Source organism: Podarcis pityusensis, assembly GCF_964106645.2.
Source record: "Podarcis pityusensis genome assembly, chromosome: 9".
NCBI classification, from domain to species: domain Eukaryota; kingdom Metazoa; phylum Chordata; class Lepidosauria; order Squamata; family Lacertidae; genus Podarcis; species Podarcis pityusensis.
Window position 1 is genome coordinate 19,130,142 of NC_138034.1, and position 72,089 is coordinate 19,202,230.

Here is a 72,089-nt window from a genome sequence, read left to right on the forward strand (position 1 = left end):
CAATGTTGGCCATCTTCACTTGATCCTGGTTAGAGTTTTAGTTTACTTTATTGGGTGTAAAGCTGTCCTTCTACTCCAAGGTTTCACACCAAGTTCTCAAGGCCATAGAAATGCAAGTTCTTGATATTAATTTAGTGTGCTGTTGGACCTGACAGGATCTCGCCTGTTATAGATCTTTTCAAATGACAAAGCTGCCAGACACCTCACATTTGATGGAAATCAATTTCTCGTGGTATTATTTCTCACCGGAAAAGAAAAGGTTTGTATATCCCCTGAAGCAATATAAAAGTAGCCTCCTTCCCTCTCTTAAAAAAATAAAAAATAAAACCAAACTGTTCTGAACATCAAGAGCCTCATTTAAGAATATTGAATTAAATGGAAGAAATTGCCTGCAACTATAAAACTGTACCAACAAATGGAATGCATTCTATCTCCCCTCACCTTATGTAACACTTAATAAAATCTTGCAAGAGCTTTCAAGCAAACAAACAAAGCAGGAAAATATCCCCAACAGCTGCTGTAATTGCAGTCGTATTCACCCTATTTGAGAATAGGCATTTATGGACTACAGTGGGACTTCCTTATGGGTAAACGCACATAGGATTTATATTGTAAATCTCTATAGCCATATGTGCTTGCTCTCAACGTGGAAGGGGTTAGGAATCTTGTCCCAAACTTCAGAGAACTGCATTTTGGAATGATAACATAGCAAATATGCTTTGTGCCATCAGTTTGCTACTGGCAAAATCCTATGCTTAGCGAGTTGGGCCAATACCCCTCTGTGAGCCTTGTAAATTGCAGTGTTGGTCCTGGAAGTATAGTCAGGAACTGATGGGAGAATTAGACTTTGTTCCAGAAACCAGGCAAAAACATTCCCCTTTGACCAGGCCTTTGGCTGACTGACATCCAATGCCCTTTTCAAACATGTTAGAGAGAGGAGGGGTTATTGGGTTGTTCCTGTTTTTTATTTTTATTATGTATTTTGTGTTTTTATATTGTGACATTATGCTTTGAACCTCCCTGAGACCTGCGAGTATAGGGTGCTATACAAATTTCATAAATAAAAATTAAAAAGTAGACGTATGAGAACCCCCAGGGATTAGTCATACATCAAAAGGTGTGCTGCTCTCAGACATTCACCCCAATTCTTCTGAAGCTGAAACGTTGAAATGTAGCCCAAAACACCTTGAGAGCACTTGGCAGCAAATCTACAGTTTGCTGAAATCTCTTAGAATAGTCTTCAAACTTGATAGAAATCTCATAGCGATGTGCTCAGCTATTATTTAATCAACACAAGGTGTTGTTGTTGTTGTAGATGTACTATACAGTTGTACCTTGGAAGTCAAACGGAATCCGTTCTGGAAGTCCATTCGACTTCCAAAGCATTCGAGTTCCCAAGCGTGGCTTCTGATTGGCTGCAGGAAGCTCCTGCAGCTAATTGGAAGCCGCAGAAGCCCCGCCAAAAGTTCAGTTTCCAAAAGAATGTTCGCAAACTGGAGCAGTCACTTCCGGGTTTCGATTGTTTGGGAGCCAAAACATTTGAGACCTAGGCATGTTTGAAAACCAAGGTACAACTATACCGGCTTTTTATACGTTGAGTTTCAGGTAACTGTGAGATCTCACCACATAAAGGACTCCAGCAACTTTTTATTTTATTTTATTTTTTACAAATGAACGTTTATTGACTGAATTAGACAAACATGGTGGTTTTCCTTAATATAAAATAGTATAACAAACTGCTGCGTTGACATAATAAAATGAGGTTGTTTTTTGTATCAAGGCGCCATCCTTAGCTGAGGCAACTCTTGCAGCGTTGCAATCCGTTCTCGTTGCAAGCGGTGCACTTGAGGGCTTTGAATGAGTCCGTAAAACAGTTCCGAAACACTGACATCTTGCTCCCATGGCACGCTGAGCACGGAATAAAACCAAAGCCCCCACATGAGAGGCATTCATGAGGGTGTTGAACTCTCTGGGGGGGGGGAGAGAAAGAAAGATGGCATCCATTATTTGCATTATATTCTGAAGGCCAAACCAGACAGGGAATTAACTGTGAGAATGAAAGTAACTTACACATTTCTTTTTATGTAAATACAGTGGTACCTCCAGTTGCGGACGGGATCCTTTCCGGAGCTCTGGTCGGATCCCGAGGTTTCCGCAGCTGGAGGTGCCTGTTCTGCGCACACACGTGGCACAATAAATCAACGCCCTCCCAGCAGATGTCAAGGCAATAAACAACTATTTTACTTTTAAAAGACAACTGAAGGCGGCCCTGTTTAGGGAAGTTTTTAATGTCTGATGCTGTATTGTTTTTAATATTCAGTTGGAAGCCGCCCAGAGTGGCTGGGGAAACCCAACCAGATGGGTGGGGTATAAATAATAATAAATTATTATTATTATTATTATTATTATTATTATTATTATTGGTTTGCCGTGTGCGTATCCTGAAGGATACATAACAAGAGGGGCATGTGAGTAGTGGTACCACTGTATGACTCTCAGGACCCATAGTTCCAACAAAAACCTTTCTGAAGCTGCTATTTGTTTTTCAAGAGAACCCTCCATCCTGCCAGTGGAAGCTTCCCTTGAATTAGGAATGGAAGTTTCAAGGAGATATTTTTTGTTGAAATGTGTTATAAGAAAAACTGCTCCCTTTCTCTTATGGGGTATTCCACAGCCCGTATAGAGTCCACAGAGGCCAACCAGAGTATATTGAGAAGCAAAGTGGCAAGGAACTTTATACAAAAAACTGTTGCAACTGGGTCCCCGCTCACCATACGCAGGAGGGAGGAGAACCCTGAACAATGGTGCGCAAGCCCTTATATAGACTTTTGAAATTGCCCACCCTGTAGCCCAAGACCACCACCCCCCAAAAAATCATACATATATCACAGAAGGAGAAGTCCTGCCTGCCAGGATACCTGAGAATGGTCACTGATTGTATTGCCTGGGCAGCCTGGCCATTCTTTTATGATGGTTAATCCAGGTCACAGGCATACACAAATATGCCCTTAAGACAGGATCTGCAAGCAAAAAGACAATGGGAAGACTTTCCCCATTTACCTCCCTTACTGCAGAGGAATATCTGAGGTCACTGGGAGAGTCAAAATGGCTTCAGGATTGCTCTCCCATACTATTTCAGACACACGTTCATATATTTAGATATGTGTGCATTTATGAATATTTATTCTATATTTGAGATCTTGAGATTCTTATAACAGATGGTTGCAGATAAATCCCTCCACTCTCCGTGGTTCTGAGGCTTCTTGGGCTCCCCTATGGCTGTGATTTACATAAGAAACAAAACATAAGGAGGGCCCTGTTGGATCAGGCCAAAGACCCATGGTGGCTAGTCAGCGGCGTAGCGTGGGTTGTCAGCACCCGGGGCAAGGCAAGTAATTTGCGCCCCCTAACCCGGGGCAAGGCAAGTAATTTGCGCCCCCTAACCTGCCGCCGCTGCCAGCTTCTTCTTGCTGCTGCCTGGGCTGGTCTGGTGTGGTTCTCTCCCGCGCTCAGCGCTGCGCTGGGCGGCCGCTGCACTGTCCCTCCCCCAGATAGTCCCTCGCTCTCTCTCCGCACCGCACGCCTGGCACCCACCCCCTCCACAGTGGGCGGCGACCCAGCGGCTCGCATCGGATTCGCACAGCCAGCACTGCAGTGAGAGAGAGTGAGTGAGCCAGGTAGGGGCAGAGAGCTGCGAGTGCAAGCGCACCCCCCCCAGATGTTGCGCCCGGTGTGGCCGGCCCCCCCTGCACCCCCACGCTACGCCACTGTGGCTATCAGCAACATGCTGCCTCCTACAATGAGACAGAACGTAGCCATTGTGGGTAGTAGCTATGGATAGCCTTATCCTTTATGAATTTGTCTACTCTTCTTTTAAATATAATAATAATAAATTTTATTTATGCCCTGCCCTCCCCAGCCAAGACCGGGCTCAGGGCGGCTAACAACCAATAATAAAAACAAGTTGAGTGAATACAACTTAAAAAACAAGATTAAAATACAACATTAAACAATTAAAACATTAGGGTGCAATCTCTTCATAGGAGGAGAAAGGAAAAGAAAGAGGGGGAGGAAATCAAACTGATTCTAAGCCAAAGGCCAGGCAGAACAGCTCTGTCTTACAGGCCCTGCGGAAAGAAATCAGATCCTGCAGGGCCCTGGTCTCATGAGACAGAGCGTTCCACCAGGCCGGAGCCAGAGTTGAAAAGGCCCTGGCTCTGGTTGAGGCTAATCTAACTTCCTTAGGGCCCGGGACCTCTAAGGTGTTGCTATTTATGGACCTTGAGGTCCTCCGTTGGGCATGCCAGGAGAGGCCAAGTAACACTGTGATAATCTTGGTTGCCCTTTCCTGACTCTTCTCCAGTTCTATGGTGTCATTTTGGAGCTGACCAAAACTGTACATGGTATTCAAGGTGTGGTCACACTATAGATTAGCAGAATGATATTGACAGTTTTATTTTTTGATTATTATTTTTTATAATACTGATTAAACTTTTAATTATCCCTAGCACGGAATCCCAACTTTTTCACAGCTGCCACACACTGGGTCAACATCTTCACTAAGCTACCAGTTTGACCCAAATGTCAGTCATTCCTGGTCTGCCACCACCAGTTCAGACCCAATGAGAACAAAGATGCACAATTTTATGCCTTCGCCACATGACAGAGAAGAGAATGAAAGGAAGATATGGGGCGGCCATTTTGTTTGGGGGGATTGGTAGTTCTAGCCTGAGCTGCCCTGTTCTCTATGTGAGGCACTTTTGAGTTTGTGTAATAGAGGCTGGGGGAGGTTGGGTGGCGTAGGCATGGGCATCAATTATATATACTCGGGGCAGAACCACATATTACCTTCCTATGGCCATGTTCCTAAATTTATTTTTCCAGAATTAATACAAGTGTAGGGCCAACAGATACTTGTAGTGAAGAATGGGCAAAAGGTTGGAGACATTCATGTTGATGTTCCCTTACAAAGAAAATATAATTCATCTGTGAGCTTACCACAGAATACTATGTATGTAACTAATGTATGAGAACGGTATTTTAATGTGTCATCTTTTATAACCTCATCAATTACCTCAATTTTGGTTAAGAGATCTTGCAGTTCCCCTGATTCATTCATTGACAAAATTTTCTCAGCACCCTGTAAAGTAAGAGACAAAATTTGTTAATGTAACGGCTGAGATATAAAGCTTTGTTGGAGTTTTTGTCTCGACAATTTTGCTGAAAGTTAGAAAACAGATTCTTTTTAAAAAGAAAAAGAAAAAAAAGAAATTTATTCACAATATCATCATACTTTTTCAGCTGGCCTATGTGTGCTTTGGCTGCTGAACACAGGATTATTACATATTGTATCTCATATTAAGTTGTGGGTGAACATATCAGACGACACAGCGATTCTTCAACAGCTCTTGTTTATTCAGAGGCCAGAACAGAACTGAGCTGAAGGACTCAGTCAGCCTGCTTATATAGAGCTCCAGTACAATGTAACTGTAACAACTTTCTGTAGCTATCCAATCACTGAACGACACTTTCGATCCTTCATTTGCATAACTATCTACAGTAACCCCCTGCTAGCCCAGGGTGAGAACTTCAGTACATAACAGTATCTCATATATCTTGTACTACATGATCACTGCAATTCCCAGCCCCTCTTTTGCAATATATGCTTTCTTATAAATAAAAAACGGAAGGCACCTTGTTAATATGTCAAAGAGGCAATTTCTTATACATATAGTGCATCAGAGAATACACCTAAACGAGCATGAGAAAAACAGTATTTCTACTGTTCAAGCATTTCCAGCTTGAATTCATCTGGAGCATGTTGTGGATATGATGCCAGGGGAAGAAAGATGATGAAAAATACCATTATGACACTAAAATCAAGATCCAGCCGTGAATAATAAAAATAATTTAGGTTGAGTACATAGGACCCTGGGGAATTTCTGCGCTCTGAAGCAAGGCAGCAATGAAGAGGTTCTTCATTTTTCTTCTTGAAAGTACAAAAGGTTACTGTAAAGAAAATTAAACTGCCAAAGAAGATATAAAACTTTCCTTTGGCTCTTTCTGCTAATCAGAGAGAACCTGTTGAGGAACTGAGCAACACTACCAGGGCATTTGTATTTAATGTGTGCGTTATTCAGGGGGTGGGGAGGGAGCGATTATACTTGCATATACTGGTTGCTAGGTGCAAGGAGTGTACCCATATCTTGGGCCCTCCGATAAGGGGTCAATTTGATTGTTTGTTTATTAGATTTCTATACCAGCTTTCATCCAAAGATCACAGGGCAGTTTACGATATAAAAACAAACAAAAATCCCAAAACGGCAAATAATAACAACTCCCGCACCCTCGTTTAAAAGGCCATAGATTGTTTAATTAGCCAAAGGCCTGGGAGAAGAGGAACGTTTTCGCCTGGCACTTAAAGATATGTAACAAAGGCGCCAGGCGAGCCTCCCTGGAGAGAGCATTCTACAACTGGGGGAAGCCACCACAAAAAGGCCTGTCCTTGTGTCGCCACCCTCTGGACCTCTCGTGGAAGGGGCACACAAAGAAGGGCCTCAAATGATGATCTCAGGGTCCGGGTTGGTTCATATGGGGAGAGGCGGTCCTTGAGATATTGCAGTCCAGAGCCGTTTAAGGCTTTATAGGTCAAAACCAGCACTTTTAATTGGGCATGGAAACTAATTGGCAGCCAGGGCAGGATTGGCGTTATATGCAAACAGTCTTGCCCTGGTGAGCAACCTGGCCACTGAATTCTGCACCAGCTGAAGTTTCTGAACTTTGTTCATAGGCAGTCCCACCTATAATGTGTTGTAGTCATCTAGCCTAGAGGGTACCAGAGCATAGAAGTTAGTCTATGTTCAGATAAGGGTGCAGCTGGACCAACAGACAAAGTTGATGGGATGCCCTCCACACCACCGAGGCCACCTGAGCCTCAAGCAACAGCAAAGAATCCAGGAGGACCCCCAAGCTACGTACCTACTCCTTCAGAGGTAGTGTGATCGCATCAAGAGCAGGCAACCTCCCATCCATCTGGTCTAGAGAACCACCCACTAACAGTGCCTCAGTCTGATCTGGACTGAGCTTCCATTTGTTTACCAGAATGCTCCTTATCAAACAGCCTCCAAAAGTTAACCGGGGTCCCTTTGAAGCCTCCTTAGGTATTGCTATAAATGTTAAAGAGAAAGAAATGTGATGCCCCCAAATTACAGAAAGCCAAAATATCCCTGCTGGAGCAAAAGCAAACAAAAGTTGGATAAACCCAAGTCTCTAGCCCTAGTCTGGACAGTTCCTAACTTACCAGTCTCTTTGCAGGACTCTTTTCTCATAGATAGGCATTTACCTTGCAGCCTTCTTCACCAGCTCCCCAAATTTCTGTATATCACTTTGATATCCCCTTGATCTCCCATCACCATTGCACATCAGCAATGGTGGATGCCTCACCCTTGGTGTTTAATGGGCCTTGGGGCACCTGTCAGGTCTCCAAGTTCACCTTATACTCCCCAAATGAATACATAGGAAAGATATGCATCCCCTTGCAGATGCAGCAGATACATGTATACAGAAGCAGTCTAGGGACTCCCTACTGTACATTAGTAAAAAAAAATAGCATTTTGATTGTGTTATAAACATACAACACCAGATGGCGCTGGAGAGTAAAAGAAATTCTATGTGATTTTCCATAGCGTTGATTTTTCCCCTTTTGTTATAAACGATTTAATTTTTGGCTTATTTATCGTGGGTTTTTTCCTGTGTGTAGATCCACCCTACGACTGTAGTTCAATTCTTTTACACTGAGCTAGGGTACTGTATGTGAAATCAAGAGGTGCAGAGGGGTTCAGATCAAGTTCCATGGCTTCAGGTTTCTGACTGCTATAGTCCAGAGAAACTGCCATTCTTCTGCTGCCGCCATTTTCAAGTTGTAAAGATCCTACAGAGACTAGGCCCACACACACACACACAAAAGCTTTATTGAAATTGAGAGTGTCTGAGAATGAGGCTGGGAACTTTTCTCTGAAAACAGTCTACTCCTTGGGATGGGATGGGATGGGATGGGATGGGATGGGATGAGATGGGATGGGATGGGATGGGAAGGGAAGGGAACCCTGCTCTCCTTAACATCAGCTCTGTCTGCTCCCAAGAGAGGCATCACCCCAATGCTTGAGAATGACTGCTCCACATGTGCATTTTGAACGAAGATGACGCATTTAGAAGTGCAGCAAATAACAGCAGCAGTGTTGATCATGCCTTTTCTATGTAGCTACATGAAGCCATGTGATTTAATACTTTTTAAACAATTTAAAGTGTTTCCTTACCAGAACAAAAGAAAAGTACATTTCTCCAGAAGAAACAAAAAAATACAATACTACAAGCATTTCAGTGACGAAATTTCTCTGGTACTCAAATGCCATCTGCTGCTTCCTTTCTGTGGTGTTCTTGGGAGACATTTAATATACGATAGATACCTCCTACACCAGAGATGGAGATCCTCTGACCCTTGGGCTCCTAATTTGGTTCATGAGACCCTTTACCTCAAACCATTCCCAGCTGCCCAGTGGTGGCTTCCTTTGCCTGCACTGTTTGATTTCAAACTGCATGGATAAAGGGAAATGCTTCATCTGGTGTCACAGTGACATCAAGCGATTGATGTCAGGTGACTGTGTGGTTTCAAAAACACCTACTGGCTGGATCCAGTTTCCCACTCCTTTCCTATACAGTCGTACATTGGATCCCAAATGCCTTGGCACTCGGCCGTTTTGGCTCCCGAAGGCTGCAAACCCAGAAGTGAGCTTCCTGCAGCCAATCAGAAGCCGCGCTTTGGTTTCTGAAGGTTTTGGAAGTCGAACGGACTTCCGGAACAGATTCCTTTCAACTTCCAATCTACGACTGTAATTTTATCAGCAGTTCTTATAAAGCTGGGGCCTTTAAGGTATGGTTTCCAAATCTGTCCCCGGAGAAAATCTGTCCCCAGAATGTCTCCAGATTTCATTTAATGTCCCTGGACTTATATTTTAAGTGTTGTATATTTATTAGTAGGGGATGAATCTTATGTGATTGGTTCAACGGCACAAGACACATCATATGAGGACTTCTGGTGAGGCAAAATGGCGGGTGCCATGGCAGCGAGCAGCTCCTGAAGCCAACCTGAGCCAACTGCACTACTAAGCTGGCTCTGGGCTGCTGAGACTGCTGCTGCCACTGCCAAGGGGAAACTGGGGACGCCCAGCGCGCCAACTGGGGGAACCGCTGACACACACACACCAACGACGCAAATCGAGCCGGGAGTGACTGCCCAGCGGCGCTCTGGGGCCAGTAAAACCCCCGGAGCCGATGCAGAGAGAAGGAGGGGAGGAGAAGGAGAAGGAAGAGAGAGAAAGAAGAAGGAGAAAAAAGAGGGGAGCTGCTGCCGCCGCTGAGGAAGAGAGGTAGGAGAGGGCAAAGACAAGTGGCCGAGCCCAGGTCTGACCTGAGCCTACTCCACAGCGGTTAGCGCTCCAAGAGAGCAGGCCGGGGCCCAGAGGAAGGCCATGCGACAGAGGAGACTACAGAAGAAAAGATATTACTTCTTAATTTTTTAAAAAAATGTTTTTTAAAAATAACTTTTTTTCTCTTTTCCCAAAAAAAAAAAGTGTCCTCGGATTCTTTGAACAAAATCTGGTAACCATACGTTTAAGGTGACTGCTAGATTTACCACCACTGCTTTATGCAAGCAGTGTGGTCAGCGGGTCGTGCCTATTTGGCAACTTGCTTGGTTTGTTTAGTGCTTTGAGTTATGATCTCTGTGATTTCAGGGGAAATGAGAGCGAGCTGTCTTGTTGGGATGGCCCAGGGTTCTGCTGCGTTTGCATTGACCTGCTTCATCATAAGGACGGGTACAGGAGCTGTTTGGTGTTTCTAAATAGCCTTAAAATAAAATACCCACTTGCATAGGCAGGCAGGTTGTAAGTTTATAATCACTCGGCCCTTGCCAGGGCTCCCCCACCCCTTTCTCAATACCTTTCAATACCTGGAAATGAGAAGCTCCCAGGCTCCTTTTTACGTAACCTTCTAGTCGAAATAGTTTCATTATGTATGCTTCATCGTTATCCCAGCAGAGGGCATGATTCGTTTTCAGATATAAGCAGCCCTTGGCCAATATAAATGTTACAGACACACTAAAGTGCACTTAACAACATGGACAGAGGCAAGCTAATGCCACAAGATGATTTATCCTTACTCGGATGTGGACTCAATAAGGCTGTCCACCACATTTGAAGAACATAGTTGATGAATCTTTTGCCTTTCAACTTACTAATTAATTGATAAAATGTATTGATGGCAAACCCTTAAAACAGGTGTCTTTTGGGGATACAGCAGGAAGTATTAGAAAGCGTACAATTTAATTAAACAGAAACCACTATTCATTGTTAAAAGGAAAGGACATCTTTCGGTTTTTCCCCCCTTTGCAATTCAACTGACTTGCAACCTCAGTAAATATGTACACTCTTCTCTCCAGAGGTTGCTGGAATACAACTCCCATCATCCCTGATCACTAGCTATTCTGACAGGGGCTGATGGAGGTTGGAGTCCAACAACATCTGGAAAAGCACATGTTCCTTATCCCTAGCATATAAGATGGGGTAATAAGCAGTTTTGGGATGTGGGTGGCGCTGTGGGTTAAAACCACAGAGCCTAGGACTTGCCGATCAGAAAGTCGGCGGTTCGAATTCCCATGATGGGGTGAGCTCCCATTGCTCAGTCCCTGCTCCTGCCAACCTAGCAGTTCGAAAGCACGTCAAGTGCAAGTAGATAAATAGGTACTGCTCCGGCAGGAAGGTAAACGGCGTTTCCGTGCGCTGCTCTGGTTCGCCAGAAGCGGCTTAGTCATGCTGGCCACATGACCCGGAAGCTGTACACCGGCTCCCTCGGCCTATAGAGCAAGATGAGTGGGCAACCCCAGAGTCGGTCACGACTGGACCTAATGGTCAGGGGTCCCTTTACCTTTACCTTTAATAAGCAGTTTTATCCCATGTTTTCAGGTGCCAGGTGGGCACAGCAAAGAGGCCTGCCTCAAACCCGTGACCAGCAACTGGACCCATTTAGGACCCAGAGCTCCACTCCTTCCTTACCCCAGGAAACATCCTGAATGACACTACCATCAATAGCTGTCACCCACTCACGCTTTTGGCAGGCACAGCAGAGACATCCGCATTGGGGCCTCCACTGTCAAGAGTCTGGTGGAGTCAACATGGAGGAGCCTCTCCACTGCAAACCCATCCCAGTGCCGCAGATGAGGGAGTTGGACTTTGGATTGCTCTGTTAGGCTCTCACTCGGATGAGGTAGAAGGTGAACAACCGTATCTGATTATACATGATAGCAGTGATTCCTGCATTCTTTTTTTGAGGCTCCTGGGACTGAAGGAATTGCAGCAAGCCTGACTGTCCTCCTTGTAATTCACACACTAGCTGCTCTGTGAGACTGTGGTCTCTAAACTGGTCCTACTGAGCCTCTTGGGCTTGCTGAGCGGAAGGTTGGCGGTTCGAATCCCTGCAACGGGGTGAGCTCCCGTTGCTCTGTCCCAGCTCCTGCCAACCTGGCAGTTGGAAAGCATGCCAGTGCAAGTAGATAAATAGGTATTGCTGTGGTGGGAAGGTAAACAACGTTTCTGTGTGCTCTGGTTTCCATCACGGTGTCTGGTTGCACCAGAAGCGGTTTAGTTATGCTGGCCACAACATGACCCGGAATGCTGTCTGTGGACAAATGCCGGCTCCCTCGGCCTGAAATTGAGATGAGCGCCACAACCCCATAGTCGCCTTTGACTGGACTTAACCATCCAGGGGTCCTTTACCTTTACCTACATGTATTTGTACATAAGATTCTTTCAAGTGCCCCATTTGATTTTTGAAAAGGTCTTCACAACAGGAGTTTCATACCTGTGTAGCTACAGGGTTGGATAATTTTGTTTTGTTTCAAATCAGTTCCACACAATTTTGCCAAGTCAGGTCAGGATGTTGTAGTTTCTCACAAGTGAAAGCTATTTTCCTTCCTGTTAAAGGGCATGAACTGGGTTAACAGGACAGATTTATTGATCAGCTGCTGCTAAAAATGTAAGGAAACACAGGGTGATTTTTTTCATTTTCATCTTTTATAATAATTTCTCTATAAACATATGGGTCATATTTCTTCAATATATTCAAGGAGCCTTATGTAACAAAAAGGAGACTGCATAACAAAACAAACCTGATAAAGCCTAAAACTAAAGAACACATTTTTTAAAAAAAAATAATCCATATATTATCACACTCCTTATGGCTTTGAGAATAAAATAGGCTTGCTAAATTTATTCCAACAATATTCTACCAGGCAATGAAAATACTTCTGAAAGACTAGATTATATGTTCTGCTATTGACCCCAAGGTGCTTCTGTAAATAAATAGATGGCATTCATTTCATGACAATCTGATAAGATCAGCTGCAGTACATTGAGCTGTTTCCCCAGCAGTCCAAAAGAACTAAAATTATATCATGCTCAGCATACAGGTTTTCAAGCAGAGAAAATAAAACTCTTCCATGAACTACCTTAAGGCTCATAAAAAAATTTCATTGGCTTTTAAAAAGTATCGCCCAAAGTCTGTGTGTGTGTGTGTGTGTGTGTGTGTGTGTTTATTGGAGTATTTTTGGGCTGCCTTTCAGAGCATATACTCTCAGAAGGCTGTTTACAATACACAAAACAATTGTAAAAGCAGATAAGATTAAAACACTATTTAAAGCGCAACACATTGATGGCAAATGAAACCACATCATTATAGCTCAGTTAAAATGTAATGTGAGCAGCAGCAGCAGCATAAAACCATCAAGAAAAAAAAATGACCTGAATTCAAATCACCAATATATCTCCTTGGATAATGGGTTCCATGGAGGTGGCGCATGCTCCCATATAAAAGCCCCCCCCCCTTGTGCCTAACAACCAGAGGCGCCAAGTTCCCCAAAGATTGAGGGGGCCCAGCGCACATCACACACCTGTGACATCACACCTGTGATGCAAGCATGACGTCACATCATTTGGAGGAGGCCTAGCACTCTGGAGGATCCAGCCACTAAAGCGGCCCTGCACTCAATTCCATACTCAGCCTGCTCTGTCCCTTCAACATTCAGGGGGCCTGGCCCCCTTCCAACAAAAACTGAGAGTACCTGCTGCCAACCTATTTTATCTTAACAGTGGGCATAAAGCAGGAGCTCTGAAGTTGATCTCAGTTCATGGGCAGCCTTATGCAGGTGAAGGGAGTCCTATAGGCAACTGCCAATTGAGGAGAAATTACCGTATTGTTCGCTCCATAAGACACACTTTTTTCTTCCTAAAAAGTAAGGGGAAATGTCTGTGCATCTTATGGAGCGGATGCGTGGTCCCTGGAGCCAAATTGCCCAGGGGTGAAAAGCAGATCATGCTTTTTTTTTTTTAGAAAGCGGGAAGGGGGTGTTGAAACAAAGCCGCTGATCGGCAAGCAATCAGGAGGGAGATAAGGCTGCGGGTAAAGGAGGCTGCCAGGGGGGAGGTAAAGAAAGTGAACTTGCAAGGAGAGGAGACAGGAAGATTAAAGCAATGAGGAGAGAAATTAAAAGAAAAGGAGGAGCAAAAAACTGCTTCAGCTAAGGAAAAGACGCTGGCAAACAAGAGGGAAGGGGGTGTTGAAAGGAAGCAGCTGATCGACAAGTGATCAGGAGGGAGATAAGGGACACTAGCGATAAAGAAGGCTGCCTGGGAGGATCCTCAGGATTTTTGCATTGGGTCACCCCAAATTCACCATCAGATCACATAGCATGTCCATGGCTACAGCCTGCACCAAAAAAACCACGCATCCACTGTTTCGTGGGGCCACAATGGAGCAAAAACCTGGTTACAAAGCACGGATCCACATGGATTCTCAGGATTTTTGCATTGAGCTACCCCAAACTCACCGTCAAATCACAAATCATGTTTGTGGCCACAGCATGAACCACAAAAATCATACATCCACTGTTTCGTTCAGAATATATATATTTTTCTTGTTTTCCTCCTCTAAAAACTAGGTGCGTCTTATGGTCGGGTGTGTCTTATGGAGCGAAAAATACGGTAATCTTAGTCATGACTCCACTCTCCTTCTGATTGGGAGGGAGGAAGTTTTATACAACTTGAGTTAGAAAATAAGGCAGTTATTCAAAAGTAAGTGGAAGAGTTGGAAAGATGAAGCCAGAAACCTGAAGAAAAGAAGAAAGGCAAGAGAAGAAAAGGGCTGAAACACTGAAAAGCCTTAGAGAACTCAGCTGGGCACTATAACAGAAAAGAGCCAGAATGAGACCACAAAGTGGCTTGGAAGACAAACTGAAAGATACAAATCAATACACCCTTGCTTGGTGTATTGGTAAACTTGGATGCATTTATGTCTCTCTTTTTAGCTCTTATGAGTTTGCTCAAACAGTCAAATTAGTTCTTTTTCCTAAAATGGCGTAACTCAAAAACTGTGTAAGTTGCTGCCTTAATAAGCCCTTAAGTAGGCTGACAAACATAATTGCAGTTTAAGTAGGCAGCTTTTCTTCCAAACTGATGCGGCAGCCTAAAAAGCAAACTGTCTCGTCACGCAAAACCTGCATCAAAAAGGTAATGCACCCAAGCCCAACCAAAGTTCCTTGGCTTGGCTTAGAAAGTGCAGAAAATTCTGGCAGCTCTCATACAGGTCAGGCGATGTCAAAATGATGGGCGTAGGTGGGAAGAGTTTGACAGTGAGTAAGAGCATGGAACTGAGGAGAATGCCATCTGTGGAGCCCGGACCTCGCAGCGCACATTCGGTAGCTGAGGTAGGGTTTTGCTGCAGACAGAAAGTGGCAAATTTCTGTGGCCACTGCACCGACTCCCATTCAGAAGCAACTCACTGACATTTCAAGCATTAGTGACGGTGGCAAGCTGTGCTGCTTAGAAAACATTGCCAAGACTTGCAAAATGAGGCTGGAGGACCAATTTGACAGAAATTGCAGGAAAAATAAAGACTTGGGTCAAACGGTTTGCTTAGCAGAAAATTGGTCAGAGGCCTTGTTATTTACCCTGTGCCTAAATGCCGGCATAGGCTGAGCCGGTGAAAATCTAGAAGGTTAATAGGCTGTTTAGTGGCGGAAACAAGAGAGAAATTAAGATATCCACTTGGTGGCAGTGGTGAAGTTAAGAAGAAGGAGGAGTTGGTTTGGCTAGCGTACGCCCCTTCCCTCTGATGGTACAGACTACAGCCTTTGACATCATGTACGTACATGGCGTTTTGTTGGCCTTGATGCGTAATAGAATTTTGACTTTCTCAGTTAGTACCCTTAAAAAAAACCCCTCCTGTACTGAACCTAGACTCTAAAGTCAAGGTAGGTAGCATTTATATTTTTTTATTTTTAAAAACCACCAGATGATACTGAATTTAGAGATCTGATCCATAACGTAGATCAGGCTCTCCAACCTGGTGCCAGACTGCTGGCTGAGGCTGATGGGAGTTGTAGTCCAAAAGTTCTGGAGGGCACCAGGTTGGGAAAGACTTCTGCAGATGTTTAGGGAACCTGATTTAAGAGTTTTCACTAACATAGCATTTGAGAAACGCATCCTTTCGTGTGGGCTTTTAAGTGACGTCCCAGTGGCGGACCTTGAGGTCTCAAATTCCAGCAGCACCATGTGTGATGTCAAAATTTGGCATCCACCACCTCTCATGCTCCATTCTAAGTAATGGTTGTGGTATTCCCTGTGTGTCCCCCCCCCCCCTGGCTCTGCACCCAGATTCTTAAATCTGCCTCTGCCAGTGGCTAAGAGCCAGGACTCAGACAACTGCCCTCTCTCTCTCTCTCTCTCTCATCCCTCATGATGATGCCCAGTGTGGCTGCAAAAAAACTAAACCTAATGAGTTATAACGATGTCTGAAACCTGCCTGTTTATTTTCATGTGTCTTTCTGCCATGCCACATAGTTGCAATAGCAGATCCTGCCATGGGGATCCTGACCTGACCTCCTGGCTACTGAGTCATTTCTGCTTACTGGTCAGAGCATGGGGAAGGCAGTGTTAGGATATAGTTCTGTTCCACCTTAAAAGGAACAGGCATGACTCTTGTGTGTCACATGCCTGTTTACTTCCAGCACAGGCTTGCTGGGAACTTCCGTTTGTATACTGCTGTTTGCTGGACACGAAGGGAAGCAGACATGTTTTTCCTTTGTTCCTGATGCTGGATAAACACTTGTAAATAATGCTTACATGTGCTTCTGTCCGCCACTTCCGTTGTGAGGATTTATTCACTCTGCTGATAAAAGCGTGCACAGCTTCTGAACGTATCTGAGGCTCGTATCGCTGATTGATGCTGTTCTGAGAACCGGTGCTTGCCTGGCTGCCGGCCGGTGGCTGGAGCCAGCTGGAGGCCTGCCAAATGCCCCCGACTCCCCGAATGAAGGAGGTGAGGACAGGTGACCCCACCTAGGCCCGAAGTCACCCCTCCAACCAGGCCTCAAAACTGTCCAAAATTCCTTTCTCTCTTCTAAAAATCCACGGCTAAAGTTTTCCTCTGCTTTCTCACAAGATGCATAGGCAAAATGTTATTCTTTTATCAGTACGAGAAGGCTTCAAAAAGCTAATGAATAGGCTCTGTCAAAGCAAGTCTGAGAACTGACTCTTATCTCACTCTGGTTGTAACACATCTTGGACATGCTGAACGCAAGGCTTTTCATCCCCTTTCCTGGGAAGGGCACCAAGAGTCCAAAAGAGTCCCAAGACAGGAGCTTTCTGTTCATGCTCAGGAAACACATTATGGGGCAGGGCTCTTGAGGTGGAGGAGAAAGGGGAGGGAACTGAAGGGGAATATATACTCTGTGTAAATGGCTGTGAACTCGTGCTTGTTTGTGAATTTATCACACTTGCTCCTTCTACCAGCCTGGATGGTAGAATAAAGCTTTTTCTCTGAAACTATTCCTTGAGTGTCTGTTGACTCCCATTTCCCCGTCCCGGGCGCAAAGCTCTTCTCACCCGAGGCTAAAAAGGCTACACCGGCAGCATCCCAACAGGCAGTATGGAAGGCAGCATGGTGTAAGCGCCCTGGGAGGAGTCCCAGAGTGGTTCAGCTTGCACATTTTCACCACTCCGACCTCACCACCACCTCACCCGGGACCTCAACTGCTGGGAGGTCAGGTGAGAGCTTCTGCCCCACCACGCCATCTGTTATTGCCACATGGCGGCATGACACGTTCGTGCCATGTGTCAACGAGAAGCAGGTCCAAATCATCGGGATCATCACACGGCCATTATCAGTTATAATTTTGCATCACATCTGAAAAGACAGGCGACGATGCAGACCAGTGTCGCTGTTACCCATTGCTCGCCCAGTTGCCTTAATTGCCTCTTCTTCAAAAGCAGAGACAGCAGTGTTAATTAGCCCAGAAAAGAACCACTGTCGCACATCGCAATTGGCTTAATTGCACAACTGAGCACCGTCCCATCTCCACCTCTGCCCATTTGCTGCCTGTTTAGGACACTTCTCTGTAACGTGAAATACGTAGATTTTGCTACGACAATAATGTTTATTTATTTGATCCTTTCAGTTATTAACAGCCTGCTCAAGAAAGTGAGAAGCAACAAAATGCACACAAAAGATAGTATTTCGCTGAAATACGACAATGTAAAAACAAGACAGTGTACTAACAACATAACGGCGTCAGCCGACTCAGGAGCAGCGCTTTCCATCTCGGGCTTTGTATGTCAAAACAAGCACTTTAAATCTGCCAGCCAGTGCAGAGCTTTCTACACTGGTGTTTTCTGCTGACGGCAAGCTCCCCCCACAAGCAGGCTTGCCGTGGCCTCCTGCGCTAACTGCAGCCTCTGAACCAGACCCAGAATCAGCCCCGCGTAAATTGAAATTATTTATTTGTTAATTGCATTTATATCTTGCTCTTCCTCCTAAAAAGGAAAAAGAGGGGGGGAACCAAGGCAGAAAACACATAAAGTGATCCAATTGAAACATCCAAAAGCCTCTTAAAACTATTCCGGCGCTTATGCAGACTGGGATAAAGTTCTCTTGTTGAAAAAGGAAGGTCTTCAGCGGCCCAATGATTCCTGCTTTGCAGGCAGTTAGACCTCAAGGTCGCTTGCAGCTTGACAATCATTCTAGAATTAAAGCATACAATAGAGGTGGCTTGTATCTAATTTGAAAGGATGTGTGTCACTACACACTAAACACTTGATTCCTATATTGTATAGAACAGACCCCTTGAAGAGATGGCATCTGCAGGAGCCTCTCTCCTGAAGAGGGCAGTGATTGACTGGGTATTTAAGAGATACCTGTGGTGTTTGCCCGTTCGTTTAGAGCCTGTCTGTACGGGGGGAAAGAAAGGGTTAAAAATGTAGACCAATAGGAAAGCTGGAGGCGGAGCCTACATGTGTATAAAAGGGCTTCGCCCGAGGTTTGTTAGAGTTGTTGGTGGGTAGTTGGTTGGTTTTGTGGGATGGCTGGCTGGAAAAGGCAGTTGGAAAAGCAGTTGGCAGGCAGTTGGAAATAGAGAGACAGGGCAGTGGGTTCTTGAGTGAGGGGAGGTAGAAGAGATAGAGAGGAAAATAAGACTAAGAAAGTAAAGAGTAACAACGTTTGGAAGGCCGTTGTTTGTGTCTGAAATAAAATACACTCTTCAAATGAGAAGAAAGAATGATGTTAAGTGATTAAGTTAATTTTATGAGAAATTTGTTTTGGAAAACTGTTACAATGATATACACTGAAATTCAGCCAGGGGGATTTGAGGAAGTCACTTAATAATGTTACTAAGATTGGATTAAGTGCAACTAAAATGTTTGTTTGTTTGTTTGTTTGTTTGTTTAAAAACTTTGGAAAATCAATTTGAAAAAATTGAAAAAAAGAAAGAAATAAAATACACTCTTCTTTATTTACTTGAGAACCTGACTGAGACTGAAGTGATTTTACCAGGGAGGACCTGGTTGGTGGCAGCAGATTAGTGGTATATGGGTCAATAGTCTGTGAGACGACCAGGGGCTCCATACGAACGCCACAATACCTTTTAGATATCTGGGTCCCAAGATGCATTGTAGGGCTGGGCAATAATCGAAAACTGGTTTAAAGTCCATATAGTGATATCGGTTTCATAATTTTTGACCTGGCAATATATCACAAATCATGGTGTGTGTGTGTGTGTGTGTGTGTGTGTGTGTTGTGCCAAAATCACAGTATGGGAAAAGCCATGAAGCCAGCCAATGCCTCTACATAGCTCCATCCTTATTTCAGACATCGTGATATATCAGTATATATCACAATGTTGAAAACCAATTATCACCCCGCCCTAATGTAGAGGGCTTTGTGCAACAGAACCAGCACCTTGATCTGAGCTCAGCAGCTAATTGATGGCCAGAAATTACGAAAACATCTAGAGGACTTACGGTTCATCTTTTCTGAACAAGAATGATTGAAATCAGCATGATGTATAGCAACGGTTTATTGAAGACTTCACAATAAGTAATTGCTCTAATGGACACAGGAGGACAGCCAGTTCTCTTTAGGTATGGTTGGGCCACTGAAGAAGAGCCATTGGGTTTTATTATGCAAAACACTTCTGAAATAGAATTATTTCATTCTTATCTTGTCTACACATTATTCTAGACATGTTTTGTTAAGTCTCTCTGCTTGAATTCATTATGACTGCTATATATCGATTCGCGTTCTTTGTATTCCTTTCCTTTTGATACTGTATTTTAGAGAAACTCAAACAATGGTGAAGATTTGTGTCTTGTTTTTATACATGCATTCCTGATTATTTCTCATGCTTATTGAGTAAAATGTGCATCGTAGGGAGATGGTATTCAAGCATATGGTACTTACCCCAAGATACTGGCCTTCAATAAACACAACTGGTAGCGATGGGATTTCACCTACTTTCCTGCACCTCTCGTCCAGTTCTTTCCCATAGTCACCATTCAGTGCAATGTTTTTCTCTTCAAATTTCACTCGATGGTTTTGGAAGATCTTCCGAACCAGCTCACACCGCTCAAACGTTGTTCTAACCACCCGAAGGCTGGTTGTGTAAATCACTATGCGCCCATATTCCAGAACTGATGATACCTGTAGAAGAAAAATGAAACATTTTTTTTCCCTTTGCATGCTCCTTCATGGTGCATTTTTGCCTCAACCAAACATCACATAACTGTACCAACTCAGCCCTAAACATGGGCATTATTTCGCTCTTACCTTTCCTATCTCTAAGGAGCAGTAGGAGAGCTGAAAATAATGCCACGATATTTCACATCTGCCAACCAATGAGCCTCTTTGATTTCAGACAGTACGAGGGTATATTGGTCTAAAAAGCCAGGGACATAAATTTTCACTGCCCTCTAGCAGCTATTGTGGCTCATTTACCAGAAGCAATGTATTTAGCATTAAGTTTGGACGTGTATACTTGATTCTGACCAAACTAAGCCTTCTGATGTATGTTTTGCTCTAGGATGCTTTTATCTCTTTCTGTGGTGATCTATCAGCCCAGATCTGACCCACACATCCAAAAGGTAACAGGGATTGCACAATGCCTTCCTCCCTGCCACTGCCTCCTCTCTTCTTCTCCCAGCCATTTTTAAACGTTTTTCTGGACACGGCGCAGCGAATGGGGAGGACAAAGGGCCACTTCTCACCACGGCGACTGCCATGGCCAGTTGATACCAGTGGCCTCTGCGGCTGCTTCCGACAGACACTTACTGCATTCTTCTGCGGTGACCCAGTGACACAGCATGGGAAAGGAAAGTTGATCTCGATTGGTGCAAATTTTGCCTAACAGATGGGCCAGACTTGCATATGCAGCAGCCCTCACTCTATCATCGATTTGTGCTTTAAATGCACAGTCTACCCCATACCCTCCAACAAATGTCTGATAAAATAACTATTATTATTACTACTACTATTATTATTATTAATACCCCACCCACCTGACTAGGTTTCCCCAGCCACTCTGGGCAGCTCCCAACATATATAACAACATACAGTGGTACCTCGGGTTAAGTACTTAATTCGTTCCGGAGGTCCGTTCTTAACCTGAAACTGTTCTTAACCTGAAGCACCACTTTAGCTAATGGGGGCTCCTGCTGCCGCTGCACCGCCGCTGCACAATTTCTGTTCTCATCCTGAAGCAAAGTTCTTAACCCGAGGTACTATTTCTGGATTAGCGGAGTCTGTAACCTGAAGCATCCATAACCAGAAGCGTATGTAATCTGAGGTACCACTGTAATAAAACATTAAACATTTAAAAACTTTCCTATGCAGGGCTGCCTTCAGATGTCTTCTCAAGGTTGTACAGTGGTACCTTGGATTACAGACGCTTCAGGTTACAGACTCCGCTAACCTAGAAATAGGACCTCGGGTTAAGAACTTTGCTTCAGGATGAGAACAGAAATCATGCGGCGGCAGCGGGAGGCCCCATTAGCTAAAGTGGTACCTCAGGTTAAGAAGAGTTTCAGGTTAAGAACGGACCTCCAGAACGTTCTTAACCCGAGGTACCAATGTATAGTTACTTATTTCCTTGGCTCGGGGGGCAGCGTACATTGGCAGAGGAAGAGGAGTGCGGGGGGAGCGCACTGCCCCCGGCAGCATGATCCCGGGAGGGTGCCATCGCGGCTGGTCCCCTCCACCCACGCTGGGTGCCACGCCCCTGCAGGCGGCATGCCCCGCCCCCAGGACACGTGTCATGCCCCTGCAGGCGGCGTGCCAGGCCCTGGGACGCGTGCCAGCCCCTCCCCCGCCTGCTCTCCGCCCCCCCGGTGCCGGAGCATGAAGCTCCGCCACTGGTCACATAACTATACCCACCAACATTTCTTCAATGAAAATAGGCACGTCTTAAGGAACATTCTAGGATCAAAGCAGGAACTGGGATGGCTTCTGTAAATACTGGATTGTCTCTGGAAAATAGGGACACCTGAAGGGTCTGCTACCCCCACCAACCAAACAGCTGGCCATGAACGTGATTTGGAAGCCACCTGCTCCAGCGTTGCCTCCTTGCTTCCAAACAGTCAGTGACCCCTGCCAGGCTACGACTTAGCTGCTCACCGCTTGGGGCCACATATGTCAATTTGAAGAGTGTGTGCGTGTGACCTTCACCTCCACAAATTGCACTCCTGGTTTTTGCAGCGAGGCTTCCACTTTTCCAAGCAAGCCCTGCTCTGCCACCAGTGCTTTTTGTTTAGCGTTTTACTTCTTGAAATAAATACTATCAGTCACACAGAAAAGCGGAAATGGCCACAAGCAAGGATGCCGGGCCGCTTGCTAAAATGATGGCTTTCAGAGGAGCAGCCTACAGCCTTGCAAAACAAGTGACCCTTTAGCTTCTGTTATGTGAGATAAAGTATGATGAGATGCTCTGCTTAGGCGTGTGTGTGTGTGTGTGTGTGTGTGTGTGTTCACCATACAAAGTGCTACTGGGTTGTTGTTTTTCCTGACACATTTCTGCTTTCAACATCTTCACACAATTTATGCAGGCTGTTTAAGTCACTCAAAATCTCAACACAGCGCAAAACAACTCCTTTGCTTTCAGTGCAGACTGAATTGCTCATACAATAGCACTAGAGGCAAAATGGCAGCCTGCCTATGATTGACTTTAAGTCTTGTGAAAGTGACCAAACTCCCAGCTTTTTTTGTAGCTAGAAACCATGCAAAACACCTCCCACCCACACAGGAAGCCCCTGAAACTGATGGCTCCTCTTCTCACAAATCCATTATATTAAAGAAAGTGGGCACAGAATCTCATTATTTCACCTCTCAGACACTGAAAAGTCACAACATGTCCATTTTTGTTTTGTTGTTTCCCTATCTGCAACACGATTCCATTTTTACCTGCCCACTTCCCATAATAATAAATATCAAATTCTCGTCTCAACCCTTCTGAACTCATCCAACTCTTCTGCACTCCCATGCATACGAAGTAAACATCTATCGGCACATGAATGCTTGAGAAGGTTTTTTTTTTAAAATAATTTTTATTAACCGGCCAATCAAATCAAATTAAATCACATCACATAAATTCCGAATTACAAAGCCGAATTTTAAATTTTGTTGTTGAGGGGACCCATATTTCAAGATCCGAAGGGGGAATTCTGATCATCTTCTTTAATGTCCAAATCAGTCCAAATCAGTTCAAACAGAGTTCATAATTCTATCCAGTCTTATCTTGCTGTTTCCACATCACATCTTGTTCATATATTTTCTCTTTTTTCTTTATGATCTCTTCTGATAGTCTCCTTAAGCCAATAAACACCAATAATAATCCTGTGTGAATTTTTCCGTTCTTCCAATCCTCAAATCGAGATGGTTTCCATATATCATCACCTTCATAGATAACATCGCTCTTTCCATCGTTAATTACAGAACTGTCGTTCTTAAGTCCCTCTGAGGAGTTTCACCCACAATATAAAAACAGCTCTATTTCTCCTCCCAGACTTAAGTCCTCCAACAGAACTTCCCAATATGGCGGCGGCATTTTTAACTGCGTCATTCCAAAGCCCTTATACATTCCACGCTCTTCTTAAAACATGCTTTGGTTCGAAAGTTTATCTCCACACAGCCTTAAATCCACAGCTTAAGTCCTTAAAACGACATTTCTGACTTGTGAGGGGAGGGGATTCTTGTTTAATCACATAAGGAAAGAAAGGAAAGTTTTTTTCCCCCTCCCCCATCAGTCATCAGTCCCTTTACCATACTGAGTCTTGGCGTATCTTCTCATAATCTATACTTGTTCCTCCGACTCGTCTTGTTTTATCAGAGATCTCTTCTGTTAGCAGTCTTTACTCCCCCTCCTTCCTTGAAATATGTGCATTCGCTTCATCCAAATTGTTTCTTTTGAAGTTCTTGCAGCTAGTGGCGTGGATCAGAGACGGCGTCCAGGAGCGCCGAAATCCCACAGGAGGGCTTTGTGCCTAGTGCCCCCATCCCCACAAATTCGGGTGTGGTATAGGGCACAGCAGGCAAGGGCAGTCCCCCCCACCATCCTGGGGCGGGTAGGGAGGCTAATTACTCCCATCATAGCCTCCAAATTACCTCGTGTGGGTCGGAGAGATGTTATTGTCAGCCATCTTCTGATGCGCCCCCTAGTGGCCCCCTCCGCCCCCTAGTGGCTTATGCATAGTGATTATGCTGGTGATATTGCCCAAATTAGCCTGATGCTCTCTTAGCAGACAGAAATGCTTGCGCACAAATTACAAAGGAGCGCTTTGGGTTTGTGACTTTGTTGAGACATATTACTCCAATATGATGAGCTTGCTCATCCCTCTGACCTGCCACCCCTGAGCCCATTATCCAATGTGTGTGTGTACATAAGGAAACATGGGGAGATGAAAAGGGGCATCAGCAGCCACTGTGGGAAGCCACAATGTGTGAGTCACTTGAAACAGGGAGCTCCACCTGTAGGACAGAGATGCATTTCTTTCTCCCACAATAACAGCTTCCCATGGGAAAGAGACACTGCCTGCTCTTTGCTATGTTGCAGCAGCAACAGCAGCACTGCAGACGGCCAGAGGGTAGCGCTGTTGCTACAAACTGTGCAGAGGTCAGGTGAGTCTAGGAACCAATAGCGTTCCAGCCCAAATCAAATGTTGCTTGCTTCCTCCCTAAGTGGTACCACTGTTAATCCTGTTTCTGTCCGTACATAGAAGCAGGAATTTATTTCACAGCACAATCCAGCTCTCTATATGCAAATAGTAAAGGTAAAGGGACCCCTGACCATTAGGTCCAGTCATGGCTGACTCTGGGGTTGCACACTCATCTCGCTCTATAGGCCAAGGGAGCCGGCGTTTGTCCGCAGACAGCTTTCCGGGTCATGTGGCCAGCATGACTAAGCCACTTCTGGCGAAACCAGAGCAGCGCACGGAAACGCCGTTTACCTTCCCGCCGCAGTGGTACCTATTTATCTACTTGCACTGGCATACTTTCGTACTGCTAGGTTGGCAGGAGCTGGGACCGAGCAACGGGAGCTCACCCCGTCACAGGGATTTGAACCGCCAACCTTCTGATCGGCAAGCCCTAGGCTCTGTGATTTAGACCACAGCGCCACCAGCATCCCTAAACCAAAATCTCTGGTTGCTGGCATTCATGTTCTCTCCCCCCCCCCTCGGTGCAGTGCCCCCTCTGCCCTTGTGCCTGGTACTTTATGGTACATCAATGTGGCAGCCGCTGTATGTAGCTTAAAACGCCCTTTGAACAGAAGCCGCTGATCCCAGTGGGAGCAAATTAATTGTAATATTGTGTAATTATCTACCGTATAACCAATGTCTTCTTGGCTGAGCAATTCAAATCCAATTAGAGAGACAAAGATGCTTGGTTGTGCTTAATCAGTGGGTGCACTAGAAGCTAACATCGCTATATGCATACAAGGCTTTAAAAAAATCTGTTTATAGCAGTGTTATTCTTATCCATGAGTCACTTAGTCTGTTACTATCAGTAGAATGGTGGTATCTCTGTGGGGGGTGGGGTGACATCTGAGCCCCAAGGTACTTACATTAACGGCTAAGAGAACCATATGTCCTAGCCAGGAGAAAGTATACTGTAGAGGTAAGGCGGCTTGATAGTAGACCAGAAGTGACCCCTGCCAATTTGGGGGAGATTCTCGGAATAGCAGAGGAATGCAACTGTGCATGGCCCTAAGGGGATGTTTGTTGAAGTAAGGGGAGGGAAATCGCAGCTAAGAAGCTCAATATATATATATTTGACTGACACTCTTCTTTGGAATAACCAAAATTTTGCTTACAGAAACTTATAGATGAATTAAAACGTGACAAGCTTATCCAAGCATGGGTTTACAGTGTCTTCTTCTAACTTCCAAGCAACTGTGTTTTTCTTTCTTTGCTGAGTTTAACACTCAGCCTTCTGTATCTTAATTAGCTCCGCAGCTCCTCTGAGAGATTTCCACTTTTACCTTCTCCTGCAGCTTAGTTCTCCTTCTTTCCACCACAGAAGGAGCACTCCAACACTCAATGCAACTTAGCAGTGCTCACAGTGGATTCTAAAACGGTCACCTTGCATCACGTAAAATGGAGTCTCTCCTTCACTCAATACCTCCCGTGTGACCAACGTTAGCCAATCACATGAGAAGTACTAAAGAACTCTCTATAATTCAATTACTAACCAATCAAATTTAAACACATAGTAATGCATACGATCACGTACAATTTCAGTGAATTAAATTATTATACTTAATGCGGACAGAACTGTGAAACAGTGACCTCAGGTATGAGGACCCCATTCTTGGAAGCATATGGGGAACCTAGGATGGGCCATGGGGTCATAAATCAGGAGAAAAGGTGATATATATCTATCTCTGTCGGAAGCAATCCTAGGCAGTGATAGGACATTAGTGGGTTTCCCTGCCACCAATTCAGAAAGCTCCATCCTCACTCCCTTTATATCCCTTTATATCGCAACCCATCGTGTGTCTTGCTGACTGGGGATAATGGAATTATAGTCCCATAACATCCAGAGGGCTACAGGCTGGTCAAGGTTTCTATCACTAGCTGTGGTGGGAATGTAAGAAAGTAAAGAACTTCTGGGATATGATATATAATGAGATGAAAAAGGTGTTGACATATGCATTCTTAAAAAAACCCAGAAGCATTTTTACTTGTTATTATAGGTCAAGATATTACTAGGCAAGATGTCAAACTGTTCTTATATGCAACAACAGTGGCAAGAGTATTGTTAGCCCAGAAATGGAAGCAAGAAGAAATTCCGACAAAAGAATGGCAGACGAAATTAATGGACTGTGCAGAATTGGACAAAATGACAGGAAGGATTAGAAACATGCGGGACCAGAGATTTACAGAAGATTGGAAGAAGTATATGAATTATTTGAAGAGCAACTGTAATCAACAAATTATAATATACGAAGAAATATACAAAGTGTTACAAAGTAGAAAAAAAATAAAGATATTGGTTATGAGTTTGACATGTAATAGGGAAAATAAGAAATGCATACTAACAGATTAGATTGGAAAATTTTCAGACAGGACTGATGGAAATCAAAAAGATTGAATAAGACGTAAAAGTATGTTTAATTACTGTTGAAAATGATATGTAAAAACACACACACACACATATAGTTTCTATCACTAGCTGGGTCTAAGACATAAGACCCAGGGATAGCTCAATCAGTAGAGCATAATCTCAGGGTTGTGAGTTTGAGCCCCACATTGGGCAGGAGATTCCTGCATTGCAGGGGGTTGGACTAAATGACCCTCGGGACCCCTTCCAACTCTACAATTCTACGATCCTATGCGGAAGACTGTTCTTCAACATGAGTTACAAGGGGCAATTACTGCAAATGGATCAGTTGGCTTATATTTTGGGAGTGCTTTGCTAGCCAAAACAGGTGGCTACTCGCTCTCAAGATAAGCTGCAGAAACAGCCTCGGCCCAGTAAACCTGAAGGAGCGTCTCCACCCCCATCGTTTTGCCTGGATGCTGAGGTCACCGCCAAGGGCCTTCTGGCAGTTCCCTCATTGCAAGAAGCAAAGCTACAGGGAACCAGGCAGAGGGCCTTCTCGGTAGCGGCACCCACCCTGTGGAATGCCCTCCCATCAGATGTCAAAGAGATAAACAACTACCTGACATTTAGAAGACATCTGAAGGCAGCCCTGTTCAGGGAGGTTTTTAATGTGTGATATCTTAGTGTATTTTTGGTCTTTGTGGAAGCCGCCCAGAATGGCTGGGGAAACCCAGCCAGATGGGCAGAGTACAAATAATATATTATTATTATTATTATTATTATTATTATTATTATTGGCTCAAAGTTTGGTCTAGTCGCTCAGGCGGGTGGGTGGGTGTATGTGTGTGTATGCGCTTCTGACTGCCTATTCTCTCCTGTCACAATAGCAGCAGTTCCCTTATGCAATACCTCCGTCTGTGAGTCTCGGTGCCCTTTACAAAGAGTACTAAATCTCAACAGTCACCAGCTCTTCGCTTTATGGCTCTGCAAGGAAGGATGCCCAGCTGCCTTGCCCTCTGCTTTCTCATTTCTTCCATCTTCCACATAAAATTCATCTCAAATGCCATACAGCACGGGGAACTATTGTGTCGACTGCTTCCTCTTCCCCCCAAAGATATTGCGTTAGATACTGAAGCATTTCACATCCCTGAGTGTGATCCGCTGGAGAATTCCATGTGATAATGAACACTACTGGCAACTAGCAGCAATCTGGGTCACAAGCAGGGAACAGTACCTATTAAAATACTGTGCCAATTACTTTATGAGGCAATGGGGCCTTGTGGATGGGCCAATGTAAGCGCTCACCCAATTCGTCTGGTAAAGGTTTTCCTGCAAAGAAGAGGTGTGGTTGTGCCTGTCTGTGTGATTATGTTGGATTACACTCCCACAAAACCTGCTCCCTGTGCTTAGGAATTAAATGTTATTTAAATAAATGTTGTATAAATGTATATGTATATTTTTGAAAATAAAAGAAAGAGAGAGAGAGAGAGAGAGAGAGAGAGATTGTGTCTGAGCAGTTTTCCCCTTGCTCTGCTCCTTTTCCAGGGGAAATGAAATAAACTCAGTGTAGAGCTAAAAAATATATTATTATTTTTTAAAAAAGGAATTAAGCGAGAAGATTCAGCTGAACCCCTTTGACATGATACAATATTCTGTACAAGGAATATTTTTTCATGGGAGAGCATTCAAATATGCCACTCCCCTCCCTGCCAAAAGAAGTGGCGCAATCCAGGAAAACATTGAGCAAGTGAGTCTCCTGACTGGGTAAACTGGCCTTTGGATGCCAGCCTGACCAAACTGGGTTCAGCTTCCAGTTCATTCTTGGATTCAGCTTTGAGCAAATCTTTCTCCAAATTTCAGTCCCCCGTCATTGGAATAATAGGGCGGCAGGAAATGTTGTCAGCCTGAAGCTTTAACAAATATAAATATAATTAAGTAATTAAGCCCACACAAATTTTACCTTGCTGTGCCTGGAAAAGCCTGTTTGCCCATCCTCAGTTCTCTAGACTGCAGAAAATGCTTCGAGGGCTGTTGTGAAAGCAAGAAATACCCCACACTTCCGTGTAGGCGAAATCATGGCGTCTGCCTATAGATTGCCATGTGTGAAATTGGTCTATTTCGCACTAGGAAGCTCACTGAGCCTCAGCTTTCCAGTCTCATTCACTAAATATAGCAGGCATCATTATTATGTGGCTTCCAGCTTACAGTGGTACCTCAGGTTAAGTACTTAATTCGTTCCGGAGGTCCATTCTTAACTTGAAACTGTTCTTAACCTGAGGTACCACTTTAGCTAATTGGGCCTCCCGCTGCCGCCACACCGCCACTGTGCGATTTCTGTTCTCATCCTGAAGCAAAGTTCTTAACCCGAGGTACTATTTATTTCTGGGTTAGTGGAGTCCGCAATCCGAAGTGTCTGTAACCTGAAGCGTCTGTAACCTGAGGTGCCACTGTATATAAAAGCATAATAAATCGCTAATATTTTTTAATATATATATAAAAACTTCCCTATACAGACAGGGCTGCCTTCAGAAGGCTTGGGGGTTGGATAACTCCACACACCCTGAACATTTCTCTGATGAAAATAGGGACATCCTAAGGAAAAGCAGAGGGATGCGGGTGGCGCTGTGGGTTAAACCACAGAGCCTAGGACTTGTGGATCAGAAGGTCGGCAGTTCGAATCCCCGTGACGGGGTAAGCTCCCGTTGCTCGGTCCCTGCTCCTGCCCACCTAGCAGTTCGAAAGCATGTCAAGAGCAAGTAGATAAATAGGTACCGCTCCGGCGGGAAGGTAAATGGCATTTCTGTGCGCTGCTCTGGTTCGCCAGAAGCGGCTTAGTCATGCTGGCCACGTGACCCGGAAGCTGTACGCCGGCCGATAAAGCGAGATGAGCACCGCAACCCCAGAGTCGGTCACAACTGGACCTAATGGTCAGGGGTCCCTTTACCTTTAAGGAAAAGCAGGACAAACCCGAAACCCGGACCAGTCTGTATCTAGAAAATAGGGACACTTGGAGGGTCTGCAAACCAATTCCCAATCATCCAGATTCATAGCTGCCGCTTCTCTTAAGGCAACTGGAAGCACAGGCCCAATGCGCCGCATGCTTACTCCTGTTACCGGCATCACATGCATAGCTTGGATACTGCAGACCCCAGAAGGGTCAACAGAAACAGAGCAATGGCCTGGTTCATTGATACACAGCTGGTTCCACACTGCATATTGAAAGCAGGTTTGCATCCACAGTTTCATTCCCTGACACTTACTACATGCATGTGTTATGTTAGTAGGAAAAGCATCACATTTCTTGCAGCCCCCTAGATTTGACGTTCTCCTTTGCAAAAGTAAGTGAGAATGAAGTCAGTGGTTTGGGAACTTTTCGCACTTTTTCTTAAAAAAAAGATAGTCATAGTTCACTTATCTCTGCCATATGATCAACTGCATTTCGCTTAATTAAAAGGCATCGTTGTTTGTTGAACTTTGCAGCAGTCAGCACTGCAGCAGTGCATGGCCTGCCTACAGCCACAAGGACTTGTTTTCCTGATACTAAGGTAGAAATGCAGGTCTCAAAAACAATGTCAAGCCTGCTTTTTTTCTGCCTTAGCATTTTGAATTTCTTTCTCGGTCTAGGGCAAGATCGAGTCCATTTCATTAGCAGAGCAATGCAAATAGTTCACCGGTGTGCTGTGTTCCCTTTCTGTCTGCTTGATTTGCCAACCATCCGAGCTAGCTTATATTAATTAAAACAAGTGTCACCGCTTCTAATAGTAGCTCTCTTAAGGGTTATAGATTGCAATCAGTGAGAAACGAGCAGTTGCTAGTACGGCTCTTATCAGATGGACTGAGCTCTGTTGAAAATTTACAGCATTTTTCCTTGGCAGTTGATCTAACCTTTCATCCCAGGATTAATTACACTTCAGCATCCAGTCTGCCTGGCACAATTAAACTTATTTTTCACTCATCCAGGATCTACACAAGCCCTGGCATTATTGAAACAGGCTTTCTGCCTAGATTGTTAAACTTGCTGTGGAAGTGCATGTTTATTTTATTTTTGCAATATCCTTTCTAAACAATTTGGTGGAGTATGATTGCTAATCACTGGGACTTAATTTGATACTCCAGTTTAGATGGCATAATGGATAATAATAATAATAATAATAATAATAATAAATTTATTATTCCCGCCCATCTGGCTGGGCTTCCCCAGCTACTCTGGGTGGCTTCCAACAAAAGATTAAAAATACACTGTGCTTCTCACAGTGAGGGAACCACCAGAAGGCCCTGGGCGCTGGACCTCAGTGTCCAGGTAGAATGATGGGGGTGGAGACGCACCTTTAGGTATACTGGGCCGAGGCCAGTATATCTGGGTTAAAGAAGCCATTAAATTGGCTGGTGCCCCTGGTGAGAGTTGGAGTAGGACAGAGGACCTGGCAGCCCACACTGAGTAGTCACTGGGGAGGTGAGGGTTCCTACATTCTTGCCAGCAGGTATGGAGAAGCAGAGGTAGAGGCTGGGTCAGCAGCACCATGAAGGTGTGCAGCACCTGATTGGCCAGCCGTCCCTCACAGGCAGGTAGTCCCAAAAGCATATTGATGGTGTTGGCTCAGTTTCTCCTCTGCTGCCTCTTGATGCCTTTTGACCTTTTCCCCCCCTCTGTGAAAAAGTGCAGTCTCCCATCCCAACAGCTGTATAAACCCTTTCAAAGGGAGGATAAATCTTGGGAAACATGGACCACTTAAAAACACCATCTCCAACTCCTCGAAAGATTCCATCAACAGTGTCTCCAGAAAATTTTACACATCGCCTGGGAAGACAGGCAAACTAATGGCAGTGTACTGGAAGAAGCAAAGATCACCAGTGTCGAAGCAGTGATTCTTCAACATCAACTTCATTGGACTGGTCATGTTGTTCAGATGCCTGCTTATCATCTTCCAAAACAACTACAGTCGTACCTCGGGTTACATACGCTTCAGGTTACATATGCTTCAGGTTACAGACTCCGCTAACCCAGAAATAGTACCTCGGGTTAAGAACTTTGCTTCAGAGGACTTCCGGGTTAGCGCCATTGGCGAATGGCGGAGTTCCTCCGACCGGAGGAACTGGCTCCGTGGAAACTGGGTCTTCCCCCCGCGGCGAAGGTGGGGACCCGCTAGAAATCCCAGGCGGAGGAAGCCTGGGAACGTGGGGTTCGGCAGGGCACCAGGAGCGCCTCCCCTACTCACGGGGAACCCCATTTTGGGGTTCCGGAGTGAAGTGGGGTGAGCGGCGCGGTGCTGCGAACTGATTGCTACTTTCACGGAGTGAAGCCGCACAGCCATTGCCGGAGAGCGCTGACTTTTTCCTGTGGACAATTGGATTTAAAACAAGTACCCGTGAGTAGAAACGGAAAATTGGATCAAGAAATATCTTAATTTGGCACCGAAGCGGGAAGGTTCAAAACAGGAAGTCTGCCTTCCGCTTTTTGTATATAGATTGAAGCAAAAACCTTGTAAGCTAAAGCCTGGAAAGTCATTTAAAAAGCCTAAACTTCCTTCATTTATAACTACTAAAACCCCCTTGGAAGCAGGAGGAAAGGGGGGGGGGGACTTTGTTTAATGCCTGCAGGAGAGGGAGTGAAGAAAGATAAGTTTACACCGTCTCTAACCTGGGAACGGGGTGTCAGAGACAGAAATTGTTGGAGAGGTTTACTGACTGTGAATGGAATACTTTGACAGATAGCTAAAGAAGAGAAATAAACTGATTCCAATGTTGCCTTTTGCATTCTAAAGAAACAAAATATCTGAAAAATGAAAGTAATTTTCCTTTGTTGGACTTGCTTTAAAAAGATGGATACAAATAGAAATTGTCTCCTCTAGAGGGAGCTTGCTAAATTGTTGCTGCAGTCTACTTGAGGACTCTACAGCTGTGAAATTAAGATCGTGGGACCAGTCCTTTTGACCTTGAAATAAATATGAGCTGGGAGGAAGTTTTGGTGCTTGCTTTATGCAAGACAAGTGCTTTGTTGGAACAGATGCATGAGAAGATGGATCTGATGAATGAGAAAACGGATTTGATGACTGTGGTGGTCAATAACTGTGGACAAACAGGGAATATTGATACAGAAACCACTCAGGGACCAACTCAGGAACCTGTATTGATTGGGCAAGTGCAGAAGATAATGGAGGAGGTTGCGGTTGCACCTCAAATAATACAAATGGAGAGATCCGAGGCCCTGCAGGAGCATAAGCCGCTGTTTTTGAAGATTGAAGTTGGAGTGGGCCAGGGGGAGTCTGGAGCTGAGGAGGTTCTTAACTTCGGAGGGACTTTGAAATATGCTCTTAAATATCTTTTGGATTACATTGATGTCTGTGGGGAGTGGGACTGTGGGGAATGGGTTGGTTTGATGAAGGGAGATGGAGACAATCTTGGGCTGGAACCTCCCAGAGACCTACTCCTCAATGAGAAAGGAAAGAAATTAAGAAAGAGACCAACAAAAGACAAGGAAAAGTGCAGCTATAAACAAGAAGAAGAAGATCTGCAGAAGGGACATGGAAGAGACTTAAGAGCCTCGGACATAAGATTACCGGGTTGATGGACTAGATGGAATGGACAGTAAGGACTGACATGACCCGAGACCAGGAAGAAGAGACGCTGGATGAAGATTGGAAGAAAATTTATAAAGAAAAATTTTTATTTAGGGAATTAGCCTAAAATTAATGAATATTAGGGAAAATGTTGGAATGAAACTATATGGCTTTAGTAGAAATGATATAAGGTGCTATGTATAATTGAGTATTAAGTTTCAAGCTTTAAGGTATTTTACGGTAAGATAAGGTTAAATAAATTAAGGCAATTTGAATAACAGAATATGGGGAAAGATGGAAAGGATTTGTTGAGTTAATTAATAGGTTAAATTGTTAAGATAAATTATTCAATAAAAATTGAGAAAGATGGAAAGAATTTGCTGAAATAACTAATTAAACTAGAATACAAAAAGGGAGGTGTGAGGAGGTCAATGAAACAAGCAAATGGAAGTTAAAGATATGTAACATGGGATTTGTGTCTTTTTTTTATCTTTTTGCTGTATTGCTGTATTGGTTGTTATGCTTTGTTTTTTTTTTATGTATTGTAGTGTTGTTTCCTATTTTTTCTTTTTTCCTGTAATTCTGAAACTTTTAATAAACATTATTTATATAAAAAAAAAAAGAACTTTGCTTCAGGATGAGAACAGAACTAGTGCTCCGGCGGCGCGGCGGCAGCAGGAGGCCCCATTAGCTAAAGTGGTGCTTCAGGTTAAGAACAGTTTCAGGTTAAGAACGGACCTCTGGAACAAATTAAGTACTTAACCCGAGGTACCACTGTACTCTATTCTGAACTTAAAAATGGTAAGCATAATGCTGGTGGTCAACAAAAGAGGTTCAAAGACTCTCTGAAGGCAAATCTTTAAAAATGTAGTATACACACCAACAACTGGGAAACACTGGCCTGCGAGCGCTCCAATTGGAGAACAGCCTTTACCAAAGGTGCCATGGGTTTTGAAGATGCTCAAACTCAGGACGAAAGGGAGAAACGCACTCAGAGGAAGGCACGCTTGGCAAACCCTCATCGTGATCAACTCCTGCCTGGAAACCCATGTCTGCACTGTGGAAGGATGTATGGATCCAGAATTGGCCTCCACGGTCACTTACGGACTCATTGTTAAAACTGTGTTTATGGAAGACAATCTTACTTGGCCACACGTAAACTCTAAAGAAGAAGGCTCTGGGTTACCTAGCCTGGCAACCCAGCAGAAAATATTGCATCTAAGAAAATGACACAAAGAACGTTCGTGTCCCTTCAAGTGCAAGTCAATTTCAGCTGAAGTAGGCCACCTATTCCGCAGGGGAGACTGGCCCATTAAGGTGAATGGGGCACTGCCCCACCAGTATCGGACTGCTCTCAGCCACCTTCACCTGTCTGCCATCTTATTTACAACCAGTCAGGGATGCCCGCTTGAATAAAATAATGGGAGGGGCCTGTTAAGCCCCACCCCACATAATCGATTACATGACACAGTGCATGCACAACATTTGAATGGAAATGCCTATCAACTTGGGGAAGCAGTCCCCTCAAATATTTTATGGGGGGGAGCAAAGGGACCTCAGCCCCAAGGAGTTGGTTCTTATGCAGCCTGTCCAGATTATATACTGGCTGTCACCTTCCTCCCCCTTAGTCTCAGTGATGCCTTTGTAAAACACAACAGGGAAGATGGTGGAGATGGAACCAGAATTAGCTGGTTCTGCCTGTCATTGGCTCTGGTACGACCTACTGTTGGCCTCCCTGCCTTTCACACAATCAATCCCAATGGTCACCAGACATCACTGGATATACAAATTCATTTGAGAGCGGACAGCAATGCTTCATACAAACAAAATTCTTCTTCCTCCTCCTCCTCCTCCTCCTCCTCATTTTTTAAAAAATATTCCTGCACAGAAAAAACTGGAATTCCGAAAGGAAGAATTATAGGCTCCTGCTGGCTTTCTGTATGTAGAATTTTGTTGTGTGGAGCAGCAATCAATCATTCATTTCCCCAACTGTAGTCCTAGAGCCATTTTTCCATGGGCTGAGCTGTTTGTCAAGAGCAAGGATGGGGAATTTGTACCCGGGGTGATGGGAGTTGTAGTCTAGCAATGTCTAGAGAGCCACGGATTCCCTCCCCTTGGTCTGGAGAATACCTAAAGGAGCCCATATAGTTCTGGGTCAGATATACAGCACAGTTCTACCCCACTGAATTCTGCTGGAACGACTCCTATAACATTAAATAAAATAATAACTAGCTTTACTTTTAAAAAAAGGAGTAAAACTCCGGCATTTTCCATTGGTACCCAATTAGCATTTCATGTGAAAGGTTTCCCGAAACTCGTCACATTAGTGACTTTGCATGCTGTGCCCTTAATGAGGCAAAAAGATGCTCTGTCGCTGGGCTATCTTTAGATTAGCAAAGTGCTGATGAAGTGTTGACTCAGTCCTGTGACTGCAGTGCTCCTGCTGTATCTTTGAGGAAACTCAAAAGTGCAAGAACTTCAGAAAGAGACGCATATTCTCCTCTAGTAATGCGCAGAGCTGCACTAGAGTCAACCGTCAGAGAGCTCAGGGCTGCCCAATGGCCTTGCAGCGTACTTAACATAATTGGAACCATAACTCCCAACTGTTCCTCATCATTTAATCATGTCGAGAACGTGGAGAGGGCTTTTCATCTTCAAATTGCTTTACAAGCATTAATAAATTAAATAACATGGATCATCTTCATCGTCCCCCAATTATATGTGCTATTCTGCGTTATATGTTTGAACGTGTCCTCTGTTTTCATTAAAGCATGCTACCTTGGGGAAATTTCCTCGAATGAAATTTTCCTAGCAAGTATAATAAAACAAAACACACAAAGGAAAGGTTCTAGGAGGCAAATGTGCATTAAGTAGCAATGAAAAGAAATAGGTAGGGTAAAAACTCACACTACGGATATGCTTTTAGCAAGGTATCAGGTGAGAAAGTGCCTAGCCTGGGAGAGTAGTTAGGATGTTACAACTAGGGCTGGATGATATATCACTATATCATCCAAAACTGGTTTGAAGTCTGTATCATGGTAACGGTTTCAAAATTTTTGACCTGGCAATATGTCACGAATAATGATGTGCATGTTTGTGTGCTATGCAAAAGTCACAATGTGGGGAAAACCGTGAAGCCAGCCAATGTCTCTACATAGCTCCATCCTTATTTCAGACCTTGTGATATATCGGTATATTGCGATGTTTAGCTGGTGATATATCACAATGTTGAAACCCAAATATCGGCCGGCCCTACTGTTCGCCTCTACATAGTTCCATCCTTATTTCAGACAGCGTGATATATTAATATACCGTGATGTTTAGCTGGTGATATATTGTGACGTTGGAAACCAGATATTGCCCAGCCCTGCTTACAATATGCAAAATCTGTAAGTGCTTCAGAGGTCAGGGTCAATATATTTTTTGCTGCCAATATATTTTGCTGCCTGAGGCACAGGAGAAATGCAGGCTTCCATAGGCATTTGCTGGTTGTCCTCTTTGGGCTGATCCAGCAGGGCTGTTCTTATGTCCCCAGGATTGGCCTGCCAGTTGAATCTTACTTCAGCACTGGCCACATGACCATCCTCCACTACCTGGCAGTAGGTAAACTTTGAGACCACAGGGCAAGCCATATGGCACACACATCTTAGTCCTCCAACAAAGCCAGTGTGGTGTAGTGGTTAGAATGTTGGACTATGATCTGGGAGACCTGGGTTCAAAGCCCCACTCGGTGGTGGAGCACATAGCATCACCTTGGGCAAGTCTTTATCTCTTAGCCTGACCTACTTCATAAGGTAGTGTATGTGGGGTTGTACATTGACAATAAAGGTATTATTATTGTTGTTGTTGTTGTTAGGCCCCTTTCCAGGCAGTGAAATGCCTTCGGTTGGCACCTGGGTTAAATATTCATAAACCATTAGCGCATTAAAAAAAAAAATCATATACATTGAAATAATTTAAACATTGCAAAATTCAAAAATGACAAATGGCCAACACTGAATCAGATTAATTCTCTAATAATATTTGGGGGGGGGGGGACTTTCAGCAGGTGATAAAATATTTTGAGCATTTACAGGAAGCAAGTGCCACTGATTTCATCAGAATTCACTTTGACCAATAGAGTTTGGGAGCTGATGAGCAATGGTGTTAGTTTTAGTCATCTTAGGTTTGATAGAACTTCTTATTGAATCATAGAATTGTTGAGTTGGAAGGGACTCAAGAGGACATCTAGTGCAACCCCCTGCAACTCAGGTATCACAGCTAAAGAATCCCTGACAGAGCTCTGTTTTAAAACCTCCAATGTTCTCACCTTTAAAAATAATTTGTAGATTGACACTTTCATTTGCAATTGGTATTTCTTGCTGCATCAACTACAAAGAGGCTGTTGCGGGCTATTTATAAATAAGTATGGGGGGGTTTTGCAGAGTAATCTTAGCAAAAGAAAAAGGCTCCTGCCCTAAGATGCTTACTGTTAAAATAGAAGCTTGCAGTCGAAATAGCAGGGCGATATTGTTAAGCATCCCCTACAATCTAATTTGGGTCCTGGCACTTCAGATTAACCTTAATCTGACCCAAGGCCAATCTGACCTAGATCCAGGCCCTGAATCAAATCCGGAGCCTTCTACAGTGTTCAGTTAGGGTTTATACCTTAGTAAATATGCAGTTGGGACGCAGGTGGCGCTGTGAGTTAAACCTCAGAGCCTAGGACTTGCCGATCAGAAGGTCGGTGGTTCGAATCCCCGTGACAGGGTGAGCTCCCATTGTTCAGTCCCAGCTCCTGCCCACCTAGCAGTTCGAAAGCATGTCAAAGTGCAAGTAGATAAATAGGTGCTTTCGAACTGCTAGGTTGGCAGGAGCTGGGACCAAGCAACGGGAGCTCACCCCATCGTGGGGATTCGAACCGCCAACCTTCTGATCAGCAAGCCCAAGAGGCTCAGTGGTTTAGACCACATTGTTACCTGTGTCCCTTTAACCACTTGTAAGACACCCAAATAAATATTCCAAATTAAGGACGAGCCTTGTTTCTTCCCTTCCAGGAAAGGATTCCAGTGAGTTCATTCCCAAGCAAACATGTTGTCATGGATAAGGAAACAACTTCCTGTCTTGCCATCATGAGTTGTGCTCTTGTGTGTCGCACACAGTTTTGTGTGGAAATCCCAGAGTTGCCAACCTTCCCTTCCCCGCCCCCTCCCAGCACCACCTCCAGCAGAGCTTGTGGTCTTTTAAACAGTCATATGCTAGGCAGAAATGAAACAGGTTTTCCCAGCATGAAAATTTCTGCCTTTCATATGTCAAAGCAGGGGGCGAGGAGACCATTACAGTCCTATTCTATTTATGAGCCAGTTTTGAGAACAAGTTCTTAGTAAAGAAACAGATAACAGCAAATCTTACACACGCTCACGACATTATTTTTTCATGATACGGTTGGCATCTTTCTCTGAAAATACAGGTGGAAATATCCCTTTAGTTTCCAGAGCGATGGTGTTAAAATGCCTTCTACTGCATAGGCTAGCTATCCAGATGGCTTTTTTTCATCTTTCCTGTCAGGTGTGAAATGAGCATCTTCCTCGCGAGGTTTGCAACGACCTCTTCAGTTGATTTTCAGAGGGGAGAAACTATGAAGTGTTCCATGGCTCCTTTTCCTGAATCTATTGCTTAATTTGTCTCTCCCCCCCCCTTTTTTTTTTTTTTTTTAAAACCACATTTCACTCAGAAAGTGTTGAAATGTGCCTTGAAGGAAACAAAAGCAAAGAAATGAATCACAGAATCATAGAATGGTAGAGTCGGAAAAGAATCCCATCGGGGTGTCATCTAGTCCAACCCCCTGAAATGCAGGAATCTCAACTAGATCATGCAGGACACATGTCCATCCAATCTGTGCTTAAAAATCTTCTTAAAGAATAAAATAATAAAACATGGAATCAATCACAAAACATAGACCGACCTAGAAGAAGAAGAAAACCAACAAGCCAGCTTTCAAGATTTTTTACTAACAATGCAAACCACAGCTAAGATGGGGAGGGTCGGCAGTCAGCAAAATTAAAGGACAAATTGAAAAGATTTGCCTTGCAACTCTTTCTAAGAACCTGCAAGGCAGAGAACCTACACCACAAGCTACATTTGGAAGCAAATATCCAGAGGATTGGTTATCAGAAGATGGAGCGATGGTACCATGATTCATGGTCCTTTCCTGTTGCTCACTAGCAATAAAGGGGAGGATCAGAATGAAATGGTCAGTCCTATATGCCTGAATATTCCGTATCACTGCCCAACTCTGAGTTTTTGTTTGTTCATAAGCAAGTTCTAATTGTTCCTCTTACATATATCATCTATGCTACTGTCTTTATGCCCCCCTCTTAATAATAAAAAGGTAAAGGGACCCCTGACCATTAGGTCCATTCGTGACCGACTCTGGGGTTGCGGCGCTCATCTCGCTTTATTGGCTGAGGGAGCCAGCGTACAGCTTCCGGGACATGTGGCCAACATGACTAAGCCGCTTCTGGCGAACCAGAGCAGCACACAGAACCACCATTTACCTTCCCGCCAGAGCGGTACCTATTTATCTACTTGCACTTTGAGGTGCTTTCGAACTGCTAGGTTGGCAGGAGCAGGGACCAAGCAACGGGAGCTCACCCCGTCTCGGGGATTCGAACCGCTGACCTTCTGATCCACAAGTCCTAGGCTCTGTGGTTTAACCCACAGCGCCACCCGCATCGCCCTCTTAATAATACCGTCCAGCAAAAGAGAGAGAGAGAGAATCCAAAGAATGCAAAACTTAACAATGTTTCTCTGAATGGTAATACAGTGGATTCTTGGTTCTCAAACGTCTTGGTACCCAAACAACGTGGAACCCAAACAATGCAAACCCGGAAGTAAGTGTTCCAGTCTGCAAACTTTTTTCGGAAGTCAAATGTGCTCCATTTTGAGTGCCACACTTTAAATTTGAGTGTTACGCTGAGGTCTGTTTTTGCTATTTATTTGCGTTTTTGTTTTTGCTGCTTTTTGTTTTTTTGTTTTTGTGACTATGTGGAACCCTGTTCAGCTATTGATTGATTGATTGATTGATTCTTTGAATGATTCATTGATTGTGTGACTGCAGTACATTGCTTATTGCTTTCATGTTATGGGTCAATGGTCTCATTAGATAGTAAAATTGCTGTTTTCGGGGTTGTTTTTAAAAGTCTGGAACGGATTAATCCGTTTTGCATTACTTTCTATGGGAAAGCTCACCTTGGTTTTGGAACGCTTTGGTTTTGGAACGGACTTCCGGAACGGATTAAGTTTGAGAACCAAGGTATCACTGTATAACATCTGCTTAGACATTGTTTAATATTCAGTGTGCTATGCAGAAGCAGCATGGTCCTGTGCTTACAATTCACAGAGCAATTTGTATAGAAGCAGAACTAAACCGATGCTAATAGTCTGTAATGTCTCTGTATTAAAAAAGTAGGAAATGTAATGAAGTCCACTCTCAGGAAGGAATTCAACATCACATTAGTTTAAAGTCACCTAGCTATGTTCTAGTCTAGTTCTAGCTCCTAGCCTTTAGTCTAGTCTATGTTCCAGTGGCTTTTTTAAGAAAAGAAGGCTCAAGAAGCCAGTATGGTTCCTATGTCTGGCTGCACAACAGCCTGCTATGGCCCCAATACTTTCTGTGCACAGGCTGTTGCACTACAAGCTTCCGCTAGAGCAACTGTTACACTTCACCTCATGGACTCAGCTATACAGCTGCAAATAAAACGTTTTAAGTGCATTGTACAAATGTGACACTAGGTGGCAATAGTGAGCTTACAGCAAATTCAATATATTCAGACCTTGAAGCACGGCACGGGGGAAGCCACACAAAATTTATAATTGGCCATGTAATTGATTTCTAGTTGAAGTGGTATTGCTATTTGGTATAATAATATAATATAATATAATATAATATAATATAATATAATATAATATAATATAATATAATAATATAATATAATATAATATAATATAATAATATAATATAATATATAATGGATTTTTGTAATTGAAAATTAATTTATACACACACACACACACACACACACACACACACAGTGGTACCTCGGGTTACATACGCTTCAGGTTTCAGACTCCACTAACCCAGAAATAATACCTCGGGTTAAGAACTTTGCTTCAGGATGAGAACAGAAATCGTGCTTCGGCGGTGCGGTGGCAGCGGAAGGCCCCATTAGCTAAAGTGGTACCTCAGGTTAAGAAGAGTTTCAGGTTAAGAACGGACCTCCGGAACAAGTACTTAACCCGAGGTACCACTGTGTATATATATATATATATATATATATATGCGCTTTTAAAAAAAAAAAAAAAAAAACACATTTTCACAGCATTTTTTATATGTGTCTAGATTCCATCATCTCTCTCTGATTGCTCAACTGGCCTTCAGATAACACTGAATCCATGTCTGTACGTCTATAAAAAGAGCATTAGTATCCCTCAGCTTATAAAATACTGCACATACGTCAGGAAACATGCAGACTATATAGAAGCAAATCTTTTTTGGGTGGGTTGCGCTTGACTAAGATTACTAAGCTCCTTATACAACTGGCAAACATTTTCATAACTTTAGGGTTTAATATATCCCGGGGTAGGTTTCCTGTGTTCCTGCTGATATCTGTAGAACTTGCACTGGTCAGTTGATTCCGTTTCACTTATGAAAGTCAGCTCAAGTTAGCTGCGCTCAGCTCACACAAGATCTGGTATCAGGAAGCCTTGATCAGGAGCTGTCAAGAGAGGATGTTGACACCTCCTGCAAGAGTCACAGGAAGATCCACAAAGAGCCAGTACCCACGGGAGCTTCAGCTAGGGGAACAAATCTTCCAATTTCATTTTCTCTCCATTGCTGCACATTTCTGTAACAATTTGCAATTTTTAAAAAATCTTCATGAAAAATTGCAAGCGTTTTAGTGCCAGTGTCTCCCGATAAACACATTTTCCTGTGCATTTTTGACAAACGTACACATTTTTTTCAAGCAGTTCCCCCCTAATTCAATGCATTTTATGTTATTTTCATGAATGTGTGCATTTATATGCACACTTTACCCTAATATATGCAAAATAAAAAAAATCCTTCCAGTAGCACCTTTAAGACCAACTAAGTTAGTTCTTGGTATGAGCTTTCGTGTGCAAGCACACTTCTTCAGATACACATATGTGTATCTTCAGATACACATATGTGTATCTTCAGATACACATATGTGTATTCTTCAGATACACATATGTGTATCTTCAGATGTGTATCTGAAGAAGTGTGCTTGCACACGAAAGCTCATACCAAGAACTAACTTAGTTGGTCTTAAAGGTGCTACTGGAAGGATTTTTTTTATTTTGACTATGGCAGACCAACACGGCTACCTATCTGTAACTAATATATGCAAGTTTTTGTACATTTTACTTGGCTGGGGAACTGAACTGCAAAATTCAGAGAAGTGTGAATTCCAATGGGCAGCTGTGTTTTGATTCATTGCTTTGGAACATGCAGATTATATAGCTTTGCCTTTAAATGTGAACCGAATCACCTTTCTCCTTCCATCCCTACTTACAGCCCACTTGTATGCACTCTTGCTGAGAGGTACACATGCCAAAAGCACAAATTTCATTGCCCCAAATTGTTAAAATTGCCTGCTCCTTCTGCAGTCGATAAGGGGACGCAGGTGGCGCTGTGGGTTAAACCACAGAGCCTAGGGCTTGCCAATCAGAAGGTCGGCGGTTCGAATCCCTGCGACGGGGTGAGCTCCCGTTGCTCGGTCCCTGATCCTGCCAACATAGCAGTTCAAAAGCACGTCAAAGTGCAAGTAGATAAATAGGTACCACTCCGGCGGGAAGGTAAACAGCATTTCCATGTGCTGCTCTGGTTCACCAGAAGCGGCTTAGTCATGCTGGCCACATGACCCGGATTGGAAGCTGTACGCCGGCTCCCTCGGCCAATAAAGCGAGATGAGTGCCGCAACCCCAGAGTCGGTCATGACTGGACCTAATGGTCAGGGGTCTTTTTTTTCTGCAGTCGATAAAAACCACAATTGTCATTAGGATGTATTTCGAAAAAAGATGTTCTCAGATGATGCATCTTTTTCATAAGTTGGCTTTGCTTGTGTACAAAACCAGGTTCTTGCCAAATGTTGATTTTTCCCTTTCTGAAATATAGCTTGCTGTTCTCCTACATGACCTGGATTGTGACCACAATCCTAACCACATTTACCTGGCGGTAAGAATTTGATGGGACTTACTTCTGAGTAGACATGGTTAAGGTTCCAGCCTCAATGCCTGACTGAATAATCTACAAGGCTCCATCCGAATGCTTCACAAGGTTTTCAAGCAACTACTTTTAATGGTTCAAATTCTGAAAATGGATGTTTCAAGTATATTGGACCCCAGTCCACCTAGGAAGGAATGGGCTGGTTCAGATAGTTGCTGGTGATGTAAGGCTGATAATACTTCTTTGAGGCATGTGGTGCAGGTGTATCCTGTGTTGTCTTCCTTCTAGTCAGAAATTAATTTTGTTTTGGAAAAACTCTTTATATTTGCAGATATTCGCAGGTTTTTTAATGATGTTCCTGCAATGTGGGAGACTAACAATGAAAGTGGACCCTGTGAGCCTTTAGAGACTGATACTTTGAGGATGGAAGAATAAACACCCACCATCTATTACTCAATAGTCCGAAATCTTCCTGCTCTCTCTGCTTTTAAATATATATATATATCTCTGCATTTGAGTATACCATCATCAACCTTGTTTTGTTATCAATTCAGACATCCAAATATATAGTAAACTGCCCTGAAATCTATGGATGAAGGGAAGTATACAAATTTAATAAATCAATAAAAAAATAGATTCAGTTAGGTAGCCGTGTTGGTCTGACACAGTCAAAATAAATTAAAAAATTGTCCAGTAGCACCTTAGAGACCAACTAAGTTTGTTCTGAGTATAAGCTTTCATGTGCATACACACTTCTTTAGATACTTCAGATTCTTCTGGTATCTGAAGAACTGTGCATGCACACGAAAGCTTATACCCAGAACATTAGTTGGTCTCTAAGGTGCTACTGGACAATTTTTTAATTAAAAAAATAAATATTTCAGTTAGGAGTGATGGGTCATCCTTTCTGTTAAGGTGAGCTGACATTAATCCTCTCTTTTTATTTCATTCTGTTATATTTGCAACTAATGTATTTTTTTAAAAGAGAAGCAAGGTCGCTATTATTTTCATGCGAAGGAAGAGGAACAGTGGTTAAAAAGCAGTGTTTTGGCAAAAGCTGACTAGTCTAGTCAACTCAAGTGAGATTTGAATTCATATTTCTAAATTCCAAGCAGTCCGTCCATTGGAAGAGAAGGCCCCTCCAGGTTTCAGAAAGATAATGTTTAACTCTAGCCCAGCACGCCTTTGGTTTAGCATCGCAAGCCAGGCGACACTCAGAACCCCTCATTCTCAGTCCCAAAGGTACAAAAGCCCACAGAAAGGGCCACCAATGAAATTGCTACATCACCTTTTCTTCTAGCAGCTTTGCCTGGAGGATGTGGAAAGATGTTGTCATGGCAACTGCATTTCCCTTCTCATTGAAGCAGGCAAAAGAAGATGAGGGGGGAGGGGTTGCCATAGCAACTTTTTCCACACCAGACACCAGCAGCAATCAAAAGGCAAGTCGGGAGGGATAAATAAAACCCCCATGGGGCAGCAGTAGCGTTGCCTTCTTGGAATATTGAAGGCTCTAGTCCTGGCACATCTGCTTTGTGGAAAAGCAGACTGCAAGCTGGTGGCATGCCAAATTATTTTTGAGCCAAAATTGACCATTTGAAAGGGCATGAAAGTTATGCAGACCCTCTCCATCCCCCGCAAGAATCTATTTTCCATGCTTTTGTGTATATATTTGTGCCATCCCTATTAGAAACCATTTAGCTCCTCAGTACACTACTGATTTGAATTCTGGTGCTGAAGGAGACTCGAGAGTCCCATGGACTGCAAGAAGATCAAACCGATCCATTCTTAGGGAAATCAGCCCTGAGTGCTCACTGGAAGGACAGATCCTGAAGCTGAGGCTCCAATACTTTGGCCACCTCATGAGAAGAGAAGACTCCCTGGAAAAGACCCTGATGTTGGGAAAGATGGAGGGCACAAGGAGAAGGGGACGACAGAGGATGAGATGGTTGGACAGTGTTCTCGAAGCTACCAGCATGAGTTTGACCAAACTGCAGGAGGCAGTGGAAGACAGGAGTGCCTGGCGTGCTCTGGTCCATGGGGTCACGAAGAGTCAGACACGACTAAACAACAACAACACACTACTGCTTGGGTTGCCTTTTTTTAAAAAATGCATCACATAGTGACCATGACGACATCGCAGACCACTTGAGTCAGGTTTGGTCACGTCATTGAGGGCAAATGAAGCTGCATTGTCTGAAGTTCCACAACTACTTAACAGCTTTGAACTGACATGTGGTAGAAAAGGCAGTTCACTCATGCACACCTGAATATATCTATATCCAGTGCTTTCCCCCCCCCAAGGGGGTACTCAAGGGTACGCAGTACTGGCACATGTTTTTTGGTGTTGTTTGAAATTGTGGCACTTGCTGTAACAACTTCATGTTGAGTCCCAACACCTATTTGTCTAGAAGAAAGACACTGTCTATATCAGTATCTATCTGTTTAACCTTCCTGCAATATTTCCAACCCCTGAAGCCTCGCCAAGATGTGGGGACACCCTTTTAGGTCCAACATGTACAGTAGTACATCGGGTTAAGTACTTAATGCGTTCCGGAGGTCTGTTCTTAACCTGAAACTGTTCTTAACCTGAAGCACCACTTTAGCTAATGGGGCCTCCCGCTGCTGCCGCGCCACCAAAGCACGATTTCTGTTCTCATCCTAAAGCAAATTCGTAACCTGAGGTAATATTTCTGGGTTAGCGGAGTCTGTAACCTGAAGCGTATGTAACCCAAGGTACCACTGTATATGTGTGTAAAATTCAGCTGACCAAAAAAAAAGGATAGTCCTTTCTAAGACTCTTCATGTTGCCTTTCTGTGGGCGAAACCACAGAGCCTAGGACTTGCCGATCAGAAGGTCGGCGGTTCGAATCCCCGCAACGGGGTGAGCTCCCGTTGCTCAGTCCCTGCTCCTGCCAACCTAGCAGTTCGAAAGCATGCAGTGCAAGTATATAAATAGGTGTCGCTCCGGTGGGAAGGTAAACGGCATTTCCGTGCGCTGCTCTGGTTTGCCAGAAGCGGCTTAGTCATGCTGGCCACATGACCCGGAAGCTGTACGCCAGCTCCCTCGGCCAATAAAGCGAGATGAGCGCCGCAGAGCAACCCCAGAGTTGGGCACGACTGGACCTAATTGTCAGGGGTCCCTTTACCTTTTACCTTTTAAATGGCCTGCTAATGCAGCCCAACTCTGCCTTTTGTCGCCTTCTCCTATCTTAAATAGCTTCCTCATGTTTTTAGTTGAAAAGAGAATTTGTAAGTAGGTCAACTGTGTGGACCTTTTTTAGTAAGAGAGAATTTTGAAGCAGTGTTAGGCCCAAGAGATCCTATTTAAGAGAAACGGTTCCAGTTAAATCTAGGACAGGGTGGGGAACTTTTTTTCCCTTCAGTCTAAGGGTCTCATTCTCCTCTGGGCAGCATTCTGGGGGACACATGCTAGTCGTGGCCAGAAGCAAAAGGAGGCGGGGCAACATATTCAAATTTTTACCTTTATACAAGAGACTAGTTTCAACACACACACACACACACACACACACACACACACACACCTCTTTATCCTCCATCCAAACAAGTAAGAGACAGTGTTGTTGTTGTTTAGTCGTGTCCGACTCTTCGTGACCCCATGGACCAGAGCACACCAGGCACTCCTGTCTTCTACTGCCTCCCGCAGTTTGGTCAAACTCATGTTGGTAGCTTCGACAACACTGTCAAACCATCTCGTCCTCTGTCGTCCCTTCTCCTTGTGCCCTCCATCTTTCCCAACATCAGGGTCTTTTCCAGGGAGTCTTCTCTTCTCATGAGGTGGCCAAAGTATTGGAGCCTCAGCTTCACGATCTGTCCTTCCAGTGAACACTCAGGACTGATTTCCTTAAGAATGGATATGTTTGATCTTCTTGCAGTCCATGGGACTCTCAAGAGTCTCCTCCAGCACCATAATTCAAAAGCATCAATTCTTTGGCGATCAGCCTTCTTTATGGTCCAGCTCTCACTTCCATACATCACTACTGGGAAAACCACAGCTTTAACTATACAGACCTTTGTCAGCAAGGTGATGTCTCTGCTTTTTAAGACACATTATTAGAGTTCAAAGACACATACCAACCAGGCAAAAACACTCCAAGAGGATGCAAAGCAGAAGCAGTGAGGGGTGTAATCTAAGAAAAGGGAGTTTCACAGGGGAGAGCCCTGAGGGCCAGGTTGGAAGGCTTTGAAGGCCACATTTGGCTCTCTGAAGTTTCCCATCTATTATCCAAGTTCCCCTTTGAGGACATATTTTTGGCAGCTTTATGACAGAGGATCAGAAATCAATATCTTTCTGACTGGGTGGTTCAGATGTTAGGTGTGATTTTTTTCCCCCTGGGCTTCTGAAATCAGATGACTACTTTATTCCATAAATATTGTTCAAAGGTTATGTGACGAATGCTCTCTGTTCATTACTTTAGTGAAAAGAGCATCATATAATTGGGTTGATTTGCACGTGTGTATTCATCATTTCATGGCTCTCAGCGGAATGTGTTGACTTCCTCTGTTGAAAAGTATCACCTTTGAGAGACATTGACAGCAATAGATATGAAAGCTCAGACTAATTTATGGTGTCTGCTTTACACATCCAAGTCACATCACTTGATCCTGCCATCAGCTGGGTACTTGGACTGTCAATGAGCTGGGGAAAGTTTCGGCGGAGAAAACAAGAAGCTGAAGACAGGTTATGGAAAACTATTGCAGCCTTGTCCCACTCACAGACCTCTGTGACAGCACAGCCATCTTAGCTCTGTGCATAGGTTCAAACCACTTGTTGAGGAATATGTCTTACATGTGTATTGCTGATAGGACTCTGCAGTAGACAGTGGCATAGTTTGGGGGGCAGAGGGGCGGTTGCCTCAGGAGCAAAATTGTTTGGGGGCACAAAATTTAAACACCCAGTGCTGCCTCAATACAGCTGCACACTTCAGTTGCTGGGCTCTGTTGAAAATGGCTTCTTCATGCGAACCAGGAAGTAACCTCTCCAGGCAACAGAATGACTCTTCTTTTCTTATCTCTATAGCCGTGCTCTCCTGAGTGACGTGGACGCTTTTAGACAGTTGAATGCGCATGCGTACTCCATCCGTTTCCCTCTACCCATCCACCCTCCTCTGCACAGCCCCTGGCACTGGCAACCCATGTTACACCACTGCCAGTAGATCCTCCAAGTAGATTTACTTTATAAATACTGTGCGTTGGCTAGCTGTTGAAATGCAGTCACAACAGAGAACCACCTCAAAACCAGCTATCTGAGCTGGCTTTTTCCTACCACGAGAAACTAACCATGCCCCACATACTACCTTTCTGCTTTTCTCACAGTCCCCTCAATCCCCTTCAGAAGATTGCCCTAGCCTAGATGTTGAGTAGATGAACCCATGAGCTAATGAGCTGGTTACAAACCCTGCAAGATCTTCAAGCGGAGGCAGCAGGAAAAACCTCAGAGAACATAGGTTTGGGAACCATTTGCACAATCCAAAGTTGTTTGATCCTTTATTTGATCCTATTTGAATAGTGAAAGTGTTGCATATTACATAGTGATTCCTCCTAAGCTGTGAGTTGCCTCTCTGTGCAGTTGTCTGCTTTGAATTCTATGTGAATAGTTGGGTATCAAGACCACATCCACTCACCCACTTAATTTTATTGCATATATATTTTAGGAATGCAGCTGATGTGCTGTGCATCCTGATGCACATTCACACTGCAGTGCTCATTCTGGTTCCACTTAACAAAGTGGCTGCATTTGTCTTTTGATGCAGAATGGAATTCATATATTCATCCCAGGTCACTCCTTGTTACATGTGACTATTAACAGAGTCAATGAGGTAGCTTAGGAAACTGCAATTAATCCAGAATGCGGCAGCTAGACTGGTGACTGGGAGTGGCTGCTGAGACCATATAACACCGGTCCTGAGAGACGTGTATTGACTCCCAGTATGTTTTCAAGCACAATTCAAAGTGTTGGTGCTGACCTTTAAAGCCCTAAACGGCCTCGGACCAGTATACCTGAAGGAGCATCTCCACCTCCATCATTCTGCCCAGACACTGAGGTCCAGCACCAAGGGCCTTCTGGGGTTCCCTCATTGCGAGAAGTGAGGTTACAGGGAACCAGGCAGAGGGCTTCTCGGTAGTGGCGCCTGCCCTGTGGAACGCCCTCCCATCAGATGTCAAGGAAATAAGCAACTATCTTACTTTTAAAAGACATCTGAAGGCAGCCCTGTTTAGGGAAATTTTAATGCTTAATGCTGTATTGTGTTTTTAATATAGAATCATAGAGTTGGAAGAGACCACAAGGGCCATCGAGTCCAACCCCCTGCCAAGCAGGAAACACCATCAGAGCACTCCTGACATATGGTTGTCAAGCCTCTGCTTAAAGACCTCCAAAGAAGGAGACTCCACCACACTCCTTGGCAGCAAATTCCACTGTCGAACAGCTCTTACTCTCAGGAAGTTCTTCCTAATGTTTAGGTGGAATCTTCTTTCTTGTAGTTTGGATCCATTGCTCCGTGTCCGCTTCTCTGGAGCAGCAGAAAACAACCTTTCTCCCTCCTCTATGTGACATCCTTTTATATATTTGAACATGGCTATCATATCACCCCTTAACCTCCTCTTCTCCAGGCTAAACATGCCCAGCTCCCTTAGCCGTTCCTCATAAGGCATCGTTTCCAGGCCTTTGACCATTTTGGTTGCCCTCCTCTGGACACGTTCCAGTTCGGTTGGAAGCCGCCCAGAGCGGCTGGGGAAACCCAGCCAGATGGGCAGGGTATAAATAATAAATTATTATTATAACTACGTGAGGAACTGTCTGGTCCAGGGGTGCCAACTTGAACAAAATATTGGAGGAGCCCAAGTAAGACCTACCCCACATAATCAATCACAAGACGCCTATCAACTTTGAGGGGGCTTCTATAGCCTGGTCTCCTGCACCCCCTGCCTGACCACTACATTTGACCAGAAATTCTGCTGTAGGACATCTGCCCATCAACTTTCATCATGGCATTCTGTTTAGCAGCACCTATCTTATGGAATTCTCTCCTTTTGAACACTGGATGCATATCTTCTGTACTAGGTTACAGTTGTTGCAAACTTTCTCATTTACTCAAGCTTTCCCTGCAAAGCAAACAGCCCTGTGTTTGGGGTTTTAGATGTGCTATATAGTTTGCATGCATATATGTGTGTGTTGAATTTTATACTGTTTCAATATATTTCTCATTGCACTCCACTTAATTAATGGTATATAATACTGTAAATATGTAAATAAAATGAGCCGAATAATACTCAACATTTAAAGGCTGAAAATGAGATTTAGAAAAATATAATTAGTTAAAAATTGATATTTTGAGATATATTTTTCTATTTCCTCAGTATACAAATATTAGGATTTTATATCAAGAAACCATACATTTAGGCTATAATCGCACATCACCATACTCAGCTGACTTACTTCTGAGTAGACATGTATTGAATTCAATTGGCTTCTTTCTCTAGGAGTCCTGAAATTTATTGTACAAAGAAGGCTGCAGCCTAAGTACTCAGAATAGGGGAAAAATTCAAATGAAGCAATTTAATCCTTTCCTGCAGCTAGTGAGAAGAGGGTCTTATTAAGACAGAGAGCTCTAACTCAGTTTTCATTTCCCCTCTACTAAAGTGTTTTTGTGTGTCCATTATTCATTATCAAAGGTAACATTCTTGGTTCGACAAGTTGGTGGGAGTTTGCAAGTATGCATTTTTTACATAAGGAAGATGTAAAGATGCAAACAGTTGCCTAAAGCTGTTAAAATTATATCATATGACTATGCTGTAATGACACATTTCCATTCTTAATCCGTTTTCAGAAGTCCAAAATTAATGCTTCACATACGTAATCATTTCAAGACTTAATATGACGTGAAAAGAGCCTTCATTATTTTCAACCTGAAAATCGCCAGAAGGAAAGGGTGATAAGAGGGATTAATAATTTATTTGCAACCTTAGTATATCTCACTAGGAATTACTGGGTTGTATTCAACAGAGATCGTAGGGCCTCCATTAGCAGAGCAGGGAGAGAATAAATTTTCAGTGGTGTCCCCTCCCACCTGCAGCCCCCTAAATTTACTCTGGAGGGTCCCACAACCATCTGGAGCAGATTTAGGGAGGTGACAGTCTGCAGCAGAAAGGGTGAATCACCAAAGCTTTCTTCCCTCCCTGTTCCACTGATGGAAACCTTTTTGTCAGCTGAGTAACAGCACCAGATACAACCCACCATTAGGTAGGATGAACATGATTCAGCCAGTCCTTGGAATATTTAAGTCCTCTGGACTTCAGTGGCAGAGGGTGACAATGCAATCGCCTGTATGTCTACTCAGAAGAAAGGAAAGGTAAATGTGCAGAGGACTGCAACTTTAGGCATGTATTTAATTGTCCCATTAAAAGAGTAAGTCTGAAAAGTGCTTGACTGAGGCTAGATCATCTAACTCCTGCTTGTAAAAACCAACAATGGTTTTCAGGGGTTAATTCAAGCTGGATATCACCAGGGCTTAATACTGCTAGGGCTAAAATCCAGAACAGGTTGAACGAAAAAAATATCCTTTGAGAATTCATATTCTTCACCATCAAGGAGCACTTCAAACACGACAAAATTTCTACATGTAAGAAAAATCTTGCAGACAAGTATGCACTACTCTTTTTTACTTTAAATCTCAAATTGCATAGTGGAGCAGAGGCATAGCTACAAACCCAAAAGTCCACAGTTCAATTTTTGCCTTTGCTAGGACCCAACTAGATAACCTTTAGGCAAGTTACCAACCCTTGCTCTGCTCCCCATCTCTACCGTTACATAATAATGCTAGTCTACCTTAGAGGATTATAAGAATTACTGAGATCAGTTGTAGTGCTACATAATAATAATAATGTCATGGCTGTGAGAAGCATGTTTTTACAATATTGAAATTGGTTATTAAAAACAGGACTGATTAACCACATCAGAACCTGATATAAAAAGGAAATATTTCTGACAAGGCCAATTTTTAAATGAAATGATGAACAGCAGTCTATTTCAGATGGCATCTTCCAAAGGGAGCTTCATTTAAGCTCTCCATTGTCTGTCCCACTCCCAGCATTCCCATGTGCAGTGGCCCCGCCCCCTTTTGACCTGACCTGACCTTTCAGGTATCGAGCATGAAGGACTGCGAGGAGATTCTCACGGAGTTCCACTGAACATGTTTAGAATAATTTCTGCAATCTGGAGTCTCAATTGTACAGTTCCTGATCATGGGGAGAATTCTAGTGAACATGGTTAGAATTCTCCCCATGACTTGAGGGCTTTTGGAGCAAAGCCTGGGAGTTCACCCCAATACCCTTACACCATTTGAGTCCCAACACATTATTTTGATCACCTGAGCAGGGCTAACTACATACCCCAAAAGTGCTTGAAAAGAATATTTAATACACCATGTGGTGAAGATCTTTCCAGAGACCTTTAGAGTGTTCCCCTTTGAGGTTTTTTGGGGTGCGATCTAGCCTGCAGGCTTCCGGTAATGTCAATTTTTATTTTTATTTCTTGCTTTTGTTGCAAAGATATCAAAGGCTGACCTCTAGATCAAAAGGAGCTCTCATTTTAGGCATTAATCTCTGGGATGTTGTTATGGACTCTGACTGTTGAGCATACATAGACAAAAATATGGCGCGTGCTTTGGGATAATTTGAAAGTGGAGACAGACAGAGGTTGTAGACTAGGAGCAAAGCCGTTTCACTTACCTCAAATACCTTTGTTAAATTGTCAAAGAGGGCTTGACCAGCACTGACTTTGTGCTTGACTCCTCGAACGGTGCCATTTTTGCTGAGGATGTTGACTCTTTTGGTGCCAAATCCTCTCTCTTTGGCAGCTCTCACGAAAATGAGCATGTCATCGCCCACCTTCTCGTTCTCATCCCACTCCAACCCAAGGTTTCCGTTGTGCGGCCCGTCCGATTCACTCAGCCTGCTGTTTGGGTCTGTTTCCGAGCTGCTGGTGCACTCGGAATCCAGTGAGTCAGAGGTCTCCCCGTCGGCGTACACCTCCTTGAGCACTCTCCCGCTGTGAGAAGAAGCAACCCGGAATCGGACTTTCCTCGGCTGCCTCTCGCCCTCGCCCTTGCTGTCGCTCTTAAACATTGTCCCATCCGTCGAAATCAGCCGCTTACATCCTACTGGTCTAGGTTGTCATCGCATTTGCCAGATTCTCACACTTAAAACAATATCAAAGTTGTTTTCCACTGACGGCGCCACCGCTCATATGAAGCGAACATCGAAGGAAAGTGGAGTCCGAAGAAGCGACAGAGCTGTTCAGCAATTAATAATGGATGCAGGCATGTGCTATGGTTACCTTTAAACTAAAACCTGTAAAATGAGAGGAACAATTAAATATTCACGATCCATTGTGTGTTTTCCTCAGTGTCAGAAAGGGGGTGGTGGTAAGAAAAAGAGTCCAAGGCTGAAAGAAAGAAACACCTTAAGTTATATCTAAGACATATATGTTAGTTTTCACAGCATAATAGAGACATAAGGTGGAGAAAAGAGGAAATGTAGAAACCTTCCTGTGCTCCTGTTTCCTGACAGCTGCTGGCAGGTCCCCCACTTGCTGCTTGGAGCTATCTTCAAGCTGGCATCCTCAAATGACATTTTGTGGAGCAATCTTAGGCCAGTTACCTGTTACACCTTCCGAGCCGGGTCTTCTTAAAGTTGCTCAAATGGCCGCTTGCAGTCTGTGGCAAGCTGGCTCATCACAAACTGAGGGAGCTGTGTTGCGAACAGGTCCTCAGGCAACATGCTCTAGAGCCTACGAGGGGAACTTCTGGCTTTTCAGATGTTCTTGGGTTCCAATTCCCATCAGTCCCAGCCAGCATGGCCAACAGCCAGAGATGTTGGATGCTGGAATCCAATGACATCCAAAGGACCAAAGTTTCCCATCGCACCCACCCAGTGGCAGCTATTATCATCTGGTAAACTGGCTCACTATGAGGTTGTGGTAGTTTTGACGCCATCTCATGTATGTGATTTCACCTCTCTCACCTCCTTCAAAACACTCAGCTGCCCTTTCCTGGGGGAACGGCCTTTGCCTTGTCCTTGTGCAATGGTGCATATGCATATTTACTCACAGGGAAGTCCCATTGGACTCATTCCCTACCACCACCACTCTTCTCCCTCCCCATTCCTTTTTTCTCATTCCATCCACCCCTCTCTCTGGTTCTCTCCCAACCCCACACCAATTTTTGAGTGAAAGCAGGCATTTGTCTAATGTTGCCTTTGTGACTCTATAACACAAGCCACATACAGTACATCAATATAACATGTTGCTTCGTTTGTGATGAACTGGATTTGCTGCTTGCCGAAATCAAAGGGGGGTGCTGGGAGAAGCTAAAATAGTTTCAAGAAGACTAACAAAAAATCTCTGTAATAAAATGTTTAAAATATATAGCACCTACTCTTCTATATATTTTAAACATTTTATTACAGAGATTTTTTGTTAGTCTTCTTGAAACTATTTTCTTGAAACTATATAAAAAGTCTTCTTGAAACTATATAAAAAATATATAGCACTTACTCTTCTAGGGACGCAGGTGGTGCTGTGGGTTAAACCACAGAGCCTACGACTTGCCGAGCAGAAGGTCGGCGGTTTGAATCCCCGCGACGAGGTAAGCTCCCGTTGCTCGGTCCCTGCTCCTGCCAACCTAGCAGTTCAAAAGCATGTCAAAGTGCAAGTAGATAAATAGGTACCGCTCCGGTGGGAAGGTAAACGGCGTTTCCGTGCATTGCTCTGGTTTGCCAGAAGCTGCTTAGTCATGCTGGCCACATGACCCTCGGCCAATAAAGCGAGATGTCCGCCGCAACCCCAGAGTTGGTCATGACTGGACCCAATGGTCAGGGGTCCCTTTACCTTTACCTTTACCTACTCTTCTGCTCTTCAGCTTCTTATATCTCAAGGCTTAAACCGTACCATTAAAGTTGAAAAGGGTCTCAATCACTCAAATCATGCAACCTTTTTAGCAGCATCCTGTATGAATCCAGTCTTAGAAGACATTTGTTTTCTCATGTGTTGATAACTTCTCAAAGTTAAAAGCATTTGTACCCATCTGTGTTTGTAGAATGCCAGTTTCACATCTTTGTCTATGAAAAACTGACCTTCTTGGCAGACCTTTTGATGAACACTGCAGACATGTTCTCAGACAAAGGTGAGTTTAGCTTTGGATGCAGTATTGTGATAATTATTACTCAGGAGTTAGAACTGTTGAAGTTTAATCATACTTAGGGTGTCTTCTTCCTGGTGACGGCACTAAATCCCATAATTACCGGGCTAAAAAGGTAACAAGTAACCCGTGGGAGGAAAAATAACCAAGCTCACAATGAGAAACTTTGCAGCTCATAATTCTTGAATGTCCTGATCCATTTCAATTTTCATCACTAAAGGGGGATGAAGGCCCAAGTAAGATAGTGGAAACTCGGGCAAAGTCAGGACCTTGGACAAGGATCCAAGTGTTGATTCACCTCAGTAAGTTCAGGATCACAATTAATAGTCCTGCTGAGGCAGAAGGAGGAAATTGCTTTGGAACCTCCCTGAAGCAACAGCCAGAAGCATTATAATCTGGTCTAGTAGGTCAGGTTTAGAATCCTGCTTTCCAAAATAAATAGAAAATTCTTGGAAATAATAAATAGGCTTAGGGGTAGAATAAGAATATGTGGTAGTAAATACGAAGGAATAGAAAATTAATAAAGGAGAAGAGGTTAGTAAATGAAAGGAGTTAATATTAGTAGAAATATGAATTTGGAAAACAGCTATACAGGTGATATAATGAAATTCAGTTAGGGGGACTCGAGGAAGTCAGTTATCAATGTAATGAGAATTAGGTATTTGAAGAAATAATTTTTTGTGTTTAGTTTATTGTAGTGTAATGTGTTTTTCTTTGTTGTGTGTTTTGTTAGGTCATTTTTGTGATAAATGTGGAAAATCAATAAAAAAAAATTGTGGGGAAAAATAGAGTCCTGCTATCCAAGGGCTGCATCTAGCCAGTTACAGGCCCAGTGTTTTTATATGTGCAGTCATTGAATTCTTGATTTCAAGTTGCACTCTTCAGAGTCCTTATTCTGCTGGTTTACCTCACCTCTCTTTGTCCAGTCCTGCTGCCACAGCCTTCCTTTGACCGACTTCCTCCTGCTCTCTTTTCTGCCCATTCTGTGCTCCTCCTCTGCACGGCTCATGGTCCAAGCAGGCATGATGCCGATGGTTCTCTTGGAGCTCTTTCACTTCAGAAGCCCTGGAGAAGCAAAGGAGGCTTTGAGGCCTTAGGCCATGGGGGACCTTTATCAACCCAAGGACCACATTCCCTTCTGGGCCATCTTCCACAGATGGACATTTTTTACAGGGTACTATATTCTACACAGGGGGACGTGGGTGGCGCTGTGGGTTAAACCACAGAGCCTAGGACTTGCCAATCAGAAGGTTGGTGGTTCGAATCCCTGCGACGGGGTGAGCTCCCGATGCTCGGTCCCTACTCCTGCCAACCTAGCAGTTCGAAAGCAAATGCAAGTAGATAAATAGGTACCACTCCGGCGGGAAGGTAAACGGCGTTTCTGTGCGCTGCTCTGGTTCACCAGAAGCAGCTTAGTCATGCTGGCCACATGACCCGGAAGTTGTACGCCGGCTCCCTCGGCCAATAGAACGAGATGAGCACCGCAACCCCAGAGTCGGTCATGACTGGACCTAATGGTCAGGGGTCCCTTTACCTTTACCTTATATTCTACACACACGTACATTTCTATATCTAGATAAGCAAGAGGCATTATCAGAGTTCAGGAACACATTCCAGCCTGGCAAAAATCATTTGGGCTGTGAAGCAGCACCAGACAGGGGGGTGGCCTGGGGACAGTACCAGGGACCAGGTGGGGGGGCCTGGAAGGCCACATTCAGCCCTGGGGCTTAGGTTGATCACTCTCACCCAATGGCATAGTGTGGGGAAGGCCACAGGGCCACAAAATTGTTAGGGCCACAAAATTTCAACATCCAGTGCTGCCTCAGTACAGCTGCATGCTTCTGTCACTGGGCTCCGTTGGAAACAGTTTCTCCATGTGAACCAGGAAGTGATCTCTCCAGGGGTGAACAAAGGTTAACTGACACCCGGGGCGGGGCAAACAGCTGGTTGCGCATGCGTGGCGCCACTACGTATGGCGCATGCACAGCGTCGCTACGTATGGCGCATGTGCAGTGGCAATGTACGTACGATGCATGTGCTGTATGTACCGACGCCGCACATGTGCTGTATGTAGTGGTTTGCTGCCGCCACCGCTCAAGCGCCATACGGAAAGTGGCAGGTTCCTCTACTCATGGCTGCCTTCTTGTCACCCCCCCCCCCCCTTGCGATGCCACTGGATCTCTCTAGACAATGGAATGAGTCTTCTTTTCTTAGCTCTACGGCTGCATTCTCCTGGGTGATGTGGACCCCATTAAGCAGTTGAATGTGCATGCGTACTCCATCTGTTTCCCTCCTTCCCACCCCACCCCCCTCCATGCGGCCCCGGGCTCTGGCACACCCTAGCCACTGCCCTCTCTGTAAGTTTATTGACAACTAGAGTTCAGTGAGTTTCTGGAAGCTCTCCTCAGATTAATGAGGTTTTCGTTTCTTTAAAAAGAAAATGAGATGTGCTTGAGTATTTTTCTGAAGCAGTCTGAAGACCCACCCATTCCCAGCAGCAGTTTCAGCACTGATGTCTGCATTAGATTACAATAAGCGACTGGATTGCCTGACAGGAACTTTCCCCACTCTGTAGAAATTACTCTCATTTATTTGACCGACAGCGCAATCCTACACACAGGTGTAGCTCCCAGTGAGTCCAATGGGAATTACTCTCTGGTAAAATGGTGCAGGAATGAAGCCGTAGTTTGCTCCTTGTCTGTCGCCGATCTCAGTTGTTGATGTGTGACCTTCTGCACCTTTAGAGTTCATACCAGGGGTGCCAACTTGAATAAAATATTGGGGGAGCAGGTAAGCCCCACCTTGCATAATCGATCACATGAAATGGCACATGCACACCATTTGAATGACAATGCCCACCTCAGCCCCTAGGAGTTGGCTCCTATGGTTCATACACATGACCCCATCAGCATATAACATCTCTGCTCAGAGATCTACACTTATTGCTATTTGTTACTGGCCCAAGTTCAAAGTGTTATAATTACTCTACAAAGCCCTTAACACTAGAAATAGGAAGAACTTCCACAGTCCCACTTAACAGAGATCAGAGGAAAGGTGTGCAGATTTGGGGAATTCTTTGCTTCAATAACCAGAACACAGTGATGATTAATGGCACTTCATAACTTTAGCATCTAGCTGTCAGAAATGTTTTCTTCAAAAAAAATAAATTGATTTATGTCCCTATCAGCTGCTATTTACACAAAAGAAATGAGCTAAAAATAATAAATGACAAGAGAGTCTTCTTCTTCTTCTTCTTCTTCTTCTTCTTCTTCTTCTTCTTCTTCTTTGGCGATCACTCATAGCCGAGAGTATCAGTTACAGATAGGTAGCCGTGTTGGTCTGTCATAGTCAAAACAAAAAAATTCCTTCCAGTAGCACCTTAAAGACCAACTAAGTTAGTTCTTGGTATGAGCTTTCGTGTGCAAGCACACTTCTTCAGATACACTGAAACAGAAGTTGCCAGACCCTTCTATATAGTGAGAAGGTGGGGAGGGGTATTACTCAGAAGGGTGGTGGGAATGGGTGATTGGCAGATAGCTGAGGTGAGCCTGTTGACGACTCTTAACGACTGCAATAGGTCGAGAGTATATTATATTTCACAGTATGAAGGAAAGTAAAAGCTTATACCTAAAACTTCGTTCAAACAAGATATAAATTGTCTTACTGTCTCTGATCACAAAATTGCTGTGTTTCTGCATAAACTGAATGCTGATAGACTTCTTGGCTTTATGTTACAGAAAAGCAAGGAAGATGATTATATGGATTGCTTGAGAAATCATAGTTCATACACATTGTGTAAAGATTTCATAACATAATGACACCCATTTGTGCCTGAGTACAAAGAAGAACCAAAGTTGTGGCCCGGGTCCAGACATTTCAGATATCTTTCAAGCAGGCTGAAAGCACACTGAAATGAATTTTCCGACTATTTTCACAGTAACTAACACATTGCTAAGCAATCCGTACTCTGAGAAAAATGGAAAAACAGATCACACAGGCAGTGCCTACTCAAGTAAACACAAAAGCCCTGGTTCACACTAAACAATGTCTGCCAAGATACTCCCATCTGCTGTCATGTACTCATTTCTCCTATGTGTGAACCTGTCCTATGCTTATCTGAAATATATACCATGGAGCCCACCAGGTGACCTTGGGCCAGTCACTGTCTCTCAGCCCAACCCACCTCACACCTTCACTTGTTGTGAAGATAAAATAGGGAGCAAGAGAGGTGCCAACTCCTGGGGGTGAACCCTTTTGGGGGCCCATTCCTATATTTTTGGGAGGGGGCTGGGGCCCCCATGTCCAAAACAATTGCGGTGGAAGGGACCAAACCCCAGCTAGAGTCAAGAAGATGTTTTCACAGAAATCCCAACGGTGGAAGAATGGCAGATGAAGATGTTGGACTTTTTGGAGCTAGCCGACCTGACTGGAAGAATCCGCGACCAGAAAGAAGAGGAATATCAAGAAGATTGGAAGAAATTTAAGGACTATTTGAATAAATATTGTAATATAAATAATTAGAAGTCACTTGAAAGCACCAAATAGGCCTGGGATTAAATTAGGATTTAATTTTAAGTAAATTGGATTAAGAATAGTAAGAAAAGAGTATAAGACAATTAATTGCTGGAAAAAAATTTAGTTTAAGAATGATATTGGAGAGCTGTTACATGCAGATACAATGAAATTCAGAAGGGAGGGATCTGAGGAAGTCAATTAACAATGTAAGAGAAATTGGGTTTTCAAGGGATATGTGTTTAAGATTTCTTTTTTGTTTTTCTTTTTTAGTACTGTATTGTGTTTTCTTTTGTGTGTTCTTTTGTGTGTTTTCTTTTCCTTTTTTATGTTATATTTGTGGAAAAATTAATTAAAAAATTGGGGGTGGGGGAGAAGATGTTCAGAAATTCAACTTTTGGAGAGTTCAGGCCAAACTAGATGTTGCCACTCTGCAATGCCCATGTATTTCTGCACAGCACAGTAGTTTTGAAAAGGCACCCCCAAAATCCCCTGTAAATGGGGACAGACGTTAGATAATAAGGGCAATCGGGATGTAGGGTTTATTTGTGTGAAAGGCCAGCTTTGCAGAAGAACTGAAGAAACTTAGGAATAAGAGTTCAGATAAGGACTACACATGGAGTGAGAATGGCATTAAATGTTTACTGTCTCTACTAAAGAAATCCAAACTGCTTTTTCACAGCATTGTTAAAATGCTCTTCACAAGAGCCTAGCTGCTAAGAGAAGTGTGACAGTTAAAAGTGACACAGAGCTGCTAAAACAACTTGCTTTAGATTTAGGATGGAAAAGGGAATTTGTTCAGTGGAACTGAGACCGTGATAAAATGAAAGAGGGTTTTGAAGAAGTTTGTGTCTTTTTTTTATTATGTTCTCACATTTGATAGACTTTATGCCCAGCACCAAAAATTAGGAAAAAAATCTTTATTGCATATCGCAGAATAATCACCTCTCTTCTACATCCCAGTTTACATACAGTGTTTTTAAATCTGTTTGAGAGCTAGGGCCAATTTGTAGACGGCTTTACGAGATGGTCAAGGTCTTTTGTATGTGTGTCTCTGTGTTTTGCTTCCACCTGATTGTGGAACAAGCGTGTGACTGAAAGCACCTTCAGTTGATATGCCAGCTGCGACTACATACCTGGGTGGAAAGAGCTTGGCCACAGTCCTTTGTGCTCTGGTCATCTCCCATTCAGACTATTGCAATGAGCTGCCTTTAAAACTGCAGTTGGTTCAAAATAGACCTGCAAGGCTATTAACTGGGGTTGTGTGTTTGGGGCCTATTAATCCAGGACATTACCGGTTGAACTGGGCTCCCATCCATTTCTGGGACCACGCTGACCAGGGCTATTGTGGAGGCACAAGGTTGGAGAAGACTAGGACAGAAATGGACCACACCCTGCATGGTGAAGCTGCAGATAGCTTATAGCTACAGCATGATGCCTTGGATTTATACCCTACCCATCTGGCTGGGTTTCCCCAGCCACTCTGGGCAGCTTCCAACAGAACACTAAAATTCAATAACCTATTAAACATTAAAAGCTTCCCTAAACAGGGCTGCCTTCAGATGTCTTCTAAAAGTCAGATAGTTGTTGATTTCCTTGACATCTGGTGGGAGGGCGTTCCAACAGGGCGGGCGCCACTACCGAGAAGGCCCTCTGTCTGGTTCCCTGTAACTTGCCTTCTCGCAGTGAGGGAACCACCAGAAGACCCTCGGCGCTGGATCTCAGGATGTGAAGGCAGCAAACCCAGAAGTATTTTTCCAGGTTTCGCCACGCGAATATTCGCTGAATATTAAAAACTTCCCTAAACAGGGCTGCCTTCAGATGTCTTTTAAAGATAGGATAACTGCTTATTTCCTTCACATCTGAAGGGAGGGTGTTCCACAGGGTGGGTGCCACTACTGAGAAGGCCCTGTAACCTCACTTCTCGCAATGAGGGAACCGCCAGAAGGCCCTTGGCGCTGGATCTCAGTGTCCTTCAGGGTGCGAATGCAGCAAACCCAGAAGTATTTTTCCGGGTTTCACCCCGCGCGCATGCGCAGAAGTGTTCTACCATGTCATGCGCATGCGCAGAAGCTGCACCTCCGGTTGCAAATTCCTCGGGATCCAACTGGAGCTCCGGAACGGATCCCGTGAGCAACCGGAGGTACCACTGTAATGGGATATTATCTAATTGCTAGTACAATGCAATGTTAGTGTGTGCGGTTGCACATGAGTTTCTGTTTTTGATGTTCATCCCTTTCCTCCCACCTCTCCATAAGTTGAAACTCTGAGTGGAGGCATGGGGACGGGAGGGAGAGATATACCTTGACTCTAGTACACGCGGATATAACAGCTTGCCCTAGGAAAACCAGAATGATAGGTGAACCCGAGCTGGTATCACCCAACACCGGCTTCTGATTCTATTCCCTCCTTTATGAAAGTGATCGTTTTCCCATTTGTGTGTTGATATTGAATGAACCCAGCACTCACAATAACAAGATATTCTGCACGTCCTCTCATATTTCACATTTTAGATGGCTGCTCTTTAACTACATCATCTGCTTTGTACTGTGGCTTTTTTTCTTCTTCTTCGCCTCCTTGCTTCCTGTAAACCGTATGAGACCGTAATATTATTTTGGCTGTAATGTTGTCCAGGCCACATCCAGCCATGCAACAGAGATGTAATGAATTGTTTATGTTTTCTCTAGCAGCTGCCATCCATTAGAAAGGAACAGCAGCTGCTAATCTGCAGTCTTTTGATATCCTCCTGCCTGTTTCTCGCATCCTGAGTGCTTTATTGTTGTTGAAACGTTTGTTCACTGCGGGGTACTCCTGCAGGTAAGTACGAGGGGGCTCTTTCAGAACCTACATTGAATATGTGAAGGTTGGGAACGCTAATGCCCCCAACCTACACATTTAAAGCAGCATCACAGAATCATAGAGTTGGAAGGGACCCCGACGGTCCTCTAGTCCAACCCTCTGCAATGCAGGAATCACAACTAAAGCATCCAGGAGAGATGGCCATCCCTAGACTCACATGACTTTAAGCAGCAATGGAAAACTGCGACTGTTTATAGTGTTACAATATTGCCTTGAATGCATAGTGCAGATGAGGCCTCTGTCTCACTTCCCCTCCAGGCATTCATATTACATCTGAACAGGGATTCTGACCCATTGTAATCAATTGGCTTTTGGGGTGCTTGATTTTGGCTGCATCACATGAATGATGATGGTGGTGATGGTGATGGTGGTGATGATGATGATGATGATGATGATGATAATGATAATGATAGTGATAACGATAACGATAACGATAACAATAATTTTATTCATACTCCGCCCTTCCCGGTTCAGAAAACTGGGCTCAGGGCGGCTAACAACAAATTTAAAACACTTAATTGATGCAACAAAAACAGCATAAAATACAGTATAAAACGTGAATAACAATAAATTCAGAATTCAAAAATCAATTCAGGGGGAAAATCCATCCAATAAACATTAGATGATCACCAGGGCTAGCTGGCTAAATTAGTCCTATTTGGGCCAGCGGGGAGACCAGGGGAGAATTAGCTGTGGGATCCCAGAGCGGGTAATCTTCATAAAAAGGGAAGGGGAATAAAAGATCAGGCTAAGTTCAAATTGAAAGCCAGGCGGAATAGCTCTGTCTTACAGGCCCTGCGGAAGGAAGTTAAATCCTGCAGGGCCCTGGTCTCATGGGACAGAGCATCCCACCACGTCGGAGCCATCACTGAGAAGGCCCTGGCCCTGGTGGAGGATAATCTGGCTTCCTTAGGGCCCAGGACCTCTAAACTATGATTCTTCATGGACCTTAAGGTCCTCTGCGGGGCATACCAGGAGAGGCGCTCCCGTAAATAATGCATTCAGGAGGAAAGTGCCAAATATACACAAACAAAGCTCCTATACATCATGCCACGCATGAAAAATTGTCAAACAAACCACAACCCTGCCAGATATATCAATGTAATTCTTTCCCTTATCTATTGATCATACGCAGTCTACAGGCCAAATTAATGTAGTACAAACAAACAATTACTCTTCAGGAGCAAGAACAATGCGCTCTGAGCATAAGCCTTAACAGCTTAACTAATGTTTAATGCACACCTGTCAATTATTTGACCATTTTTCTCTGAAACCCTTATTCAAGGGTCATTTTGGTATCACACTGGAGCCGTTTGTGTCAGCTAACGAATGCATGTCTACTGGGAGAGGGGCTATTTTGTTCTGTAAACCCCAGATTGCAACGGTGGTCGTGACTGAAATGAAAGCGAATGTGCAGATTACACCAGAATATGCAGAGCTGCCTTGTGGGAAATCTTAGGGAGAAGAATGGGCTAAGGAGAAAACCCTACATGAAACAGATGGGAGTCAAGAAGAAGAAAAGGTACAGTGGTACCTCAGGTTAAGTACTTAATTCGTTCCAGAGCTCCGTTCTTAACCTTTAACTGATCTTAACCTGAAGCACCACTTTAGCTAATGGGGCCTCTTGCTGCTGCCGCGCCACCGGAGCACGATTTCTGTTCTTATCCTGAAGCAAAGTTCTTAACCCGAGGTAATATTTCTGCGTTAGCGGAGTCTGTAACCTGAAGCGTATGTAACCCGAGGTACCACTGTACTCATTGAGAACCCAGAGGCACCAAGAAGGTGAAAGGGGATTCCTGAGACTTGACACCCAGAGTTGTGGGAATCAAAGGCAGGGAATGAACCTTCTGGGGTCTGAGCCAGGGGACTTGTGCATCAGAAGGGTCTCCCTAAACAATGAGGGAGCAGAGACAGGCAACGTACAGGACTGGGGAGAGAAGTGTACAGCTCTTCCTCACTGAGCCAGCAGGGGGACATGTTCATAAACCTCTCACATAAACAAACACCCGTACAAGTGCATTGGTAGGGTTAACTTCGTAAATCAAGCAGTTAAAAGTATTATCAAGATTAATTGCAGGACGATTTAAAAAGGCAGTAAAGTGGAAAATGCAGTGTTAAAAAAATTAAATTAGATAAGAACCACAAAAGTGGGGGGTGGGGAAGTCTGACATATATTTGTATTGGAAGTATGAGACTGTAAGATGTGTTTATGTACATTTCTGAAAACTGAAAATAAAATTCATAAAAGATACAAACAAACAAACAAACACCTGTGCAGTTTGATCCCTCTCTGATCGCCTTTCCTTGTGTAGTTAACAAAGCTGTGTCCCTAGTTAACCCAGCTTTCAAGTCTCTCTCCTCTTTATTTTCCAAGTGTGGGTGGAAGAAGCCACGCATCTTTTGAAAACAACATCAGCTTGGGAACAGGTTTTCCTGCTTTTGTTTTCCAGTGACTGAACTTGGGAAGCCTTCCAGGATATCTATTTAATGATTGACCTGGAATAAAAGGAAATGTAGTAGGAAGATTTATGAGGCTATAATAAAGCTTTAGTGCCCTCAAGAAAAAGTCTAAGGGGAAGAATTTTCCAGAGGAACCTGATTGCCTTGGGCGTTTTGTGCCATAAGACCTGCAGCAGAGGGAAATGAACTGAAGGGGGGGGTGAAGTATATGATCCAGCAACCTCATTGAAACTAAGCAGGTCTGGATGTGGGATTCTCGAAGCATGAAATTTATGTGACTTCTGATACAAAGTGATCCTAGGTGCATCTCCCAAACTATGATGTGGATTTTCAACTTGCCTATCCACAGGATTTGACACTATCTGAATGTTCTAACCAGGTTTTCAGCTCAAGAAAATGCAGCAAAGTGTACTTTTGAGATGAAAAACGTATTGTCATATTTAAATACGATGTGAATTTTCACGTGGCAATACACACCAGAGGCAGATTGATGCATTCATTCCTAGTTTGGTTCTGGTTAGCGCCAAGGTGAGAATCAGCTTAGGAACCCTGTGTACACCTCTGCCTTGAATTCTATGGTGGAAGATAGGCAGGAGATATATGGATGATGATGATGATGATAATGATGATTTTGATTATTCATATACCCCTTACTATCATCTAAGTGTTGTACAAAAAAACCTCAAGACAACAAGAAACTGATTGAATTGAAATCAACATTATAAAATCAGAATCCAGTTAATTGGCCTTCTGTAATAAAGACATCTGTAGTACTTGCCAGAAGTTCATCAATAAAGTTATAAATATGAATAAGCAGGTAGTGACACCAATGCACAGGTTTGAAAAATGGGACATGAGAAAAGCATTTCGCTGTTGGTGCATCTAGATCAGGCATCTCCAAACTTGACCCTCCAGATGTTTTGGGACTACAACTCCCATGATCCCTAGCCAACAGGACCAGTGGTCAGGGATGATGGGAGTTGTAGTCCCAAAACATCTGGAGGGCCAAGTTTGGGGATGCCTGATCTAGAGGAACATCCAAGTAGACAGACAGGTAGATGATAGACAGAAAGACAGAGGGGGAGAGAGAGAGAGAGAGAGAGAGAGAGAGAGAGAGAGAGAGAGATGATAGAAGTCTAAAAGCATCTAACAGCTCTTCACATAACCTTGCTCAGGATCCCTTTAAGAATCCATTTAATCACTAAAATAGCGTTACTGTGATTAATAAAACAGCATGTTTTATATGTATGCTGTGAAATGTTTTGGCTTCCGCCTTTATCAGCTGTTCCAATATAAATGAAATGATCTGCTTTCCAAGGTGGCAGCTACAGAGCTTGGAGGATCAAATACTCAGAAGACCTTTGTTTGCTGAAGATAAGTGATGCTGGTGCTCTCCTCTAGGTTGAAGTCGTGCAGTGTTAATGTGTCCAGCATGTACATCCAGAAGTTCTCCATTTTTGCTAAAATTGCTGGACCTGTTGGCATCTCTGTAGCAATTACTGGTAAGTCTTACAGGCTGTGGTTCTCCTAGTGAATGTATTTAGCAACAGGTTGCTCCACCTTTTTGTAAAAAAAAAAAAAGTGATGTTTAATGAATGATGAAACACTCAAGTGTCCCACTTGGAGAGCCCCTCACCATTTCATTGAGGAACCTTGTCAAGATTCTGTTGGATCATCATACAGGACTGGGGAGCTGTGGTTGGCTTGGTAAATTACAGGTTCTGCAAGACTTATAATATGACATGATGGAGCTTATTTCGTCTTTAGCTGATGCTGAACTTCCATTCTCCAAACATGTGCACATCAGAATATTCAGTGTAGCAGTGTAACAGAATAGCTACAGTGCTTCTCCAATGGGCTTCTGGACTGGTCTCTCCATCACAGTGAGTGCTAGAGGAGGAAAACTATGTCCTCAGCTTCTCAATCTAAGCATGGGCAGAGGAAAGTCATGGACCAAGCCCACCAGACCATGCAGTTGTGAGCCTACCTCCAAAGCAAGCTGTGTGCAGAAATAGAAAATAGGCCTGCCAAATTTTGACAAGCATCAACTTGTTGTATCTCATTGCTTATTCCTCTTATTCCTGTGTGATTCAGCATTCAAATTAGATTTCTGACTCATGGTTTATAATTCTTCAGTAATGATGTCTCCTTATTTTAGCTTTATAGCTCTTTGGCACAGCAGACTCTGTGCCTTTCTCGGGTCCCCAAGGAAGGCTTGGTCCCGGATGAGAATTAAAATATTTGATAATTGACAGTAGACCATTTCAAAAGGAAGTGATGTATGAGGGCCATGACTATAATGAGCACATTTAGAAGCAGGATAAATGTGTTCACCACAGGGAACTGAAATCTTGACCAGGTAATGAATTGCTGTGGACAAAAGATGAGATCCAATCTGCATTTTAATGTGTTTCCACTGATAGTATTGTTGCATGCCGCCCCAGTCTCTGAGTGGCACAAGATTTCAGGTGTTCTAGACCAAGGGGTAGGCAACCTGAGGCCCGTGGGCCGGATGCGGCTCAATCGCCTTCTCAATCCAGCCCACGGATGGTCTGGGAATCAGCATGTTTTTACATGAGTAGACGATATTGTTCTGACTTTGGAAGATCCACAAGATAGTGTAAAAGAAGCATTACAAAAAATTGAGGAATTTGGAGAGGTGGCAGGTTTTAAGGTAAATAAGAATAAAACTAAAATGCTGGTTAAAAATCTAACTAAGGAAGAAACGAAAGATCTAGAACAAAAAGTGGAAATCATGGTGGTGAAAAAAGTGAAATATTTGGGAGTGTGGATCACGGCAAAAAACATAAACCTATACAAAGATAATTATGAAGTTACATGGAAAAAAATAAAGAAAGATCTGGAAATATGGGGGAGGATGAAATTTTCCTTTTTAGGGAGGATAGCAGTGGTTAAAATGAATGTTTTGCCGAGGATGTTGTTTTTATTTCAAACTCTTCCAGTTATTAAAGGTTTAAAACAATGTAAAGAATGGCAGAAAACCCTGATGAAATTCATCTGGCAGGGGAAAAGACCAAGGATTAAAATGAAAATACTAACTGATAAAAAGGAAAGAGGAGGTTTTGCTCTCCCAGATTTGAGCCTATATTATGAAGCAGCGTGCCTACTTTGGCTAAAAGATTGGATAAAATTGGAGAACAGAGACCTACTGGATTTAGAAGGTTTCAATAATCGGTATGGGTGGCATGCATATCTCTGGTACGAGAAGGTGAAAGTCCACAGGGCTTTCTTAAATCATATTTTCAGGGGACCAATATATCAGGTCTGGGAAAGAAATAAGAACCTTCTCGAAAGAAAAACACCATGGTGGATTTCACCAGTAGAGGTCTTAACAATAAAAAAAACCAACATGGAAGGGAAGACAGCCACCTACGAAGATTTGGTAAGAAAATCAGAACAAGGGCTTAAACTTAAACCGTATGAGGAAATAAAGGATCAATTCACCGGTTGGCTACAATATCATCAGGTGAATGATATGTTAAAGCAAGATAAAAGAAAAACGGGCTTTGAGGACAAGAAATCAAAATTCAATATAGAAATAATAGAAGGCAAAAACAAAACATTGTCTAAATTATATGACATATTACTGGAATGGCATACAAAAGACGAGGAAGTCAAAGAGGTAATGATTAAATGGGCAACTGACTTTGGCTATAACATTGAGTTTGAAAAGTGGTTGAAATTGTGGAATAGAGACATTAAATTTACGGCCTGTACGAGTTTGAGAGAAAATGTTTGGAAAATGCTCTATAGATGGTATCTTACGCCGGCAAAATTGGCTAAAATCTATAGATCAGAAAATAAGACATGCTGGAAATGTGGTGAAGTGGAGGGAGACCTCTACCATATGTGGTGGCAATGCAACAAGGTGAAGGTTTTTTGGGAAGCAATTTATAATTAACTTTAAAAAGTCTTTAAATATACTTTTCCCAAAAGATCTGAGGCCTTTTTGCTGGGAATTATGGGTAAGGAAATAAAAAATGAAGATAAAAAAATATTTCTCTATGCCACCACAGCCGCAAGAATTATGCTGGCACGAAACTGGAAAACAGAAACTATACCTAGCATAAGTGACTGGCAGGTCAAAATGATCAACTATGCCGAGCTAGATAGATTAACAGGCAGAATACGAGACCAAGACGACCAGAAATTTCAAAAAAATTGGAGTAAATTTTGGAAATATATTGGAACGGATATATAGGAGGAACTGGCGGTATTAGAAAAACTTTATCAGCTAATAATTATAAACCTTAATAAACTAATTACGCAACCCGGGATTTATTTGATACTTACCAAAAGGGTGAAGGGAAGTCAAAGGCTAAGGAGAGCCTAATGATTATATTATTATTTTTTGTATGATTGTATGCTTTCTTTTTGTATAGTATGAAAATAGGATGAATAATTTATGTTAAAATGTTTATTTTTGGTATTTGTTAGTTCTTTTTTCTTTTTCTTTGTACAAATTCTGAATAAAAATTTACTTGCAAAAAAAAAAAAAAGAATGTGTCCTTTTCTTTAAAAAACATCTCTGGGTTATTTGTGGGGTGTGCCTGGTGTTTTTACATGAGTAGAATGTGTGCTTTTATTTCAAATGCATCTCTGGGTTATTTGTGGGGCATAGGAATTCGTTCATTTCCCTCAAAATATATATATATATATAGTCCGGCCCACCACATGGTCTGAGGGACGGTGAACCGGCCCACGGCTGAAAAAGGTTGCTGACCCCTGTTCTAGACACTGACCCAGGGCCTGTGTTTCCTTTTGGAAATGAGACACAGCAGATACTGTGGTGTCTTTACGATACAACACTTGTTTTCAATATGCACCAAATTTAATGTTTAATTTGATTCAAATTTATTTATTTATTCTTGCTTTGGGAATGGCTTGATACTGTACAAGTGTGTGTGTGTTTACACAAATCTTGTTGTTGTTGTTGTTGTTGTTTAGTCATTTAGTCGTGTCTGACTCTTCGTGACCCCATGGACCAGAGCACGCCAGGCACTCCTGTCTTCCACTGCCTCCCGCAGTTTGGTCAAACTCATGCTGGTAGCTTCAAGAACACTGTCCCACCATCTTGTCCTCTGTCGTCCCCTTCTCCTTGTGCCCTCAGTCTTTCCCAACATCAGGGTCTTTTCCAGGGAGTCTTCTCTTCTCACGAGGTGGCCAAAGTATTGGAGCCTCAGCTTCACGACCTGTCCTTCCAGTTAGCATTCAGGGCTTATTTCCTTCAGAATGGATAGGTTTGATCTTCTTGCAGTCCCTGGGACTCTCAAGAGTCTCCTCCAGCACCATAATTCAAAAGCATCAATTCTTCGGTGATCAGCCTTCTTTATGATCCAGCTCTCACTTCCATACATCACTACTGGGAAAACCATAGCTTTAACTATATGGACCCTTCATGGATCATTGCCTTGCCATGGCGAAGGAGCTTGAATAACTCAGAGAAGCTATGAGCTATGCCGTGCAGGGCCATCCAAGATGGACAGGTCATAGTGGAGAGTTTTGACCAAACGTGATCCACCTGGAGCAGGAACCGGCAAGCCACTCCAGTATCCCTGCCAAGAAAACTCCATGGACAAAGACAACACAAATCTTAGGCAACCATTTTCTCCAGCACACATTTTCCTACTCATTGAATAAGCCCTATTTAGAGAGCAGCTTTTCAGCAGATAGTAATGCATAAAGAAGCACCTGAGTGTGCTGTAATTAAATCAGGCACTAATGGATTTCTCCACTCAAAAGCTATTAGAATTCTACAAGGGGAGGGGAAGCCACCTTCTGTATTTTTGAAAATCTTAATAAATATCATTTGAAAAAAAAAAAAAAAAAAACAACCAGAAACAGTACCTCAGGTTAACAATTTTGCTTTAGGATGAGAACAGAAATTGTGCCGCCGCCGCAGCAGCAGCGGGAGGCCCCAATAGCTAAAGTGGTACCTCAGGTTAAGAACAGTTTCAGGTTAAGAACGGACCTCCGGAATGAATTAAGTTCTTAACCCGAGGTACCACTGTACTTAATTTACTTCAACATGTGATCAACCAGCACTGAACAGGTCCCTGGACTTTTGCCCCAAGGTTCTGACAACATCACAGTTCAGCTGCCATGAACTAATAAGTTACAGATGGTAGATCTGCAGTGGCATTAAAGGTAAATGGAGCCTTTATGTGGAAAGTCAGTTCCAGATGCTGGTGATAAACAACACAGGGAGGTCTGATTCAGCAAGTATTCTGATGATACTACAGTGGTACCTTGGTTCTCAAACGCCTT

General features: G+C 43.6%; 1 protein-coding gene across 1 annotated transcript; it reads right to left on the reverse strand.

The window, feature by feature from the left end:
* Nucleotides 1-1,682: 1,682 nt before the first annotated feature.
* On the reverse strand, nucleotides 1,683-54,580 carry GRXCR1 (glutaredoxin and cysteine rich domain containing 1). Its single transcript, XM_081020159.1, has 5 exons — nucleotides 54,433-54,580; nucleotides 53,503-54,123; nucleotides 19,843-20,082; nucleotides 5,075-5,140; nucleotides 1,683-1,969 (listed from the first exon to the last, which is right to left on the reverse strand). The coding sequence occupies exons 2-5, from the start codon at nucleotides 53,896-53,898 to the stop codon at nucleotides 1,790-1,792; spliced, it is 882 nt and encodes a 293-aa protein (XP_080876285.1). The 5' UTR covers nucleotides 53,899-54,123; nucleotides 54,433-54,580; the 3' UTR covers nucleotides 1,683-1,789.
* Nucleotides 54,581-72,089: the final 17,509 nt, after the last annotated feature.

What these genes read in the sequence shown, in the direction of transcription:
- GRXCR1 (XM_081020159.1), bottom strand. Translation starts at nt 53,898, where the DNA reads ATGTTTAAGAGCGACAGCAAGGGCGAGGGCGAGAGGCAGCCGAGGAAA. An exon ending in ATTTAACAAAGGTATTTGAG is followed by an intron (nt 20,083 to 53,502) that starts GTAAGTGAAACG and finishes TTTCTTCTACAG; the next exon opens with GTATCATCAGTTCTGGAATA. An exon ending in ATCTCTTAACCAAAATTGAG is followed by an intron (nt 1,970 to 5,074) that starts GTAATTGATGAG and finishes CCCCCCCCCCAG; the next exon opens with AGAGTTCAACACCCTCATGA.